Source organism: Lagopus leucura, unplaced genomic scaffold (genome assembly GCF_019238085.1).
Source record: "Lagopus leucura isolate 7727_CA_CO unplaced genomic scaffold, USGS_WTPT01 Super-Scaffold_100001, whole genome shotgun sequence".
NCBI classification, from domain to species: domain Eukaryota; kingdom Metazoa; phylum Chordata; class Aves; order Galliformes; family Phasianidae; genus Lagopus; species Lagopus leucura.
Genome location: NW_024962262.1, coordinates 69,952,226 through 70,022,997, shown reverse-complemented (window position 1 = coordinate 70,022,997; position 70,772 = coordinate 69,952,226). Strand labels below are relative to the sequence as shown.

Below are 70,772 nucleotides of genomic sequence, written 5' to 3'. Positions count from 1 at the left end.
GAAGTTGGAGTCTTCAGTCAGCGTCACAATGTAGCAGTCAGAGCTGATGGCTTGTCTGTCTGGGTTCCAGAAAATCCAGAAGGATCACTCCTTTCCGATCCCAAAAGACAGTGCAAGTTCACATCACTTTTTCTTCAATGGAGTGTTCACATGTCACCACCTCATGCACTGTTGTTTTGACTCTAGCTCATAGTGGTAACACATCTCATCACTGGTAATGATGTGGTCCAGGAAACTGTCACCTTCAGCTTCATAGTGGTCCAGTAAGACCTGACAAACTTACATATGTGTTCTGTCCACTCCTATATGAACATTTGTGATACACACTTCATGCACACTTTGCGGTATTCCAATGTTGCCACCTTTTCTAATGCACTGAAGCCAATACTCACCTCTGTATGCAGTTCCCTAGTTGTAATCCACTGATTCAAATGGAGGAGCTGGCCGAGATGCTCTTCATTTCATGTTGTGACAGCTGTGCGTGGCCATCCAAAATGTGGTTTGTCTTCCACATTTCTGTCACCACTGCTGAAACGCACCACCCACCCCTCACTGCACTCACATCCACTGTTTGATCTCCATCAATGTTCAGCAAGAGTTGATGAATGTCAGGGGGTGCCATTTTTTTTCACATGTAGGAATTCAATGACACACCTTTGCTTCCTCTGCACTTCCATGTAAGATGCCACTGTGACAGACTTCCCCTCTGCTGCCCTCTGTCACACAGCAACAACGTGTAATGGGATTGAATCAACACACCACATCCCTATGGGATACAAAACGAGAGTTGCTGTAAAAAGCCCAACAACTTCACAGAAATCAGCTGTGGATGTTACTATGAATGCAGTAGTGAGCCAGTAAATAAAAATAGGCAGTTGCTAGCTTAGATGCACAACGTTAAAGCTAAATCTTTGAGTGTTAAAAATAAACTTTAGCACTTAAATGATCTGTACATTGTTTTCCAAAATGAATGTAATTTTGATCACCTATATGCAGTTTTTTATGCATGTGCTGTACTTTATGCAAGTACTGGAAGGCCACAGTGAGGTCTCCCGGCAGCCATCTCTTCTCCAGGCTGCAAAAGCCCAGCTCCCTCAGCCTGTTTCCACAAGAGAGGAATTCCAGCCCTCTGAGCATCTTTGTGCCCTCCTCTGGACCCGCTCCAAGAGCTTCACATCCCTCCTGTGCTGGGGACCCCAAGTCTGGACACAGTACTCCAGGTGGGGCCTCATGAGGGCAGAGCAGAGGGAGACAATCCCCTCCCTCTCCCTGCTGGCCATCCCTCTGTTGATGCAGCCCAGGGTACCTGATAAGGTGCAGGAAGGACCTGAGTAAGTGCTTCAGTTTCTTGGCACCAGGTTGTGCCACGAAGATGCTCGAAGGGATGGAGCACCTCTCCTACAAAAACAGCCTGAGGGAGCAGGGCTTGTTTAGCCTGGAAAAGAGAGAGGGCTCTGGGAACATCTCCTCATCGCCTTTCAGGCATGAATACTTCCCTGGTGTCTTACAGCTTCATGAGGCAGGCACCGTGCAGGCATACTTAAAAGGCATAGGCCCAAAAAGCATTGCTGTGTGAATCATTGTCATGTGGAGAAGGAAAGCCCCACTGGTTCCACAAATAGTGGAAATAATGAGCTTTTACAAAGTCACAGGATGCTGATAACAGAAACAAACCCCACAGACTTGATTTCATTATATGTAAAATCAATGCTTTTCAAGGGCTGCAATCTTCATTCCAAGACTCATTTTGCCACAGCTGTCTGAAGATGGTGGCTCTTTGTTCCCCCGCTGACCCCAGTGTTTGCACAGGGAGCATTCACACACAAACAGAATGATTCAGCCTGTCATTGGCCTCTCCTTTGGAAAGGTTATCAGTCACACCGAAGGGGCAGATAAGGTGCCAGGCGAAGGATAAGCTCAGCAGGCCGGCACCCTCTCCAGAGAGTGCAGACTGCTCCTGGCTCTAAACAATTTGCAGAGTGTTTATGGCTCTAAACAATTTGCTCTACGCTGCTCTGAAGGAGGGCCTGAAGCAAGGGGACTCTCTTCACTGTGCCAATGTCTCTCGTGTTGCAGGAGCCCAAACAGGAGAGACACGGACATACCAGAGAAAGTCCAGCAAAGGCCAGCAAGGTGATGGAGGAACAGGAACACCCCTCCTGTGAAGAGAGGCTGAGAGAGCTGGGACTGCTCTGCCTGGTGATGATGTGGCTTAGTCAGGGGGTCTCATCAGTGCCTATAAATACTTGAAGAAAGGATGCAAAGAGAACAGAGCCAGGCTTCTTTCAGGGATGCTCAGAGCCACAACAGGAGACCATGGGCACAAACTGGACCACAGGGGTTCTCAGAGCACCAGGCAGCTCTGCTGTGCTGTGCATATGGCAGAGCCCTGGCACAGGCTGCCCAGAAGCTGTAGGATCTCCTCCTCAGAGACTGCCAAAACCCAGTAGGATATGGGCCTGAGTGTCCCTGCTGGAGCTGGAGTTGGGCCAGATGGACCCAGAGAGATCTTCCCAGCTTTTTGTAGAAGCCCACATGCCTTGGCTTTCTGTTTTTACCCTTCAGTGTTAGCTGCTGACAGGGTCTGCTCTTATGCCTTGAACAGAATCATTTCTGTCACCCTTCCCATGGCCCAGTTGCAGCATAATCAGTAGGGGAAGAGGCATGTGTAGATCACTGTGTGATTCATGCTAAGTGTGAGTTTCAGCACTTCTGAGCCTTACTTTCTACCTTCTCTCATAACACCTACTTCAGAAAACCACTGGAAAGCAAGAGCCGTTATTTTCTAACTTTGTTCATCGTTGTGACGCATTTCTCAACTTCGAGCAGCAAAGCAAGCAGCACAAAAATTGCTGACAGCTGTCTCATCTCCTCATCTCACTCGGCCCTCAGCTTTGCTGTGTTCTTCAGCAAAATGAGCAGTGGGAACCTTGCAGTTCTTCTTGAGTCTCCCCCTCTGATTGCCATTTGCAGTCAAACAGCATCAGTGGGTGCCCAGCAGTAAAGAGGATGACAAGAAGCACACTGCACGCTTCAGGGCTATCTGGGGCACAAGTGACTAATGTGTGTTTACCAGTAAAGCATTCACACGTTCATTGGTAACACTGATTTTATTCAACCCCATGAACATAGCTGACATTTGTTAACACATCAGCCTGATGGAGCTGTGCTTGATTACAGTCTCCCTGCATGTATATATATGAGGATATAAATATATACAGCGCACACTTCAGAGCATTCAGGGCGCACATTCTACTGTCTCCAGCAGCAGGAAGGGGAGAGCTTGTCTCTAATCTGTTGACTTACTTAAGACACACACATCCACATCCTATATAAACATAGACACTCACAAAAGCACAATAACCTCACAAATAAATAAATAACTGCAGTTTGGTTCATTGCAGTGCCATCAGTAACCAACCCAATCTGTCTGCCCACTAAAAAGATGCTTAGATGCAACAGCACAGCATCTCCCCGCATGATGGGACAGTTTGAGGCCTGGAATGCATTCCAGTGAAGAGGCCTGATGGAGCAGAAGGCCTCCCACTCCCTGCAAGCCTCCAGTCCCACTGCCCTTGGAGCAGATCATGCCTCACCCCCATCACTGCACTGCAGTTGGCCACCCTGGGGAGGGCAGGTGCAGAGCTGGCCACCTTGGGGCACTACGGAGCCAGCAAGCACAGCCACCTCCTCCTCATCATAGCAGACACAGCGGGGACAGCCATCGGCCACTGGGCTGCCCACAGCCTGGCAGGAAGCAGGCACGGGGTCACAGCGTGAGCTGCAGGTGATGTCCCCGCTGGGCTGGCAAGTGCACAGCTTGCGGGCGAAGTCGATGTAGAAGGACCTGCCCGTGGGGACATGTCTATCACTGAAGCCTTGCATTTCGCAGTCATCCTGCAGGTAGGGTGGGCAGGCACAGGCCGGCACGCATGACGGGCAGCAGCCCCCAGGTCCTGGCTCGGGGCAGGCTGGACAGGCACTGGGATCACAGGTGGGTTTTGGGACTGCAGCACTGAGCAGCAAGCAGAACAGCCACAGGTGGAGTGTGCTGGTAGAATCCATGCTGTGGGGAGACAAGAGGGATTGGTGTGGAAATGGGCACATCAAGCCCCTCATGATTCTCATCCTATGACTGGTTGCCCCAGCTATCTCCTCTGACTGTGGTTACATCCTTGCCCCCGTGCTCTGTTTTACACAGCTTTCGCCTGCAAATATGCATCTACTTGTCCTTTTATAGTGGCCCTGTGTGGAGCCAGGAGTTGGACTCAGTGATCCTTGTGGGCCCCTTCCAACTCAAGATATTTGTGATTCTATGACTTTTCATTCTACTAGACTCAATTTGCTCAACAGAACCCACACCAGCCAACCCAAAACACCACGTTTCCCATTTCCCAGCTGCATAGGTAACAGCCTCCCACTCACTCCATTGCTACTCTCCCCAGACCCTTGCAGGTCCGGAAGGTGAGACCCCCCTGCCCCCTGCCCAGCCCCTGGTACCTGCAGTATAGCCGGATGAGATGGCTGCTGGAGTGTGAGGTGTTGCAGGATCCCAAAAAGTGCCCTGGTGGCCAGCAGCACACTGGCCCTCTATTTATGTGTCTGCAGTGTGAGACTTGATGAGGGAGGCGGGGAAGCCTCTACAGCACAAAAGGTGCTGGGCAGGGCTGGGGAGATGTTTATCTTGCTGACTTCTTAGTAGAATGAGCAAATGAGCTTGTTGGAGAGGTGCTCCCACCTTGCAGAGTAATGGGGTGAAGAGCAGGATTGTATGAAGTTTACTGCATGGAATTTAATAGCAACAAATGCAGTATGCTGCATCTGGGGCAACCCCAGATCTGCGTACAGACTGGGGGGCAGAGATAGATAGCTCTGCATAAGGGGGTCTGGGCATTCTGGTTGATGGCAAGCTCTACCTGAGCCAGCAGTGTGCACTGGAGCCAAAAGGGCCAACTGTACCCCAGAGGGCACCTGGCCCAGCACTGCTTTGCTCTGTATGACAGCGACAGGGCCGGAGGGAACTGAGCTGCGTCAGCAGAGGGGCAGCTCAGAGTTAGGGAAAGGGTCTGCACCACAGGGCTGTGGGCATGGAATGGGCTGCACAGGGCTGTGGGCACGCTCCCTGGTGCTGGAGTTGAAGGAGCATCTGGGCAGTGCTCTCAGATGTAGGATTTGAATTTTGGGTGGTGCTGGATGGAGCCTGGAGCTGGACTTTGTGATCCTTGTGGGTCCTTTCCAGCTTAGAGTACTCAGTGATTCTGTGTTTTACAGCAGATTGGACTCCTTAAACCTGACAATCCCCATTCCCTGCTAGCTGTGTGCAGTGACTCGTGCTCTGCTAAAACTGGACATGTGGGCCATGGTCCTCTTCATCCCAGGCCAGCTGCAGAAGCTCACATCGGCTGGCAGCCCAGGACAGTGGGGGAGCAATCAGGTCTCTGCTGAGGCTGCTGTCTCAAGCAGCTACGCAATGTCTGGTGAAGGCGCTAGGCAGGATACATAAAATACCTTGACAGGGGAAGGGAAGTGAACTTGAAAGAGCAGTTAGCCGCAGGGGCTGTTATCTGCCTCCCTGACCACTGCAGGACAGCCCTATGGAAGCAGGGAGATGGACTGCAGGCAGTGCTCTAGCTCTGCTATCTCTATCCAGCTTGCCCTCTCCCTTAGTACATTTGATTTCTGCAGGGGAGCCCTAGGGGCTCAGTGGCTCTGGCTCCAGCCCAGGTGGAGCAATCTCAAAGCAATCGGAGCTTGTGCTAGCCTTTACTGGTTCTGGCAGCATACAGGAGCCATTGTAAAAGCACAGTTAGCATTCAGCTTTGCATCACCCTGTGCTGTATTGCAGCTGCCTCTCATGTAGCCCCTGCTCAGCTGTCAGCCCGCACACAGTGGCACAGCTGCTGTTGGCACTGCTGTTGTTTGGGCTTAGCTGCAGGGACTGTGTGTATTGCAAGAAGTTTCAGGGTGGCAGAAATCTGGGCTATCACTGTGTAGACATAGAGAGCAACAACAGTCTGCAGCTCTCATTTCTGACACAAAGCTCTGCAGGCACCTTAAAGCCTCCCTAACCACCAGCAAAGGCATCTGAGCTGCCCAGCAAACAGGAGACTGTTTCCACGTGGGTTGCATTCTGGGGCTGGGGCAGTGGTCTCCAGCTACAGGCAGGTCAGGTCACCCCTCAAAGGTGCCCTAGGAATTGTCTCACACTGACCTTAAGCCTCATGAGCTGTCTTTGGGACATGAGCTATCCCCATAAGGTCCTTGCTTAGGAAGTGGGGAACCTGGGGTTCTCCCAAAAAGGAGAATTCCTCAAAGAGAGACAAATGCCCCTGGCTGTTGAGTGGAGGCAGATCTTCACTCCTGCTGCACTGGAAGAAATATTACAGTTATCAGGAAGGTCTTAGTGCGTCCTGGGCTTCAAAGGCATCAAGAATCATCTTCAGTTCTCACTTTGTGGAGTTATGTAACATTTAAAGACTTAATTATGTGAGTACAGAATACATGCACGAACTGGTTGAGGTGGGAAGGGGCCTCTGGAGATCACCTTGCCCAACCCCAGCTCCAGCAGGGACACACAGAGCAGGGTGCCCAGCCCCACATCTTGGGGTTTGGAGGTCTCCAAAGAGGAGAGCACACAAGCCCCGGGCAGCCTGTGCCAGGGCTCCATTATCCACACAACACAGCAGTGCTTTGTGATGGGCTCCTGCGTGTCTCCCTTTGCCACTGATTGTGGCACGTTTCACCACACGTCTTTCAGTTTGCAACAGAGCTGCTAGAGTAAATACAGTACAATAAGGTCGATCTGATTAGTTTTTACTTTTTTTCTGGACAAATATGGTCATTACTCAGGCAAAAACTCGCAGGAGATGTGATAATGTTTGTGTAACTGAAGGGAGCAAAGGGAGGCAGAGACACTATTCCTAAATATAAATACTTCAGTATTCCTTAATTTAATAAAAATCTTATACAAACTAGATTAAATTGAAAATACGGACTAGCCACTTAGCAGCAAGCCAAAATTAGTTGTTGTCCCCTCAGAGGAGTTCCTGAGATGCAGGGAAAACTGCAAAGCTCTCTGCTTGTTTTGAGAGCAGCTCTCCCAAAGCAGGTTTCAGCAGCAGCAACTCTGCTTGTTCCCACAGCACTGGTTTCACATTTGATTTCATTTACATTTTCAGAGCCATGACAAATGCCTCTTTTGACCTTCGTTATCAGTTCCTGGAACACAATATTATGACAGAAATAGGACCCCTTTCCCCTCTGCTCCCTTGAAAATGAGCTCTCAGGCTGAATATTCATGAGCTGAATTATACAGGAAATTGGGACATAGCCCCATCTCATGGCCCTGTTATCACGTTGTGAGAATGAGTCTCTGCTTCTCAGATGGGTGCGGCTGGCTGTCCCAGCCCAGGGGACGTGCGGCTGGCACTGCTGCCACCAGCCCTCTCAGGCCTGCAGCCCCACAGGAACCCGCATTCCCCATTTGCCCAGCACCTTGTCCCTCACTTCCCACCCCTCTGCCCATCGCAGCCCTTGGATGTCACTTCCCACCCACCCTCCTTGTGCCTGCCCAACTCCCCTCTTTGTGTTTAGCAGGGTGTCCGTATCCCACCCACACCCTGCTCCTCCTGGCTCTGTCCCTCCTGCTCGCCCCAGTGAGGGAGTCAGATTCTCCCTCTGTGGCTCCCAAAAGGAGCCAGGGGTGAGAAGCAGGGTACCCAGGGAGCTGCAGCATCTGAGAGAGGGGATGAGGGTCAGGAGGGTGCAGTGTGATATGGCTTGTCCCCAGCCTTCAAGAGGAGCCTAGAGGAGCTGAGCTGCTCTTGTTGGAGATGGGCTCCAATCTCAGTGAGACCTGAAGGCACTCCTTCTCCTGAAGGCACTAAAACCTGCATTGGGAAACATCTGGGCAATAACAACAGCAATCCTCATCCCAGCTAACCCCTTGTTACCTGTCCAGCCCTCGGTAGCCTCATGTAACCACATATGGCCATCAAATGTAATTTCTTTGTTTCACTTCTTTTTAGTGATGCTCTGGCTGGCATCTAGCAGACACGCAGTTATTACATTACAATTTTCACATAGTCATTTTGAGAAACCATCAGCTGGATTAGACCACAAAATATCCTCAGCCACGTGTTTCATGCTCAGGAGGAGCAGCTGACCCTGCTGGAGGCACGGGGCTCAGCACAGCTGGGCTCCTTCCTTACTTCTTGTCATTTCTGCTGACAAAGGTGAGGAGGTCCATCGCGGTGACCACTCCAAACACCATCTGTTTCATGAAGGAACTGCCATTTCCACTGACTGGAAGCACAGAAAACACCAGGTTAGTGGAGGAGAATTTAAGGAAAAAAGGAAGAAAAGAAAGAAGAATTTTAAAAGCCACAGCCGTGCAGATTGAGGCTGCTGTTCATTTTTTAAGAGAAAACCATAAGTGGGACAGCAGCTATCTCTGCCATACCTCAACTGAAATGACCAGGGCAGCCTCAACTCAGGTTACAGAGTTACATCAGGGAGGTTTAACTGCAAATAGTGCACTCTTATCAGAGCAGGACCCCTGACTTCCCCATTGCTTGTAGCCAGCCTCCATTCTGGTTCTGCTTCTATCGCTGCAAAACTTTTCAGGCTGAACTAATGAGACTCCTTAGAGCAGCAATGAGATTCTTTAGAGACGCTTCCTATTCTGCTCTAATAATGTCCTACACTACCATTAATAAAACAACATTGCAGCAATTACTTCAACTATCTGATGTTTTCCTAAAGGAAAATAAAACTAGCCACCAGTGTCCAAACACGAGGAAGAAGAACAAACTGTGAACATGTGGCAATAAGATACAAGGGGCTAACTGTGAGGGCATTAAAGCAGCAACACTGCTGAGAAAGGGAAGTCAGCCCAAATGTGTTTTTTGGTGAAAGAATTGAAACTGTGCACCAAAGGCAGATTTGAAAAAGAGGCTTTTGCTTGGCTGGGCTTGCAGGTGGCTTTGGAGCTGCAGGGGGATCTGCAGCAGGCCACAGGGATGCAAGCAGATGGATTGGGCAGCTGGCACACAGCAGGTTTGGGGCTCCCATTTCAACAGCAGCCTGCTGCTGGCAGTCAGTACAGCACAAATAGTGCACGCTGCTCACTCAGGAACACCTTGCATGCTCAGTGTGTAATCCCATAAAGTCAGTTTAATTGCAGCCTTCAGCTCTAGTGTCATGCTAAACATGGGTCTTCTGACTGTTTGGGTCTTTTTTTTATTTTGTGTTGCTATATTTTAAGCAAAGAACCTCCTCAAGACAAGGTCAAATTCGTACCTCTGCAAGTTTTATTGTACCAGAAAGATGTGTTAGGCCAGATTTGCAGAACTGCACCTACCACCATACCTGTTTCTGTCAGGGGAATAGCTGCTGCTATGCATGCTTTATTGGACTCATCAAATGGTTTTGCTTCACTGGCAGAGCATTCCTATACCCAACCTCAGTCCAGGAAGGACTTATAACAGGATGTCTGAAGGTATGGTGCTCACAGTCCAACATACCTCTTTTCAGCTTTCTTAACTTTCCCCAGCCCTCCAGGAAAGGTGTCTGATAGCACACAACCATGAGGGCCCTGTAAAGTGATTTTTTGGCTCAGGCCACTCAGGGCACATTGGCAGGAGAACATCCCTTGGCTGCATCCCTTGGGCTGGAAGTAGGAACAGAGGTGTTCAGAGCAGATGTCACAGCCTCTGTGCATACAGAGGTCTTTAAGCAGTGGGATGTAGACTGCATACTTTTTTCCCTTACACTTACATACCTGAATTCCACCTAAGACTTTTCGAACCTATTCAGACTCTCCTTTGCCCCTGTCCTCAGGCTACTAATTCTGCAGCTATCCCTCAGTTCCCTTGTTTCCTCTGTTGCCCACAACCAGCAAAGCAGTGATTTGAATCCAAGGCCAAGAGACTAAACGAGTACTAAAAGCCTGAGGCTACAGCTGCACAGCAAACACACCACACCCCAGATGCTACCTACAGTCTGCCTTGCTTGTCATGGGAGGAGACCAAGTGAACATGCTCCCACTTCCAAAGATGGGTTTCCATGGGAAACTATGAGATGAGGAGCTTCAGTGTTATTTTTTCACTGTGGAAACAACACAGATCCAAAGGGCAGGATCTGTGATATGCACCTGTGGGACACAGACAGTCACATCCTGGTTCCAGGCTCCACTGGGTAAGGTTTCCCTTTGTTCCCCTCATCCCTGCAGCATCAGGAAAGGAAATGGGTGAATAATTGGGCTATTTCAGCACTTTGCAGAACAAGATGCAACTCCTTCCTGCAAAGCCGCAGATACTGCACATGTGGAGCAGCTGCATTGATCTCTCTCAAGTTTGCTTTGGGGATTTCCGTCTCCCCTCTCAGACATTTGTGCAAAGCCCTGACAGTGCTTCCCCTTTTTACAGATACCTACACTGCATTTGCTCGTGCACGACAATAGCGAAGTGGTCATTCTCTAGGATGCAGGAAAGCTTCCCAAGGCTGTCCTCCAGGCTGATCTAAACAGGACAGAAAGAGACATTTTACAATTCACTTCACATTTACAGAACAGAGATGAGGAGCCTGCCTCCCACCTGTGATTGTAGCCAAGTGAGAAGAGTGGACCTTCCTTACTCACCAGTACCCTTTTTTGGGAGTGTCTGTTGGCTTTGGCACAACTAAAATACACTGCTGTCTCCCTCTCTGAAAGCCTCTGTGAGCCAGCATGAGCTACCTCCAGCACCAACCATATACCTCACTCTATCTCTGGACTGCTGATGGTCACCCCACCCAGGCATCCCTCCAGGTCGCACACAGGACCTGCCCAGTGTCCCTTCAGAGCCCATACCCACTGCCCAGACCTGTGAATGTCTGGGCTTTGCTCTCAGTGGGCACTGGCCAAATGTAAGAATGAGTGAGGACCTTCAAGTGCTTTGCTCCTGATGTAGAAGCTCCCGCATCTGAGCTCCACAGGGCTGGCAACATTTTTGCAGGTGTCTTCCCTGTTCTCATCTCCATGATGGTCACCCTCCCCATTTCTCTCCACATTCCCCTCTCTGCCCTTCTCTCCCAGTTGCTCTCACACCTGAGGGTAATGAAGCATCTCCTCCCCATCCCCAGACAGTAGAAGACAGCAGCCACAGCCTTAGCAGTACCTTAGAGAACTGGTCGTAGATTACTTTTGTAACGGGGTCTGAGAACTGTGCGCTTCCAGCCAGCACTGAGGTCAAGGTGTTACTGAGGGTCACCATCCCCAGAATAAGTCTGCAAAGGAACAGAGCTTTCCAGAAAGCCAGGCCTGAGGTCAAGCACACATCTTGTGAAGTCAGTGTCTAACTTCATGCTGCTGTGAGCAAGAAGCACCAGCTTTCTCCTCACTTGAGTTGGATCTTTAGTAGGCAGGGGTCCTATGGTGACAACCTCCTAGAATGACCTATCACAGAGAGTTGCCTTGATGAATTGTGTCTGTTTTTATTGTTAGCAAAAATAAAGGCTCTAAACTTTCCAGTTATTCTGTTCTAGGAAACACTGAGCTCATGAAATGCCTGAAGAATTTATGGGATAGAATGTCTCCAGATTTTGACCCATATGCTTATTCTTCACAAGGAGGCGGATGGCATTTTAAAAATGTGCATCTCAGAATTCAGCACAAGTGCTCTATCATTGGATAAGTAGATAGGACTTTCTTTTTAGCTTCATGGTGGCTGTTTTTCCTGTTGGAATGGCCATCTCTGTACCAAGTAAAAATAGTTACCCTGATTCAGCAACAACAGGAGCCTGGTCGTATCCCTTCTCCCGAAGGATTTCAATTGCCTTTTGACAGCTGACTTCTGGGAGAAGAATGAGAGGGGCTGAGAGATTCAGTTTCTGCACCTTGATGTTCCACCACCTGTTGAAAGACAAATGGCAGCACCAAGACATTACTCAATGCTGCATGGCTGCGGGATGTGCTCAGAGTGGCAAGGCCAGTAGAGATAAGGCCAACTGTGCAGAGATATTCTGTCTGCCTGCCTGCAAAGCTCATGCTTTAAGCCTGTAAGGAGAGGCTGACCAGGTTCCTCTCCATCACTCTCCTCAGTGTACCGGACAATGACTGTCACATAGGAGTAGAACAGCATCTTCAGAACAGAAATGTCTCCTTACTAGACTAATTGGAGAAAAGGGATATCTCATCACTGAGAATAGAGGAGCTGACTTTACAGCCTTCCGAGAGGGATCTGGAGTTAATTGCATTTTTTTAAAACACTAGATGATAAAGCTTTCCTTTGAAAATAATGATTCCCAGACTCAGAAGGCTGTTACCCTTAGCACAGTTCATACTGGTGGAAGTTGTCTTACCAAGGCTTGTGCTCCTGGACGTCATTTAGGAATCCGTTTTTTATCATCCATTTATCGTTCAAGAACTTGGACCTAGAAATCAACAAAAAAGAACAGGTCTGTGAATCTTCCACAAGCAGTCGTGCTCTGCTCCATGCATTAGACCACAGCACTGCCTCAGGGTTCCCATGATTTTTGCAGCTGGCTGCTTTTAGCCCCTTTTAAGGTCACTGGGAGCTGCAGGTGCTCAGTGACTCCTCCAAGCGCGCCAGCTATTTGCGTTCCTAACTCGAGGCATGCAAGTTCAAAAACTTTAGCTTGACTGATTCCTGCTCCGTGCAGTAAGGCAACGACAAGAGGAAATAAAACCCAAGTGGCCCAACAGCCAGCCCGTGCTGTTTATCGCTGCATTGTGTTGTTTCTTCATGTCATTTTATTTCCTGTGAGTTGTTTGAGGGGAAGTGGGAAACTCACATGTAGTTCCTGACAGAGTCAGGCAGGATGACGACACAGCGCTGACCATCCTTCAGGTCCTTGGCAGCCTGCACGGCGACTGACATGGCACTGCCTGAGCTGCCACCTGATGGGTACCAAGAAGAGAGAGACAAGCACTGGGAGGGAAATAGCCTCATAGGGTAGGAAGAGACCGAGCAGGGACTGATAGGACATGTTCCTAGGATGTCTTGTGGCAAAAGGCTTATGAGGCAGCAAGAAGAGTTCCCCTACGAACCTTATAAATCACCTCCTGTGATTCCTTCTGGCCAAAGGCTGAAAGGTTCAATATGGGGACATTCATATCACTGCTGCCCATATCACACCCTTTCTTTGGGTGAGGAGAACACTATGCCAAATCAAGGCCTCCTGGTGAAAGCGTTTGTCAATCAAAGATTTGCTTTAAATGCATGGTAAAGATTGGGAAGAAAAAAAAGCCAAAACATAAACATTACACTCATGCTTGGAATACCAGGCCGACGTGATGGAAAGACCTGAACAGTGTGTGTGTGTGTGTGCATGTGGTTTGCTGCACGTAGGAGAAGCAGGTCACTGCTTTACAGAGGCAATTTCTCCGTGGGTAGTTTGAGTACTGGAAGTCAAAGTCATTCCACTATCTGTGTGCCCATTACACACCACGCTCAAGGCAGCACGTAGTTTACTGCAGGTTAATTAGCACTGGGTCACATTTTTCAAACTAATGGTGAAAGTCTCTGAAGTAATGCAATTCTAGCTAGCAATGAAGCTATTCAGAATTTATAGACAAGTTCAGCAAGTGGTTTCCATTGAAACATAGTGACTTTGTCTCTGCTAAGTTAAATCAACGTAACAAATAGCTTGATCTCTCTCAAGGCTCCTGGGATGCGAGCGCTCATCCAGCTGTAACTACAAGCCTCTATATCGTCTGGTCCCGGGTGCAAAGCTATAGCTATGTACTCAGGGACACGCAAGGCTGAAAAATGCTGATGCTATGTAAGGGCCCATAGAGTACAGGCAGGGTTTGCCTGAGGACATCTATTCACTTTGGGAAGCCCTAAGGATCACTTCCAGTTTGTTGGCATGAGAAGAAATACTCAATAAGAACATCTTACACTTTACTTTCAAACTTTCCTAGTCCAAACCTGGAACCTCTAGTATGGCAGTAGTTCAAAGACAAAGATTATAGCCTCACACATTTGGTAGCAGAGGGACAGTTTTAGTCCACCTGTCCTATCCTGAATCCCAGTAATCCTTCTCTTCAGCCCATGTAACACTACACCAGGCAAAATTAGGCCAGAAGATCCATGTGCAAAAGCGTTACAGCAAGCGGAGAGTTACTGCTTCTATAATTATTGTTGAAGATGAGCCAGATCCCAGACCAATGACTCTCTGCAATACCTTTAACATCTACAGAGATCTACATAATAGCCATTCAACCTCATTAACCTAGCAGACACAAAATGCAGAGTGCACCTACCTTCGGAATTGCTTTGATCCCAAAGCAATTAAAAGATGAGGTTGAAAAAGTTTGTTAAGAGAAGCAGCTGCTGTCATTGATGCTTACCACACAACAATCCTTCCTCTCTAATCAGCCTGCGAGACATGAGGAACGAATCCCTGTCATTGCATTTATACCATTGATCAACCACCTGAAGAGAAAGCAACATGGTCAGTTCCTGGAGGAGATTTTTCAGGCTGCCCCAGCTGTCTGACATCTGCCATGGTGCTGATTTCTACAGCACCTGGTAGCTTTGAGCCGCTTTCCACACTTGATGAAAACAAATGCATTTATCAGAGCACCCCGAGTCCTTGTTTGTGAGCACCCCTCTAGCCTTTCCAGCCAGAACCCTTTCCTTGGAGAATGGAAGACTGTCTGATAGGTCCAGAGTCAGGATGAGGGACAGAAAATGGTGGAAGTAGGTTGGATGCAAAGACAAAGATCACTTAGAGGCCTCTCATCACACAGGCACTTACTGATCTGTCCAGGACAGTGGGGATAAAGTCATGCCCAATGCCCTCCACCTCTACGGTTGTGTTGTTCGTCCTGTTCAATTCACTGGGCAGAGCGACAATGGAGCCTTCAGGGTCTACACCAATTATCTACAAGGGAAGGAAATATTTTTAACCATAAAAGGAGTTCAAAAATAACATCTCAAAGAAAAAAATACCCACACCTTTATCAGTGACATTTTTCTTCCCAGTATATTCATTAATATTACTATCCACTGTCTCCCAGCTTACTTTGCACTCTGGGCACTTCTCCTTCAACTTCCTCGCAACACCAGTGACGGTGCCCCCTGTGCCGGACCCAATCACCACCATGTGGACCTTGCCTGCAAGTCAGAGAAGAGAGAGGCTCATAGGGACTCAGCCTGGCCACAGCAGTGTCTTTCTTTTGTCCAAGTCCCGTGTCCATCAGCTGCTACAATTCTGCATGTGGTAAGGCAGGGTTCATGCTAACAGGCGTGGTGAGGAGCTTGGAGGAACTAGTTGGATTTGACCACAACCGGTCCCTCCTCAGCATAGGAGGCTGAGGATGACCTCCAGATTTCCCACTGATTGTCATAGTTTCTTCACAGTTGGCATCTACTGGTTTAACGGGGAGGGAAGATCTCAGCACCTCCAGCCCTCTCAGGCTGCACTACATTGGATCACAGCGTGCATGTGAATAATGGTCACACACATCAGCAGGAGAGACAGCTTGTCAGATAGCGTTAGTACCCAGGGAGTTTGGTGGTACCAGTGTCAGTCAGATGTAGTGTCACTGATTTTGGAGAAATTATAGTGATTCAGGACTTGTAGGAGCAGAATCTGTGCCAGGCCTTCAGAGCCCTATGATGCAACTACACTGGGGCAAAAGGACTTGCAGTTCACTACTGGCTGCCAGCAGGAGCAAATCTAAATGTAATGGAAGGAAGGCTGAGATTCTCGTTTCTGCTGCTACCTGACTACAGTGCTATTACGATATCTGCCCTCCAGACAAAACCCCTGAATCTTGTTCACCTTTTGCACTGCTCCCAGTACTGGCAATAAATTTCACTTCTATCTGTACAGGCATGGGCTGAGATACTTCTTCATCCTCCCCTGGCTGTCACATCAAACGTCATTAGTTTGTTAAGTTGCAGTCTGATTTGATTTGCAAATGAGATTTCAGGATCTGATGCAACCCTCCATGCCCTGATGGATGTGTCTCCTCCAGTGAGGACTCCTGAGCCACCCTGTGCTCTCAGGTCACCTAGGTGCTGTATCAGCCAAGAGATGGCTCTTCCTGCTTCAGGAGAGCCAGGTTTAGTTCACTGTTATGTCTTTTCCCTCAGGCTTTTGAAATCAGAGGCCATAACAGGGAAGACGTGCAGGCTTAGGTGGATCTGGAGTGGGTCATGTGAAGTTGCTACACTCTACGTGTCAGTGTTATCAAGGATATCTTCCCTTACAAAGGCCCTCTTGGCCACTTCTATACCTTTCACTCAATAAACTATGTAAAACAGGCCTCTCACAGAGGGCTGTAATCCTGCACACATCTTCAGCATGGAGAAATAATGGTACAAATGGTACCTTCACACTGCTCCAGGATCTCCTCAGCGGTGGTGTCGTAATGAGCCAGAGGGTTGCTTGGATTTCGGTACTGTTTATTTCAACAGAGAACAGCATGAGTTATGGGGTAAAGCATAGGTCAAATACCGAACTAGCAATAGCTCCTGATGAGCCTTGCTCAAAACATCCAGCTGCCCCTCTCCCCTCTCTGGCAGCCTCTCAACGGCTGCCAGGTCACAGGTGTTCCTCCTGTTTGTTACCTCTGGACAGGTTTCTAAGAACACTTAGAACTTGTCCACACTGGAAGCCTAAATACTGGCAGCCTGTGAACACTCACTATCTGGTGTGTGATCCCTGTGGTGTGAGGACAGCGTGACTGTCCCCCACTCTGCACTGCCAGGTTTTGTGGTTTTGTTGATGTCTTTGCTGTTGTGGTTTTGTTGATGTCTCTGCAGCAGTTCCTCAGCATTGCAGATGGCTGTTATTAACCTTTCCTGTTGCCTAGAAAAAGCTGAAAACACAGCCCTACAATACTGCTGAAGTGATCAGAAAATAATTAAAAAATACCCCATCCCTCTCAAATATCCTATTCAATTCTTTCTTCAGGATTCTTTCCTGCAGTGGGGTCTAACCAGAAGGAGAAGTACCCCCCTGTACAAGAGTCAGTGCTTTAGGAACTTCTGCTGTGAATCATCAGGCTTTGCCCTTTGCAGCATGATGTTTATTTCTGAGGCAGGAATGAGGCTGCTAGGTTGGTGTAAAAAGTGATTTTCAGGTCAAAGGTAAACCTGAAGCAACATGAGGAGCCTTTCAAGTGGGCAAGAAAACCCAGTCTCCCCCACCTCCCAGTGCTGGCAGAAGTGTTACAGGTTTGGAGGTGTCCCCGATTTTGTTTCTGCCACTGCTCTGTAAAGCAGATTATGTTTCATGTGCCATAAAATGGTAATTCCACAGTGGTGAAATCTGCCTCCCTTGCCAGTTTGACCAAAGGCCCCAGCTGCAGGCCGACTTGGAGCATTGCTCTATGAGCTGTGTTTGGGAAGCGAGTTCGTGAAAGAGCTGTGTTTACCTGGTCCAGAATGTGAGAGTTTGGGATTTCATTTTTCAGCTTCCAGGCGACACGAATGTTAGACTCTGGAGCATCAAAACGGGTGCATGGGGTCCTCACAATTTCAACACCCAGTGCCTTCAAAATATCAACCTTTTGGAGGGAAGAAAGGAGATGTAAGGCAACCAGTCCCATGCAGTGCTGGTAATTTGAGCCCAAGTATTCATGCCAGCGTCAGATATCAGAGAAGCTTTGCATGCAGGAGACATTTAACATTTGGAGATACAATGTCCAGTTCTTGGTTATGCTATCTTTGACATCCTTCTGGCACCAAGAGCCTCCTGCCTGCAGCTGACACATGGGTTCAAGCTTGGCTTTGTGCCTTGTCCTACTTGGGAACAGTCTGGGGACACAGAGGAGGTAGGTAACACTGTGCCATTCTGTGGCACATGGGAGAGGAAGCAGGGTAGAGAATAGTGCCTGGAAAGCAGCTTTTGTATGTGTTGTGGGTTGAGACCCTGCATGCAAAGAGGAGCTCAAAGCTGTCTTTGCCCCAAGATCCCTTGTGGGAAAGAGCAACTACCATCAATCCTGGGATATTAATCCATTGGGAGGTGCAGCTGTCAGAGGAAGAGGGGGTCAAAGGAGGAGGGTGGGCGCATGCCACTGCTCCTGGAGGTGAAGCTCATGGCAGCTGGATGTGGCATCTGATCCAGACTGAGCTTAAGTGAGATTTATGTTAAAATGAATGGTACTTTGGGGAAGTAGAGAGCTGAGTTTAGAGCAAAGTCAGGGTCCAGATCAGGCTTCATTAACATGAATTCACAGTGGAAGGAAGGGATGCCATTCAGAGGGACCTCGACAGACTTGATAGGTGGGCCCAGGTGAACCTAATGAGGTTCAACACAGCAAAGTGCAAGGTTTTGCACTTGGGCCAAAGGAATCCCAGACATCCATATAGACTGGAAGGAGCGGTCCTTGAGAGCAGCCCTGCAGAGAAGGACCTGGGAGCCCTGATGGATGAAAAACTTCACATGAGCCAGCAGTGTGCTCTTGCAGCTCAGAAAGCAAATGGTATCCTGGGCTCCATCAGAAGAGGGGTGGCCAGCTGGAACAGGGAGGTGATTGTCCCTCTTTACTCTGCTCTTGTGAGGCCCCATCTGGAGTTCTGTGTCCAGGTCTGGAGCCCCCAGTACAAAAAAGACAGGCAGCTGTTGGAGAGGGTCCAGAGGAGAGCCACAAAGGTGATCAGGGGTCTGGAGCACCTCCCCTACGAAGACAGGCTGAGGGAGCTGAGCTTGTTCAGCCTGGAGAAAAGAAGGCTGTGGGGTGACCTCACTGCAGCCTTTCAGTACCTAAAGGGGGCCTCCTTGACTCCTTGACTCCTACAGGAGGGGAGTCAACTCTTTGAAAGGGTAGATAAGAGCAGGACAAGGAGAAATGGTTTTAAGTTGAGGGAGGAAAGATTTAGGTTGGATGTCGGGGGGAAGTTGTTTACTATGAGAATGGTGAGGTGCTGGCACAGGCTGCCCAGAGAGGTTGTGGATGCCCCATCCCTGGAGGTGTTCAAGGCCAGGTTGGATGGGCAGCCTGGTCTAGTATTAAATGGGGATGTTGGTGGCCCTGCCTGTGGCAGGGGGTTGGAGATTCATGATCCTTGAGGTCCCTTCCAACCCTGGCCATTCTGTGATTCTGTGATTCAGCTAACTGTTCATGGGCCCAAGGTGGAGATTTCCACCATCCCCAGGGCACCATCGCTTGTGTAAGTAACTTGGTTCAAAGAACATTCAGTGTCTCCAGGTTAAAGGAAATCATACCGAGATGGAGAAAGCAAGTGACTAGACAGACACTGGAAAGAAATACAGCAGGGTATATCAGCAGCCCCAGCACCCAACATGCCTCTCCTCTGCTTCCTCCAGCCCCCACATCTCTACAAACACCATGTTCAGCTAACACATGACACAAGCTGCGTCACTGACACTACATAGTTAGATCATTGCAGGATGCTTTTTTTGTCAAGAGGAAATCTTCTGAACTGCTACAGATATATGCCATATCTGCAGAGAAGCTCATTGCCCTCTAAAGGAGAGAACGGTCTATCTTTTGACGGGAAAAGGCAGATGAAGACAGAGAGAGAGAGATGTTCCCAGGCTGTGGGTAATACCATACAGAGGTCTGACCTTCTCCATGCTCATTTTCTCCGGCAAGACAGTGATGCAGCGGTAGCCTTTCACTGCAGCTACCAGAGCCAGCCCGATTCCTAGGTGGTGAGGAGGAAAGCAGATCATTCAACAACAGCATTTGGCAAAGCCAACCAGCACACATTCTCTTCTCCTTCCAGCATGCCTCTCTCCCACTGGGTTGTGAACACTACCCAGACATTTTCACTGCAAAGCTGCATGTGAGAGCATGCATCTCTTCTGTGAGCCCTCTAGGACACACTCAGAGCACCATGAGGATGTTTTAACATGGGACATGATCTGTGATAACACTGGTGTGGCATAAAGTGCTTGGTAAGGCTGGAGAATACTTTCCTCCTGATACAAAGCCTAGCCTAGTTTCCTTTCTCGTTCCATAGCACAGGAGAGAGGTGATTTTTTTCAGGAGTACCTCACCCTCAAACGCTCTCAGTCATGCTCTGGGGGGGGGAAGGGGTGTGAAGCTGCATATCTCACCCTATGGCCAGCAGGCCAAGGGGATCTGCATGCCAGTGTCACTGTTGTGATGGATGGAGCCAGCTGCTCCCCAGCCAGATGGGGCAGCAGGAGCAGTGTGTCCCCAATGGGAGGGCACAGCAGCAGCTGCAGGGACATGGTGCTGCCCCACAAGCAGCAGTGGGAGCTGCGCATGGATGTGGAAACATTCACAGAAGGTTTGTACAGGATGGACAGTGTGGGGAGACTCCCCTGCTGTCTCCCACCATAATCTAGTGCCTGAGTGGCATGATGGTGACAAGGAGAAAAAAAAAAAGATTTGTCTCCAGCCCATCAGGAAAAGCCTCTTCAGGAATCTCTGAATATTCAAGCCCCAGGTTCTCCAGCTCCTCAGGCTATCTGCATCACCTCCATGCCTGCACAGAGATCCAGAGGCACTCAGGAATTTCAGCAGTGAGTCTGCCAGGAGAGAGGGAGGGAGGGAGGGGAACGGAGGTGAGGACCGAGCGGGTGCCACAAGCTAACCATGCTACCTGTGTTCCCCGAAGTGGGCTCAATCAGCGTGTCTCCCGGTTTTATAATCCCCGCTCTCTCTGCGTCTTCCACCATCCTCAGGCTGATGCGGTCCTTCACGCTGCCTCCTGCGTTGAAGTACTCGCATTTTGCCACTGGAAATCAAAGGTGAAGCTCCCTCAGGGACAGGGTGGGCTCATAGCACTGCACCACAGCCCCCAGCTCCCAAAGTCCTCGCCGCTATCACAGACATCCTCAATAACATAGAGATTACAAGGTAATTGCATCTGACCTTAACTGCTTCCTTAATGCTGCAGGCTGCAAGCCTTTGTCTTTTTTGCTGGGTAAGAGGCTCTGTGTCGACACACAGCTCAGGAACATACAGCTGCTGAGTGTCCTGTTCCCCTTCTTGTATCCAAGAAACATATAGGACACAGTCAGTGGGCATGGTGGTGGTGATGGGATGACGGCTGGACTAGATGACCTTAGTAGTCTTTTCCAACCTTAATGATTCTATGATTCCCTTGCTGTACCATGGGAGGGAGACAGCATCCCAGCAAATGGGATTCTGCCTCACTCTGCAGCTTGCCTGGTGCCGTCTGTACCAAATCCTCCCAAACAAGGAGGAAGGCCCCACTGTTCTGCTTCCAGCTGCACTTTGAGAAGGTCCCCAGTGGGAAACAGAAATTCCCGGAGGCAGAGACCCAGAAATGTGCAGCTCCAGCTCAGCCTGCAGGGGTGGTGCAGCAGGACGATGACTGCCCCATAAACTAATAACCAGGAGTACCCAACATGTGCCACATGTGGCCGTTCCATCTCTTCTTGCTCTCCATACAGTCTCTTCTGAAGCCCCCTCTGCCACTGCCCCTCAACCTCACACCTCATGGCCCAGAAAAACCTGGTGGAAAGGGGAAACTCACAGAGCTCACACTTGAGCCCATAGGACTTCCCAATCTTGTTGACTCGGACCATGGGGGTGCTGCCAATTTTCTTCAAGATGTTGGGTAAAATCTTTGTTTCTTCTGATCTGTATTAATGGAGGGGGAAAAAAAGAAAAGTCAAATCAGAGCAACCATTACACAATATGAACCAAGCAAGATAAAACCTGAATAAGGTTCCAGCAAGATCTATAAGAGACAAGCCAGCACCAAGAGAAAATGAATCTATCAAGTAATGGCAAGAAGAGTTAGTTGTGGTCTTTCACCACTCTTACCTTGAGTTAATTATTTCTTTTCACAAAAAATAATGTAGTCTAAATGTAGTAATTTTCTGAAATTACTTGTTCTATAAGGAGCAATTTATAACTATGTGAAGTTAGGAGAGCAAACAAGCCTCAAGATTATACAGAGCCCACAGAAAGCCATGCACAATCCAGACCGTTTCCTCTTTCTCCATCCTATTCAATTCAACCTCTTCTTTTTACATTTTCAGCCATCCCTGAACAACCTTTTTCTTGCCTTGCTCCTGTACTTGCAAGGATAGCTCCAAGCCATCAGAAAGGTCCAGATGCTCCAAGGCACCTCAGTCTCGGACTGACAAGAGAGGGCTCTCTCAGCAGTGTCAATTGATTGCCAGATTTCAGGGTGTGAATGACCACCACCTGCTTTGGAGTTTTATGCCCTTGAAGTGATACTTGTGATGAGTTGTCTGAATTTTATGCATGAACCTGGCAACATTTTCAACCAAGGGCTAAGAGTCACCATCTTTGTTTGCCAGCATGTGCCCTGAGTAAAGAAATGTAATGTCAGTCAGGATGCTTTTCCTTCTCAGATCTACAGAACCCTGCATCAGTGGGCTCTCACACAGCTATGCTCTTGTAGAAAGTACAACAAAATTGATATATCCCAGCTTCACCTGTGACAAGTTAGCAGTGCACCTTTTTTTTCAGAGCAGCCTTATTATGCAGCTCAGAGCTTCCTCACACTCCTGTGTGTTGAGTGAATTCTGCCATGAAGGAGAGAACTCTGGAGTTTTTTAACAAATAATTAAACTGAGCTCTTGGGTCAGGGCAATTCAGCCTTGTGGTTTTGCTAGGCTCTGTCAGCCTCTTAGCAGAAGCCAAGAAACACGTCACAGTAATAGCAACTAAGATGTAGAAAAGTTGTTTGTCCAACACATAGCTGAATGCATCTTGCTATGCAAACAGGGAAATGCTGTCCTTGAACTTTTTAAAAGGAAGAAAAAGGTTGATGAGGGCTGTGTTTATTGGGGCCACAAACGTATTGCCCCTGGTTGATAGTCAACATGTCTCTCTAAATGGGGTGACAAACCCCTACCCCCTCACCATTCAGCACAGTTCTCGCCTATCATCCTTTGAACCTTGAACCCAAGTTATCCTTGTGTGTTATTGCAGCCATGCAGGCAGGATGGCTGTCTGCTGACAGAAAGTCCATCTGGTACAAGATGACACACTGGTTTACTTAAAGTCACACACCTCCCTGCAAGTTTTGCAAGCATGATAAATACACTTCTTGGAAGAGTACAGGGTAATGTTTTATTGGAGGCATTTACTGCCAAAAGCAGCCCCACTTCTTACATGTCAAGTTTAGGAATTATGGTGTATTACACACGTGCTGTTAACTCTCACTCCATGGAAAGTGTTACTGTGCACATCACAACATCTACTGTGTGCTGGTAAATGCGAGGCAGTAACTCAACAAATGAGTTTTCCCCACAGCTTCGCCGTTTTCCATCTGCCATAAGGCCTCTGAAATGCTCACCTCTTTCAGAGAAGCTGAGACACAGTGTGAGGAGACTCCAGCTCCCTCAGGTGGCCTTTAGCCTTCCATGAGAGTGACCTGAGAGCTACACTACACATCTAGACTGTAGGAAGTCAGTTTGAGAGTAGAAAGCAAGGTTATTTATCTACCATACCCAGTGATTGTGGTAAATGAGATGTTTCCATGCTACATGCACTCCAGCAAGGCAACCACAGTGTGCACTCCCCCAAAAGGAGATCTTGTTTCTTATTGTGGAGCAAGGCACCAAATTTTCAGCAGTTCTCATCAAGTTACTTTTCTAATCACTACCGTATTTTACTACAAAAATAATGCTAGCACAGTCAGCTTCCTTTGTCAGCCATGTGAGCCCTGTGCATGTGCCCAAAGGAAGCAGGTCTGTGGATGTCAAGATCTGTAGAAATGTCTTTGGTGCTCCTAAAGTATGTGGTGGGGATGTTCTTGTCCTGTAGCAGTTGTTATAGGTGTGGGGATGTTCTTGTCTTGTACCAGTTGTTATAGGCTCAGGATAGCAGTGAACAAGGATGTTTTTTTCTCCAGCATTTCTACTTTTACTCATGACATGTTATTTAATAAGAGGTCCAAAGGAAAAGCAGGCCAGGTTATAGCAGATCAGAACTGGATTAAAGACTATCAGAACTAGTCTATCTCTGTATTTCAGGGAAAATGTAATTAATATCCTTAACTAAAATAACATTTTGCCTTCTTTCCCTGATACTATCCCTTTCAGCCCCAAAACTCAGCTAGGTTTCATCTCAGAAAGTTCAGTGCATTTCTCCTATTCGCTGCCATCTATAGTTCACGCAGAGCAGGGAAAACAACCAGCTCATTCCACATGCTTCTGCAAAGTAAAATGTTGTGGTTGTCCCAGTGCTGTGTGATTCGTGTGCATTTTCATCAGTGCTATGCAGGGGCTGTGTTTCATGCCCTGAATCAGTGATGCCATGTGGGCCCCAGGTGGGCTCCAGGCCAGCAGTGCTACACCTCTCACAGGCTCTGGTTCCTCACATGCTGGATTTGAATTAGCGCTCTGGCACAGCAGAGATGTGTCTTCAGTTTCCCTGACATTTATAGGACAGCCTTATCTTTAATAGCCTGTCTGCGTTTAGTTTGCAGGGCCATTAAAGCACTTCTCGTCTAGTCACTTTGGCAGGCTTACCTCACCCTGGGAGGAAATCTGCTGCTCAGAGGACAGAACAGCCTCAGAGTGGTCACCTCACCTTGCACTGAGCTCTTCGGTCACTTACAAAGAGTGGGCAACCTCTGTATGTGTCATTTCCTTCTTTTTTAAAAGCCCAAGCCATAGTAATCAATTTTTACGAAGCATTCTAGTCATTGGTAGAGACTTTGCTAATATTCAAACAGTCTTACACGCTGCTTCAGACTGTCTGAATGAACAAGGGTAGCTGAATGGTATCCCTCCACTGATGAATGCATGGCAGTCACTGACTGCAGTGTAAAAAGGGATGAGTGTGACAGCAGTATGTTACAACTGGGAGCACCATCTACACATGCTTAGCAGTTGGGAGTGCCTTCACTTCTGCTGCTCAACACCAGACCTCACACAGTCCATTTTGCAGAAGCGCGCAAATCCCTGATTGAAATCTACCTCTGCAATATGTTCACCTTAGCTCTTCTAAAGTGATGCCTCAAACTAGCACATTCTTCCAAGTGTGTGCTGAAAAACATTGAGATGAGTTTTGAGCCACCAAATCTTTCTGCAGGACTGAATGGACTGAGAAATTCTAGATGTGGCACCGAGGGATGTGGTCAGTGGGCATGGTGGGGGTGGGCTGGTGGTCTTAGTGGTCTTTTCCTACCTTAATGATTCTATGATTTTGTACTCGGTGGGTTTTGCCTTCAGGGGAAAAAAAACACATGATCAAGGTAAAATATTGTCCAGCTACAGACTTCTGGTCACTACCGTTCTGGTGTAACAACAGGGTTTCCTCTTCAGAAGAGATTGACCTTCCTGTACTCTGAAATAACAAGCGTGAAAGAATTACTTACAAGGGTATACAGGTGTGTGGAGACTTGTTGGCAGGCGTTGCAGCTGTCCACGTGCACTTACTGGGCAAGTTGGGAAGAATCCATGTGCTGTCGCCTTTGCTTTCCTGACTTCCCAAGCAGCTGCCTTTCATGAGCAGGCATGCTTTGGTTGCCTCCTGTATAGTGGAACAGAGTACACAGTCATCTGGGAAGAAAAGCATGGCAGGCAGGCACCCATGTAATAACTGCCAAAGGTGAGAAATTACATTCACATTTGGGTATGGAAGCAGGATGGGAGCCCACTTGGGGCATCCCTACTGGCTTTCCAAAAACTTAATTCTGCAGATGAGTTAAACTGTGGAAATTGCTCTTTTGTCACATGTACATATTCTGGTGGATCTGGAGAAGGAGTCTGAGAAACAATTTTTGGGTTGGATGTTAAGAAAAAAAAATCTATTCTCAGAAAGAGTGGTAAGGCAGTGGCACAGGCTGCCCAGGGAGGTGGTGCAGTCACCGTCCCTGGAGGTGTTCAAGAGCCGTGTGGATGTGGCACTGAGGGACGTGGGCAGTGGGCATGGTGGGATTGGGCTGGTGGTTGGACTGTATGGTCTTAGTGATCTTTTCCGACCTTAGTGATTGTATGACTCCACAGTTCTATTTCACAGCATTGAAGAATAAGGCAAATGAAATAATCAGAAACAGCTATAGGAGCAGACATGTTAACATGGAACCAAAAAAGGGTTAGATAAGTTCCCAGAGATAAAATTCATTAGTGGTTCTTAAATACAGTGTTCTTAATGGTACTCTAGGAACACTCTAAATACAGAGAAAAGGTCAAGTTTAGTTTTATTCTCAGTGTTTGCTATAATTTCTGGTATTCTGACCAGTACTAGAAACAGGATAAACAGTTACATGAAGTTTTCATGTGACTCTTTATGGTGTGACCATCCATGGAGTGATCATCTATGCAGTTCATCAGCCATTTTGGGGGGACTAAGAAAAACATCCATACTGAGAAAATAAATGTTTTGGTAATTGGAAATTTGTCCTCTGGCTTGTGCACACAATGAATTGGTCCTTATTCAGCCCTTGCTGAATAAAGGGAAATAAAGGGACTTTGAAGCTCAGTAGGGTTGTGTTTGGAGACTTGCACCCAGGCTTTGTAGTGCCTACAAAGCCCTGCTGACTCACAACAGTCAAGCAAGCAGCCAGAATACTATTATGGATGAGTCACGATTATCTAAATAACTTGTGGCCCAACATACGAGCCCAAGGGCAGCCTTAATTACCATTTCTGCCATCCTCCTTCTGCTCACTGGTTTCACCCACTTGCAGTCACTTCTTTGACTGTTTGAATTCAGCACTGTGCTTTTCCAGTGGCTTCTCCACCAGCCAGGTGTATGGGGCTGGGGTTCACTCTGTGCGGGCGTCCCTGAAACACAGAAACGTAACAGATTTCAGCCAGAGGCTAGAACTTCTCTGAAGGAGAAGGTCAATAAATGCATGTTGCTGCCCGGCCCTGCCACCCCAGCTTCAAGAAGAGCACCAGGCATGGTGACTTGGGTGATAAAAATGAACTGTGGAGCCTGGCAGCAACAAAGGCCCAGCTCTGTACCTGAGTTGTGCTCCTGTGCCTTCAAAAATCAGCTCTTTGGGATACCTGAGAGTCTGCATGGCATGGTCAAATGTGAGCCAAGACTCCAGGCAGCTCTGTCACTTCCTAGTGGTTCAGGCAGAAGACACAGTGCCACTATATGCCAAGTAACCAGCTAGCTGCAATGCAACTGGAAGTAGACACATGAAGAAAACTTGGGTACACAGAGCTTCCCCTGAGCATGTTTGACGTTTTTTGTTCTCAGAAGAAAAGAAAGCCTCTGGAAGAACCTAGAACCCTGCAGCCAGTCACTGAGCAGCCACCCCTCTTCCTAAGGCAGCCAGGTGGCACATACTGCAGCCCAAAAGACAGCAAGAGACCATGAGTGTGCGGAGCAATCAGACCAAAATGACCTGGATGATGCAGATGGTCTGATTAAAAACTCTCCTTGCAAACTTTGCTTCTCTGTGCTACACCCAACCACCACCAAACCTGTTGCTTCTTGGGAGAGATTAAAGGGGAAAAAATACGTTTTCTTGCAAGCTAGGATTTGTGTCAGCCTTGAGAATGTCTCCCCAAGCAAATCCTTATTTACCTAATGCATTAACTGAGAAGGAGCAAAAGTCATTTGTGGGTAAAGCACAGATAAACTGCTTATCACTGTTTACCAACTAAAACATTGGAAGTAAGATTTTACTAGCATTTTTTTTTTCTTTTATGCCCATCTTCACCATTTTGTGGCGGGGCAGAGAGAGGCTGAAACTTTTAGCTGCTACAAAGCAGTGTGAGGGTTTCTTCTGTGGGTCCTTTTCCTCTGATCTCCTGACCTTGGTGGGTGCTGGCCCATGGGAGGCTGGGCAGTGGCTAACCAGGTGTACTGTAGGCCCATCTCCATTCCAGCAGGCCGGTGTGCTGGGCCCTTCTCTCAGTGAGTCAAGGATAGGAGATTTGAGGGGTCACTTGGAAGAGAAATGCTGCCTTCTGGCCCTGGGTGATGTGTTCGTGAGAAGAGCTCATGGCCATCTTCAGGCACTGTCTCTAGGTCACCCTTAAATCCTTCCCTAGAGGCACACCAGCCAATCCCCCCTCAGGCCACTGGGCTTCATTACACAGGGGTGCTTACACTGACGAACCTTGCACCATAGAGAGCCAAGCTCCAGCTCCAGCTCCAGCTGACCTATGCAGAGGCTGGTCCACACGGTCTTACATGCCTAAGCATCCCAATGCAGACCTTTCCTGGAGCTGGAGTCTCCTTGACCAGGCTCCAAAGAGTGCAACTCTTTGGCCAGCTGCCAGTCTGCCCTGGCTTCAACTTGCGCCTCTTTGCCCTTGAGGCAGCTGAGCACAGCCATGGGCTGACACTGAGCTGTAGGGATCACCAGAGAGGACCTGCTGCTACTGCCTCCCTCCATGCAGGCATACAATCCAGGTTTGCACATCCAGTTTAAGTGGTTGGTCCCAGAGACTTTATGTTTCACCTGACCATGTGAGGAGCCAATATCACCCATAATATCACTGATTCGGATGTAGGTGCCCTAGGCCAAGGCAGGTGACCTCCTCAGCTGCCCTTCTACCCCACTGGACAGCAACCTGGGACCTGTAGCCTTTCAGCTCCTTACCACAAGAAGTGCCACAAGCCCCAGGGTCGCTGCTAAGACCAGCTAAGCCTGCCCTAAAACTGACCCTCAGAGACTACATGGTGTGCTGAGATGCCAAGTACAGAATCACGTGGAGGGAAAAGCATTACACTTTTTAAACTAAGGTCATTTGGCTCATTATGTTCAGCTCCCTTAACATCCTGAAAGAAAACACAAGGAATGGGATTTCCATTTATTCAGACACCCAGAGTAGAGTGGGATGTATTTTCTAGCTGACCAGAGAACAAAGTACCCAAACCTGCCCCTTGACTATATCAACATCTACATTCCTTACTGATGGAGGATTCGTCACTTTTCTTCTCAAGAGCTGGTTAATTCCTCGTGCAGTGCTGTGGAAACAGATATCCTGTCAACCTGGAATCATTCTGAAATCTCTGCACAGCTGTGCCCAGAGTCTGGATTAGTATACTGAAGTTAAGATACATCTAGAACTACTGTAGTTCTGAAACTGAAATTGAAGCCTGAAGCATAGGAACCTCAGTAGTGTCTATGCAAGATTGCAGACAACCTGAAGCTTGACCTTCCCTCTATCTCTCTAAGGCCTGACGCAACATCAAGGTGCCACTCTCCTGCTGATTAGTTCAGCAGTTTCATCCTGCTAACATGCTTGCCTGCTTGAGAAGCACGGACAGGGAAGGGGTTGGGACCTCTGTGGAAGGTATGCAGCTGAGCAATGCTGAAAAGAGCAATGTCCAATGCAAACATCTCCCCACACTGCTTTCAAAGTGGTTTCAAGTCACCTTCCATCACAAAGCAGAGCAATGTCTTCTCTTATTCACCAGAAATCTAACCTATATCCCTAACTTTTATCTGAAGCTTCAGCTATTATTTGACCAGCTGTCAAACGTGTCCTGTTGTAGGCATCTCCTATTAGCCCTCAAGTCTCTTCAGAGTGCAGTACATCCAATTAGAAAAGCCTGGACAGAAAGTGCAAGAGATAATGGAAATATCCACTGGAGTTGGAAACAATCCAAGAGGTGGGGCATGGTAACATTCAGCTGCTGCCACTTACTGAAATAATATGACAAAGATCATAGGCTAATAGAGTACTTTGCAGATAAAAGATTGTGTTTATTAAGTTATCAGACTGCATTGATAACTTCAACAAGAAGAAGGATGAGATACTTCAAAGTGGTTTGGGGGAGAATGGAAACTCAGCAGCAGAGAGAGAATCTATGTGAATTTTTTCTGCTCATAGGAACCTGCTAATTTCCTGCTTTATTTTATTCAGTAATTTTATTTTATTCAATAATGCAATTCAGTAGCATTTCTATAAAAATGAGAGCAAGACAAATGCAGAAGAATCAATTCAAAAGAATTGCAGAGGGACTTAGGCTGGAAGGGACCTCGGGAGGTCCCCAGCTCAGTCTCCTGCTCAGACAGGTTCAGTGCTGGATCCTCTTGGGTCTTGTAGACCTCCAAGGATGCAGACAGGCTTTGCAGACAGCCTGCTCCATCACCCAGCTGAGCTGGCTACGTGGCATAAAGACAGAGCCTCCCTGCTTTGAAGACTTACTCAGAGCTTGCTGAAAGCACAGACACTCCCTGGGTCAGAGTTAAACTTTGATCAGGCTCAGAAGCAGAGGCCACCAGAATCCTCCTTTCAAGCCTTTTCATGGTAACAGCTACCTGGCTAGTACGCATGGCTCCTATGCACTTCACCATTATAAAAGAAGCACACTCAGTAAGAGATAAACCATACTCACCACCTGCAGCGTACTGTCCAAGTGCTCTCACTGTGCTCCAGCTCCAAGCTTATATGTGCCCTCTGATAGTGAACACCAATGAGCGACAGCAGAGCGCTCCGTAGAGATGATGCTGATTGGGTCCCACCCCATGCCTAATTATGCCCAGAATCTGATTACTCTCTGATCATAAATGATTGGGACATAAAAAAGATAAACGATTTATTGTATTTTAATTCATACTTATCTTCAGAAGTGATTGCAGCTCAACCCCCAGCAATGCTGTGGTCAGTTCAGAACATGATCTGATCTCTTTTTGCGCCTTAGACTGCTGCTTCAATTCAGGTCTAGTCTACGCCAGCATGTACCTTGCTGAATCAGGCATTAGCAACGACAGAAAAGACATGATGCCACTAACCCAGGAACCCGGGTTAGTTTTCATGCATTCTCCAGCCCTACACCTCTCTGTTTCTGATCAATGGCTTTAGTAGTAAGTTGCCTGAGAGCAGTAAATGTCTTCTGCTCTACAGTGATTCCCAAATGCTGTCTGGGGCCATTGTGAGAGATCATCTAGGTGCGAATCTCCTAGAAGAGTGAGAATCCCTCCCTTGGGGGGGGGTTAGATCCCCCCTTTCCCTTCTGCTTCTCGCCACTGTGCCCTGCTCCCCACAACACAGTGGTGGAAGAAGCTACGCTGCTATAGTCAAGCCAAAATAATGCCTATAGGAACACTTATCCTGGAAACTTTTCCAAGACCCAGACTATTTTAGTTATTAGCACAGGAATGGCATTACCTTTGGTCTTTTTGCAATAAATGAAATCTCTGGAAAACATTGCCAGAGGTAATCCATTGTAGAAGGATCTTGGGGGCTATCTGATGTGACGTAGATCGTGTAGATCTCTCATAAAGAAGCTGCAAATAGCCCTAACCCTGGTAAGGGACATGTTTGCTGCGCACTGCAGTTACAGAATAACCCAGGCACCTCTCCCTGGCTGCCCTCTGAAGCAGCATGTGCTTGAAGCCACGTTAAAAAAAAAGATTTGTCAGTGACCAAACTGAAAGAAATGGAGATCTCTTCAGCCTAAAACAAAGCAGATACTTGCAAAAGTGTTTTTTGGATCAAGTCTGATTTTTAAAAGTCACCCACCTTGAGCACAACAGGCTCTTTGACTTGGGTTTTGTGCTTTTTCTGTACCTGAGCTGAGAACAGAGGAAGAAGTCGCCCATGGGAAACTGGCTGGGGTCTGCACTGCTATCCCTGTCATATTACTGCTGGGAACTCAACAGAGTATAAACAAAATAAAAATGTATTAAGCTAAAAAAACCCACAAGGGTGAAATACAAAACTGCCACAACAGACTCACACCACCCTGTATTTTGTCAGAATAGTTACATTGCAGCTTTGGCCTCACAGGATCCTGCTTATGAACTGTGTTGTCCCCAGGCCCGGAAACAGTGACCAGTGAGAACCAGCCAGCCATAAAAAGGGAGCTAGGCAAAGGGAACAAGGTAGACTCAGGTCTCTCTGGAGCATTCTCTGCTCCAGGCTGAACAGTCTGTTCTTTCAGCCTGTCCTCACAGGGAGGTATTCCATCCCTCGGATCATTTTTGTTGCCCTCCTCTGGACACGCTCCAACAGCTCCATGTCTCTCCTGTACTGAGGACTCCCCATCTGGACGCAGTGCTCCAGCTGAGGTCTCACCAGTGCAGAGCAGACGGGCAGCATCACCTCCCTCACCCTGCTGGCCACGCTTATCATAGAACTCATATAGAATCATAGACTCTGAAGTATCTGTCACATGTTATACCATGCGTGGACTCCTGAGGTGGTCTGCACAGACAGGCACACAGGCCGATTGGTTATACAGATGCAGCTGGTTGCCACTAACAGGAGGCTGCTTTCCAAAGCCTGAGAGTGGGCCTGTGTGCGAAAGAACATTCATCTGTTAGAAGCAGCGGTGATGTATTGTTAGCTACTGAAAAAACAGCGCATCCTGCAGTGTATACAGCACTTGTGCGTGGATTTCTACATATTATTTTCATAAGAATAACACAGGAGTGCATAGGCTACAAGTGAATTTCCCCCACAGAAGGAAGAACAGGCTCTTTTTCTCATGGCCACGTCACTGTTCAGGTCCCTCGCTGTCCTCCAGCAATAGCACTGAGCAACCCACCCTGCTTGGCATGGAGTAAAGCAGCAGCTGGGCTTAGCCATGCATTGTCCCACATTCCCTGCAGCTCTTCACAGAGGGAAGCACAGGCCAGTCCTTAGAGCATGAGCCTGTTTGAGCTGGCCTCAGGCCCAGCAGCCAGCCCACAGCCTCTGGGCAGGCATTCAGGCCTGGCACAAAGATGGCTGAATCCCAGGTTCAGGCCTGGGGCAACGTGATCTAGCTGTGGATGTCTCCTATTCATTGCAGGGACCTGGACTGGATAGCCTTTAAGGGTCCCTTCCAGCTCTAAGAATTCTGGTTGTTCCCAAAGTGGGATTCAGCCACCTCTATCCTCAATTCGTCTTCACTCTTACCCTGACCCCATCCTTCTCTTTCCTCTTGGCCAGCCTGGAGCCACATCTTCGTGCTCACCATCTTCGCTTCCACGTCACCTCTCCTCACCCCTCATACACCCTCCCCAGCCTCTGAAGGCGTGACCTGGAGCAGGCAGATGGGGATGGCAGTAGTAGGGGACAGGACCAGAGCCCAAAGCCTTCTCTTTTGCCTGTGGCTTCAGCCCCTAACTGACCCCAGAGGGCCAGGGCAGCTCCTGTTCAGCTGAAGGGAAGCCCACTTGCCACTCCCACAGTAACACTAGCCCAGAGCTAGGCAGCCTGGCTATGTTCGTTATCGCTCTGTTTCTCTGGGGAAGGCTAACGGCTGGAAATCCTCCCAAGGCCCTTTTACAGACACCTCCCCTTCCAACAGCACACTTCTGGTAAACACAACGTCCTCAAGGAACATTTCATGAGCAAAGCTCAAATGGATTTAGTTTTACTTTGCACTGGCAAAAGGTAGTGGCACCTCCATTAGAATCACGTGTGTTTTCTTTCTTTTTTTTTTTTTTTTTCTTTCCCAAAGGGAATTTATTGCTTTCATAAGGTAGCTTTCCAGACTGAAGTCCTCTGATTATCTCCAGAGCCTGAACAGAAGATTGTACCCAGTAATTTTCCCTATGTCGGTGATCCATGAGGAGGGGCTGCCCTAAGGCTAGGGATAGCACAGGCCTGGCAAGGCTTCAGCCATCAAGAAAAGTTCAGACCTGGGGTGCACGCAGTCACTGCCTGCAACAAGCAAACCCAGGGGCTGCTACTGACAGGGCAACCTCTGGGCACACCATGGATGTGGGAAGCATCACACTGCAGTTACATAGCTGCACTGGCTAAAACATCTGAACACCTCACATTTGTTAGAGCTCAGCTTCTCACTTAGGACCACAGCCAGAGCAGCAGCACGGCAAGAACGCCTTTTGCCTACTCCCAAAGTGGAACTTGATCCCACAAGCTGCCAGCTGCTCTCCGTGTTTCGTTAGCCTTTGGCCTTACTGCTGGAACCACACACCACGCTTTGCAAAGGTGAGCCTGGGAGCAATGCTGGCCTTTTGCCTATCACAACCACTTTTGCTTCTCAGTGGACTGCCAAAAGTTGAAGGTTAGGCAATGAACCACAATTGCTGTGGACAAGGACAGCATTTTGACTAATCAATATGAAAGGGATGTATGTGGAACATTTCATGCACCATTCACCTGCTGGGTTGCTCCCCCCACAGATAGTAAGCTGGAGATAAAGCACGTTCTGCACCAGAGAAGGAAGACTGAATGGAGTTCCTATTGAAAAAACTCATGAAGTAGCTGCAACTTCATGCTGCATGACCCTGGAACCTGACACATGCTGAGGCGACCCACCCTGCACCTCTCCATCCTGCAGGTGGTGGAAAAAGGTGCCAGTGAGGCAGGCTGGCATGATCCAAATGTGTTCTGGAGACATTTGAGCAAGGGCTGATCCCACAATGCAATGGGAACTGCAAACCAAGGGGTGAAAAGTTTACATCCTTGCCTGACAGCTATGAAATGCTTTTACTCTTGCTTACCTTGAGCAACTGGATAAGAGGGGACAGAGCTGAGCAGCAGCATGTACACATAGCTCTGAAACACATGCAGTCACCCTGGTTCCTGCCAGCAGCTCCTTCTCCACAGTACAGCTCCCCTGCTTGGCATTTACATCCATAAATCTCTTACCTTGGCAAATCAGCCTTAATCTCCTTCTCATTGCTTCCTCACAGCATGGCAGGCTGGCCCCTACCCTTTGTATTCAATCACAAACACCTATCCAATTGACCACACTGGCAACTTTTACAGTAGGAACTTCAGTCACATTTCAGCCCTACCTCTGCCTATTTCCTTCCCTATTCTGTAATAGGGTAAGCCCCGAGAAATTTCTGACAGCCTACAGTCTAACGTACTCCCAGCTTGAACTGCCACTGATAAACAAACCAGACAGAGCCATTCTGCAATCAAATAGCATTTATTGAATTCTTTACATCGTATTGCAAATGTTTGTGCAACGAATTTTTCCCAGCTCCTTAAAACATAAAAAGTCTTCCCTTTGTCATTGTAGTGTGCTGATGCTACACAGTTAGAAAGCCTGTTGGACAACAGAGGCAGTACCAGGCAACTGCTATCAGTGAGCACGATATGCTAAACTCACAACAGAACTTTCCAGAAACCATTTAGCAACTTGGTGGGCAGGGGGATCAGTCCAGGCACTTAAAAGAAACTTGGCTGCAAGGAGTTCTGAAGTCAGCCACAGCTTGTGGAAAAAGTGGGAAGTAATAATATTGGTCATTACAATTTCAAAATGATCCTTACATTCTTGCTTGATAACTCCTTGCAAAATGTACAGCTTCTATCGGATAAAAGTCTCTATGTGAGAAAATAAAAGCATTCTTGCAGAGTAAAGAAAAGCAAAAGGACCGATATTCTCCTACAGTGACACAGAAACACAGCACAGTTTATATAAATAACCATGTGCAAAATAGTTTCCAGGCTGATGGTCAGCATGTACTTAACCAGCACAAGTAAACAGAAGATACAGACACCCACTTCAGAAGAAAAAAAAAAAACAAAAACAGTTCTGTTCAAGCTTTAGACTCAAACTCTGGATTAAAGACCAAACAAACAGCAATGTCTTTCCTGGTCCTCACAATATTTGAAAAAAAGATAGATGAGTAAAGCAGTAATATATAGCCCTACAGCTTGTCACTAGGATCAAGGTAGTAAGAGCACTTTCATCAGTGTGATGCTTTACTGCATACCTGAACTTATGCATCACAGGAACTTCCATTCTGCAGGAATCCCCTTGCTGTCTTCATCCCTGCTACAGGAGAGAGCTCTGGAAACTTTTTCAGTCATTCAGAAACTCCAGTTATTTCCCCAATTCCACTGACCACACAGGGTTGCTACTCTGAATAAGAGCAGTCAGTGAGCATCTCCTTGGGTCTGTTCAGAGCACGAAACAGTTCCTAACAAACTGCATGTACAGAGCAGCACAGTTAGATTAATTTGGGTTATTTGTTTGGATTGCTTTTGACTCACAGCCCTTCTTCCTTGCCAACTCTGGTCAACCCTTCTGTTGTACAAGCACTACCTGGTTTTCAGGACATGGCAGAGGTTAATTTATGAACAATAAACTAAAATAAAAAGCTAAAATCTTCATATTTTCCACTGTGTCAAAGGTAAAGCTGCCTATTAATCTGTCTCCTCAACCTGAACATAGCAATCCTATGTCTCTCTTGTACTGCCCTTATGAGAAGTGAGGCAACTGCCCTCTGTCTGCCATCCTCAGATGTCTTGCCAAGTTCTGTTAGGCTGGGATGTGGAGTTTTACAGTCACAAAAGGAAAAGGAGAAAGAAACTAAGTGCCCTCTTCCCCATAGACAGGATCAGATGGAAAAACAGGGAGAAGAATCAGATTAGTAAAGTAAATTAGTAAAGTAAGTTTTTAAGAGCAACAGTAATGCCAAAATTCAGCAACATTAACAGCTATGGCTGTAGCAGATATTCCAGTTGGCGGTACTCAGTGAAGTACACAGGCTCTTTCACAAAATCCAAGGATGCAGAGAAAATAGAACCAAAGAAACAAGTCCCTCTTGGTACTCCCAGGAAACACATCTGATAACAGTATTTGAAATAACTGGGAAAGAAATTTAAAAGTTGGGCTGAAATACTAATGTGTGCATACAACTGACCATTCACAGGTTCTGCCTACACTAAGAAGTAAGCTGTTAGAATTGCTAAGACTTGCCCTTAACTGTACTAATATATTTATGACCCCTTGGGGAATTAGCTCCAAAATTCCATTTGAAAGATGACTTCTTACATCTGTCACTGGCAGAATCGCTACAAAGCATGAGACAAAACAACAAAAATTAAAAGAAACCTACCGTCCTCTAAAACCAATTGTTGTTGAAATGGCAAATTTTTAGATTGTATGGCAGTTTGTTCCAGAGTCTTAGCAAAAGTTGTCTTAAATCTCACAGGAGTATTGGTAGACTAGATATTAGGAAGAAATTCTTTACTATCAGGGTGGTGAGACACTGGCACAGGTTGCCCAGAGAGATTGTCACACACTGAAGCTAGATGGGGCTTCAAGCAACCTGGTCTAGAGGGAAGTGTCTCCACCTATAGCAGGGGGGTTGGAACTGGATGATCTTAAAGGTTCCTTCCAACCCAAACCATTCTACGATTCTATGAATTTAATGGTTAAACCATATTTTAAGTTCAGTATCTTCTGGTGCCATTCAGCCCTGTTCCACAATGGGTATTAAAGATGAATCATTCCTGGAGTGTCCTTCCTCTCCCCAGTGAACCAAACTGATGACTTTTGCTGTCTACCTTCTATGAAAACAATTTTAAAAGATGAATCCAGGCACTAACAGTCACGAAGAGTGGATCTAGACTATTTTCTGCCTGTAGAATAATTCACTAGGGATAGAACATCAACCTGTTAATTAAAATTACAAGGCCACCTGCTTCCATCTAAGTAAGAGAGCAGATCTCTTTGGTGACTTCTGCTTCCTTTCTCTCCTCTCCTGATTGCAACCCAGCAACTCCCAATTCCCAATTTTTTTTGTTTAGTCTACCAGTCTCCATCACTCATTCTTGATGAAAGTGAGTTCTCAAGGGAGGCTGTGTTATATTACTTCATTACTAACCCTATTCCGAAAAGGAGAGTTGATGACTAAGGAAGTAAATGGAATAAGTGCGGAATTAACCTAGCTTCCATTGGTACATCATTAAAGAACATATCTACCTGAAGCTTTATTACAACAAAGTTCTTATTAGCCCCAGAAAAAGAAGCAGCTAGCAGACAAACCAACCAGTCACACTGCAGATAGATTGACAGCATCTGTGGTGTCACTTTGGCTTTGAGCTCTTGCCTACCTTTGTGTTTCCTGCCTCCTCCAAGTCACCATCAGCCAATAGGCACGTGCAAAGATTCTGCTTTATGGCTTTGCTCAGCACTGATGTGGGACAGAGCTTTCTGATGGAGGACAGAGAACACCTCTCCTTGTGGCACACAGTTCAATTCCACTGTCACAGGGAAGCCAGCAGAATAGAAAGAAGAGATAAAGCTAAGAAATGTCACTCTTACTGATCATAACTTTCATTCTTGGCAAAGAATGGCAAACAACCTTCGGACAAAAAGCTCAGGCTTTCTTTCTTTCCATCCATGCTTACTAATTGAGGTATAGTTGGAAAAAAGAGAAAGGTCTATCTTTGCAGTGAGAGCTAGTGCACCTTGTAGAACAAATCACTATTTTTCGTTTGTCAGCCAAGTCAGCTCTGTCTCAGAGGAGCTGGTTGAACCAAACCTTAACTCCAGCCCTCAATCTCTGCTCCCATTTTACACTGACGTCACCAAAAGGGAAACACCTACTCCCTTCTTCACAGCCCAATTCCATGTTTTCGTTTCTACGCTATACTGTCTAACTTAACAACCCTGTACATTAAAAAAAATGCCTTCCAGAGCTCTTAGACTTCTGCCTTATAACTCTTTTCAACATATTTAATTCATCTGACAATATATTTGAAAAGCCAGGCTTTGGACACAACAGGTAAGGAACACACCAGTTAATTTAGGCAGTATTTTTACACACACACATATATAGGTAAAAAAATAAATTGTCTTAAGAAATATCATGTAACTTGATTATGAAACAAACTCCCAGAAACTGTGCAATGAGTAGAAAGCATTAGCTGTATAGCTGACACCAGGATCGCTAACTGCTTATTTTCAGAATTTCAAAACAAACACCTTAACAGACCATTCAACCTAAGAAATAAACCTGATTCTTTGTTGGAGATTGCAAAATATTACTGAAGAGGCTCCCGACTGCTCCTTGACTTTAGTTGATCTTTCTTTCCCGTTCTCGAGCAGTCACAAAGTTGAGCAGGTCAATGGCCGTAACAATGCCAAACACCATTTGTCGCTTACTGGAGGAACCATCAGTGTGATCTACACAGAAACAAAAAGGGGATTTCAGCCATTAGGAGACACAAAGACACACTGTCCCACCATTGGTAAACCCCAAGCCATCCTAGCCAGGGCATTGCTGATGTCCCCCTGTATATCAGAAAGGCTCCTTAACACAGGCCTTACAAAAACTGAAGCAGTATGGAAAGGATAGGGGTTCATCATCCTTAATTTCAGCATGAAAATTCAAACCAAGTCCTTTGTTATACAGCCTCACTTTCTTCATACATTTGTTTCTACCACTCTGCTTGAACGGGTTACAAACTGATAACATCCTGTTTGACCTAAGGGTCACAGGACTAGGATGTGCAACACTACCTGCCTCAAATACCCCCATCAAAGGATTAGCAGAAAATTACAGTACAGTACCCTTGCATTTACACCAAAAACCTTATTAACACTCTGAGCAGTGCTTCACTGAGAGCACAGGTTCAGGAGATATTTCATTACGACCATAAACCTTTGACCTGGGAACCCAATGATCTGAAACATCCTCTGTCCCTTTATTTGTGGTCTAGAGTTCCTTGTTTCTTTGGCTGTGCTGAGTTGCTTGGCATACTTCTACTGTTTGTTAAGACAGCTAGATTGTCTTAGACTTATTTATTCAGTCTTTGTTTCACTGCAAGCTTCCAGTGAGATTCAAGGTTATGTTAGTCAGCACGGAGCTGAGAGCACATCTTCAGGGAGATCAATAGGAATAAGCCCAAGTGTGTTGACTGCTCTTCATTTGCAGTAACAACTGACACAGCTGTCAGCCAAACAGATGTGGTGAGTCACGTTATTGTTTTCAGTCTAGTTTCTCATCTATGTATAACAGCACTATAGCCTACCTTCAATGATTTTTCAGTCATTTCCAGTTCATAAGGAAAGCAGTGTAAAGAGTTTTGAGAAGGACGGAAAAGAGTACAGTTTGGAGTAAAGAAGTGTCTGTTGAAGGGGAATAAGTTACACATATTACATTGGCTTAAGGAAGCGGTGTCAGCATTGACATCAAGCTCTTAACTATGCTTCATTAAATGTAAGATTTTGCTTTAGAAGGAAAAACAAAAATTGTAGTCAACCTGTGACATTCATTGTGATAGAACTGCTTGTATTTGCTTCTTGTTACCACTCTTATAAAGATGGCATCTTTCAAGGTGCAGTATATCATACTCACACTGAATCTGTTCGTGAACCACTAGAGCAAAGTGGTCTGTTTCCAGGATATGAGAGAGCTTCCCCAAGTTGTCTTTCAGGTTAATCTGAAGAGAGAGTTACACAATTTAAATTAAAGAGCCCCTTATATTTTCAGTAGCGTATAATCACCTCCATCTAGCGTTAAAAACAGTACAGCAGTGCTCACATCTAAAGTACTGTAAAACACAAATCAAGGCTGAGTTAAAAGATCAGAAAGTTTCCTTTTTTTTTAACCTCTAATTTCCAAGAAAATGAAACAAACAACAAACCCGTATGTGAAATTTTCATTCTGATTCTGAAAACATAATGAACATACTGAACAGCTGAAAAGGGAGAGGATAAAGAAGTGTTCCATGTGTAACAACAGGTATTCCATAAAACTCAAGATTATGCTTGGTGATTTTACTCTAGCGAGACTGGGAATGAGCAAATGAATCAGATTATGATCATTGTGGAAGTGAATACAATCTGAGAGCAGGATCAGGGAACAGCCCAAACGATCCAAAACCAAGGGTGAACATTGCTCAGCTGCACTGTGCCCAGGTGCAAATCAAGAAACTGAGAATCAAGAATTCATTTGCAGCAGTTCAACTTTGAGAAGACTAAACAAGAAAGCACTCCACACTGGCTCTGCAGAAAAAAAAAAACCCACTCCTTCTGAAACACTCAGCTGGAAACTTTTGAAAGAACGCATAAAGCTGTTCTTCCTTAATGCTGCTTTAAAGTACTTAGCAGCAGCAGCAAGTCTATCACCCAGGCGGCTTCACAACTATCAGCAACTACCACTATCTGGCATACTTCAGGGATTAAATTAATTTGTAATAAAGGTAAGTCTTGCACCACAGACTAAAAAAGCTTTTATTCTGCAGTGAGTTCTGCTTGCGACTGGAGAATACACATCGCCAGCATGAGCAGTTGGGCTCAACTGGAGCACAGAACTCTGGTTTCTATACTGAGATTCCCTGCTGCCTGTCTTTAATGGACCAGCAGGCAATAGTGCATACAAAAGCACCAATCCTTAAGCTTATGTGTAAGGCGAGGGATGGTGAGAAACCTGGATTTACTACCAAGTCAAGTCAGCTATCAGTCACCATCACTGACAAGCAGTTCTGTGCAAATTTGGCTTCAAAGCCTAGCTTTAGAATTTAGGTTCAAAGCTCACTGAAGAATAGAACCTCTTGCCATCTCATCATGTGCTATCAGTAAACATGTTTTGAGAGACCAGGTAAGCTAAATGACCAGGACAAGCAGCACATAGGCACTACAAGGACAGCTACGAAGACCTAAGCATGTTTTGAAGTCTTAATGGAAATCTGACAGAACTCCAATGCTTTTTTTCCACCTGCCTCACTGCTGCTCACTCAAGCTCCCTAAATATATTTTGCCCATGCGTTTCCCAACATTTTAGTTTTTATTTTTAAATCTTTTAAGTCCTTACAGCATTAGCCTATATGCATGCCACCAAGCTACACATGACTAGGACTGCTTGTCTGAGCAAGTAACATGGCATCATTCATGACCCTACAAATAAATTAAAAGGAGGCTCTCATGCACTTAGGATGCTAACAATTAAATGGTTTAGGACATTGACCAAAGTCACACCAAGAAACAAGCTAACAACTACTAGGTATAGAGGAAAGTGTCAGTTTCCCATGCTGCTAAAAGACAGTTTTGCCTTGGCATTCACAGGTTAAGGGGACTTCTTACTGATGCATTCTGTGGTACAGATCCTGGCTGCAGTATATCATTTCAGTGACACAGATGATCTGTTCTCCCAATTTCACCAGTGAACAAGCCAAATAAACTTGATCAAAGCAGTAAGAAAAGCAAAATTCACAATACTTCTGAGGTTATGTGCATTTAACCACGTTTCTCTATCAAACCATCAATTCAAATGGAAAATAAATGAAGAATGATGCTTTTAGTTAGTATGTTAGCAATACCACTGCTCTAGTGTCGCTTCCCTTCCATCCTCCACCAAGAGACAACAAAGCTGAAAATAAAAGGTTAAACTGGTTTATACTGAAGAAGCATGAGAGAGTTCAAGCTGTCCATGGAAAAAAGCCACAACCTCAGAAGTGCAGAGAATTGGCCACTACAGCTAACACCACTGTAGGTACACAAGCAAGTGCACAACAGCAGCCCCAGAAACTCTTAAGGTGTCCAAGTGAGGGAGAACATTGACCAAATAGTTTTGTTACGCACCACATTTCCACCTGATTCTTGATTATCTGCCTAGGAAGGAAAAAATACATTTACATTTGGTCTATAAAGCTAGCATTTCCTCTCAACTTCATGGATTCTGTAGTTTGTAGACTGAACGGCAGCATTACACATGCTTCCTGAATTCTGTGAGACTGCTGAAACTGAAAACCTGGTGAAAGCTGAGTTAAGCATTCTATGTTAGGAAAATATTTCTCTTGTAAGTGAAGCAAAGCAACAGCAACAATACTCGTGCATTCTAGAAGAGCAATCATATCTGGGAAATTATGATCTCCTGCCACACTATATTGCATGGGCAAGTGAAACCAGTGAAATTCATACATTTTGACACCAACAGCTTTCACTATCCAGCCATCCATCCCTGTCCTAGGAAGACACCTGATAAAGGCGGCAGTTCCCTTTTCAGCTGATACAGAAATTATTTAGTAAGAGCTGTTTCAATATCTTGCTGTCTTTTCTGTTGGAGAGTCCATTGCCCAGATAAATGCTGGGTTTTGGGAGGGAACAAAGGACATGCACGGGAGAAGAAAGCCTACTGAATTAATAGAAAAGCCCAACATAGGACCACAACACAAATCTAGGAGCTACTAAGTGAACTAGGTCAGAATTGAACACAGGTCCATGTCTGCACTCAAAACCAGCTGTTCTGTAAGGTCCTGGGTAAACCTTACCCAATCTGTAGTGTTAAAAAACCTGCAGTTGTACTTTATATCAGTGAATGTGGAATTGTTGCTTACCTGCTTGAACTGCTTGTAGATAACTTTGCTGACTTCATCTGAAGGCTGAACTTTTCCAGCAAGCAGTGAAGAAAGCATGTTACCTAGAGTAACCATGCCCAAAATCACCCTGGAAAATAAGAGAAATAAGATATAGCTAACAGTACAAGTGCCTTTAGTGTTCCTAGAGATATAAACACCCACTCTCAGCCTGCAGAGGCAATGCTGTGTTTCTGCAGGTGAAACCTGAAGTTCAGTTCTCAGAAGTGCTAGAAACACACAGAATGCAGTAGGTGGCCGGCCCTTCTGAGAATCTAGCTCAAAAGAGGACCTCCAGCTTTTTCAGTTGGAGAGCTTTTGAAAAGCAGATACAACTGTTTTATGACCTCAATTCTCCTTTTGAAAGGTATGACAAGGCCAAGGTCATACTGTCCTCAATTTTGCTCGCTCTCCTTCACCCTACAAGCATACTACAAGGAATGTAAAAAGGAATCCTTTGTGTTAGCACCGTGCCTGGAATGTAACTGGGCAGCTCTGCTCATTATTCAGCCTGCCTTACAGCAGATGCACAGGGTACCTACAGCATACCAACTTGCTTGGGACACTCTGGCTTATAGGGGAGTCAGCTCCTCATTACATTGTAATACAGTGCCCTGAAAAAATTGGTGGAAGCTGTGGGGAAGATGGGTAAGTTGGGCATTGTTTGTTTTACACGTGAAATTCGGTTTTGATTAAGTTCAACAGCTGTCATAAAAAACAAGGAAGCCAAGCTGCAGAGATACACAGAGTGTCATACCATAAAAACCACTAGAAGCTTATAACATAAAGGCAGGACTGTCACAGCATGACAACATGCCACCACTGGTGTGGCAACATTTAAGGCTACTTATAAGAACATTATTATAATGGAAGAACATATTGTACTTCTATTCAACATCTGAAGACAAGCCTTGGCACCTGTTGAGAGAAGTGATATGTATGGATGAGTAGTGATATATATATATGGACATACCCAGATTCATCAACAACTGGTACCTGGTCGAACCCCTTCTCTCGAAGAATTTCAACAGTCTTTGCACAGGTAACAGTTGGAAGCACAGTCAGGGGAGCCGAGAGGCTTAACTCCTGAACACTGACATTCCACCACCTGGGACAAAATAAAAACCAAACCAATTCAAGCCTTAGGGTGAGAAGAAAACCAGTTGCTCACCTACCGTGGCATTTGCCACTACAGGAATGACAAAAACCTGCAAGGAAGAGTCTAGTCTATGCCAGAGCCAGTAAAGGCTTCAAGGCTTTACAGTTATCTCATCAGCATCAGAAATTCATTCAGGTGTGAGAAAGTTTAAGACTGAGACACTTCTGTTTTATTTAATTCTCTAGATTACAGATGATTAGTGAAAAATAACAAATGTGGGAGCCTAGTAGTTATATCTTACAAAGAAAATTCCAGGCTCCTGCTGAAAGGGTTACATTTACAGGTACTACAGGTAGCAACTATAGAAGATCTTCCCTCAGTTACAGACTTGTAATGCTTTGCCATCAAGAACTCTGCTGTTGGTAGGGTTCTCTGGATACTACTCATTCACTTCAGACATAGCCCCTTTCATTCAAAAGTTATCAAATATCAAATTTTCTTCTGTTGCCAGAAAGACATTAAATAATTCAGGCAGACTTAATAAATAGTCACAGTATGCAATAGCCAGAGTTATGCACCAACATCACAGCATGAAAGATTAACTAAAACACAAAGGAAGTAGTACAAACTGCAGTGAGCTTTAAATTAGCAACTGCCATAAAGAGGGTTGCTAAACAGTTTCATAAGAATCCAAAGGGATCTGACGTTCTTACCAAGGTTTTTTGACAAGGTCTTCTTCTGTCATGAACCCTTTCTGAATCATCCATTTGTCACTCAAGAACTTGGACCTGGAAATTATCAGGCAATAAAAAGCTCATTAGCAGGCTGAATATCTAACAGCAATACTAACACACAGTGACTGTTTACAGCTCACTATCACTAACAATAAAATCATAATTGAAAATAGACTATTTGCCATCCAAGCTTACCAGCCAGGCACATACTGATGAAATATTCATAGAAAGAAAAATGAATCCTATTGAAACAAAGCTTCAACTACATTAGTCCCAATTCAACATGTACTCAGTGCAGGTCTTTCTGTAGCCTGTAGTCTGGCTGTCACAGTAGATGACTGCACAATACAGTGCTATTGTGTTGGATGCAATAGCAGTCAGGTAACAGAAATAAAGAGAGCACACTTTGGAATACATTTCAATGTAGTGGGTATGAAATTTCTTCTCAAAGCCCTCACGTTGCCACCTGTCAACTCTCCCCAGCACTGGCTACTGCCACAGTAGTGCTGTGTACCGCTGTGGACACAGGCAGAAAGAGTGGTCAACAGCTTTTAAGAGATCCTTCTGGGAACAGAGTAACACCAAATGGCCTCAAATAAATTTGACTGAGAGCAAATCTTTTCCATGAAGACCTTAACTAACCAGTTTATGGCTATATACTCAAATGAGACACCAGGAGGAGCTCTGCTTTCATAAGGCTCCATGCCAGACCTTGTCTGGATACACAGTTGTGCCCCAAGCACATTCCTTGCTTCAGCAACTTGGCTCTACAAGGGATATGCGTTCAATTTGCCCCTGCTGTAAGAAGGTCTGAGGGACTGTCTCATCCTTTCCCCACAGAAACAACGAGCAGGTTCTTACATGTAGTTCCTGATAGAGTCAGGGAAGATAACAACACAGCGCTGACCCTCCTTCAGCTCTTTGGCTGCCTTCACAGCTACAGACATCGCGCTGCCTGAGCTGCCACCTGGCAAAATGCATAGCAGAGGCAAAACTGTCAGAATATATGTGCAATAAGAAGAACGAGAGAGAGGAGAGTCAGCAGAAGAGCCCAAGGTGAGGAAGACAGCTTCTGAAGCATTAGGAGGTCTCTGTGAACCACACAAGGCTTTAGCCTCCCATGTATTACTCAGAGATACCCAAAAGATTCATGCCTGCTCTTACCACACAGGATTCCTTCCTCTCGGATCAGCATGCGTGCTAAAGCAAATGACTCCTCATCATTGCTCTTGTACCACTGGTCCACCAGCTGGAAGGGGGGAGGAAGACAGAAACAAGGGTCTCTTTAAATGAGGAGGGATATGTAAGGGGGGGGGGGGAGTACAGAACAACACTATAAATTCAACCCCATACTCTTTGAGCCAAAGGCTGTCATACTGAGCACCACATGCTTAGGATTCCATCCCACAGATGGGAAGTAGAATTTTTTTTTTTTGCCAAGGGAAGATGACTACATTAGCACTGCAATCTCTTTATTGAAATCTGTTACAAGACAGTCAGAGAGTATCAACTTATTTCCTCCCCCTTGGAGGGCTTCCCAGGGACACAGCTTCTGCTCAGGACTGGACGACATAGTCATACCGCTTTTGAGAGAGAGGGTTGGATTTTATCCTATTTTTATTATTTTTTTTAAAAGGAATTATGATGTTGTACAAAATTGTTATCTGTTTCACAGCATTTCTCCTGGCATTTTAAGACAAATGCACACTGTACAAAAGCCATCTGAGAAAGCTTTTCCTGATGACAAAGAATAGGAATCATTCTGCCTGCCCCCTCTCCCCCTTCAGCTCAAATAAATGCTTTCCCAAGTTTCTTCTTCTCTCACAACCAACAGATGGCAGAGGTCAGGAAATCAAGAAGAATGACTTACAGATCTATCCAACACTGTGGGAACAAAATCGTATCCAATTCCTTCCACTTCATACATTGTCTTGTCGGTCTTGTTCAGTTCATCGGGTTGAGCAAGGATGGAGCCTTCAGGATCAACACCTATGATCTGGAAAAGCAGTTTTCACTTTGCTACCATGACACAATGTGTTCAAGAACACAGCTACCTACAAGCAAGCACTCAGCTTTATTACAGCTGTTGGTATCACTGGCTCCACATGCAGCCAGCTAACAGCAGACTAGTCTGCTGCTCATCTCTGCCTGGCAACTCCCATCTCCCCTCCAAGCAGAATGCTTTGCTGCTTTAGGTTGGATATTAGGAAAAATTTATTCTCAGGAATAATGGTATGGCACTGGCACAGGCTGCCCAGGAAGGTGGTGGAGTCACCATCCCTGGAGGTGTTCAAGAAATGTGGAAACATGGCACTGAGGGACATGGGCAGTGGGATGGTGGGGATGGGTCAATGGTTGGAATAGGTGATCTTAGAGATCTTAATGATACTGTGATTCTTACCACTGGGCAACCCATCTTGTCTCCTCAGGCTGTGGACATTAAGTGAGAGGCACTACTTGTTCTACAAGGGTTTTGCTTTGTTTAGCCATAGGAAAGGGTTTCAGAGACAAAATTGTCTTCATTCATGTATCAGGCATCATTGCAGTCAATATGAGCCTATGTTTGGCATGAAATACAAGCTTTATTTTTTTTATTCCCCTCCCCCGACTATATGGGAAAATATTAATGACTGAATCTGGATACCAGCTTCTGGGAGGAAATCCAGAACTGCACACTAGTACACATACCCACATTGGTTCGTGCAGAGAAAGACTCACTTGGCAAAAGCCTCAGGCACTCCAGAAAGTGTCAGAAGCCAAGCCATGGTCAGGAAGAAGCCACAAGCTGCTGTGAACACCAGCAAACATCCCATGAAAGAACCTGAGGGCCAGTTTTCACCTGCTGAGCCAAACCTGAACTCCAGTCAATAGCAAGACCAGAACATAATGATTTCAGCCAGTGTCTAAAAACATTTCTTCACTGCTCAGAGCTACTTTCAACTGAAGAACTCCAAGAGCTTCTCTTAGAGACCCAGGAGAGGCTTACAAGCAATGGGATACACCAAGAAGCAGAGCAGTTTGAAGCTATAGACATACTTTAGGCTTGCCACTTACTTTGCAACCTGGACACTTCTCCTTCAGCTTTCTGGAGACACCAGTGATGGTACCTCCTGTACCAGCTGTAGCCACAAACATGTCTATTTTTCCTGATTGAAGGTGAGAAAGAAAAGGCAGTTGTGACATTTCCCAAGGATGATGGATTAAAAACTCACAGTTAAGTGTAGACTTGGTATAACAAAATCACAGAAAGCAGCAAAGGGGCAAGATAAGGCTTTTTTCTTCCTAAGAACTGTGTTATGAGATCATCTTGCTTCATCCCCATTCACTTAAAAAAATGGCTTTGAAATGTCCTTCAGTAGCCCAGCAAGGCAACAATTTCTCAGGCTTCAGGCAGAGCTAAGAGGAGGTCCATTGAGTTGATGATACCTATACTTTTCCTGTTGCTGTATTTGTTGATAAAGAATAATTCATTATTGAACTTAGAATGAGTAGCACATTTTGTAAGTGAATTTACAGAATGAGTGGCAAGAGCAAAGGATAGATGTTCACTGAGAGAGCTTGACACTACTACTCTCTTATTTCATATATTGCTTTGGTCACAAGTGCCCAGCAGCGCTATCAGGTATGACAGTTCATTCTTCTGTCAGTCATCTGTTTTCTTGGTGCACACACTTGACAATTTTGTGAGCAAAGCACATTTTAAAAGGTCAGTTTGTATACAAAGCCAAATGCCTTCAAGTCAACAGTGCAACACTGCACTGAGCAGGTTCAGTTCAGAACAAGACTGTTTTAAACTCAGTAACAACAACTGAGCCGCTCTTGATCTATAAGGTTATAAGTAGAAACAGGAGAGTAAGGAACTCATCCAAACTCCAGGTTTGTGGAATAGCAGTTTGTTAAAATTCACTCACTTAGAAATTTCTTAACATTTGTCACAGAAAGACAAACCATGTCCTCTGAACAATTAGAAGGATGGGTTTTTTGGGAGGGATGGAAAAGAACTCTTCACACAGTCCTCACTTTCAACAGAAGAAACATAATAACCAAATTTCTTATTCCAGTGGTCAGGGTCCCATCAAAGAAGCTTAACCGTACTGTTTTACAGGGCAGGTCAGTAGCCTCCTATATGGTCTTTTCTTGCAGAATCACACTGAATGCCTCCAATAGCTCTTGGGCTCCTTACCAGGATGTTAGCCCAGCTGAAGCTCTCTGCTGCCACACCCCAGTCATTTCTGGTACTCCAGCTAGGCTGCCTAGAGCTAAATGGAAATGACCCCAAAAGAGAAAACTGGTCTTACTGGTGACAGCTGCAACGTAGAACAATTTGTCCTCCCAGGGTCTTCTGTTTTAATGAGTTTTCAGTGTGATGGAGCATTTAGTTTGAGAATGTAAAAATACCTAATTCTGTGTTGCAAGGTAAAAAGAAACAATCCTTTCTTGCTACTCTAGGTACAGGTTTTTGGTTGTTCCTCCCCCCCCCATACACGATTTAAGTATCACTATTTTCTCCACCTGGAGAACCTTAAAAACAGAGCATCCATCTTTAATGGAAAACAGTTTATTAGTAAGAGAAATGGAGTAAAGCAGTTCTCTAATGACACACAGAACACGTACAGAATTAACCATCTCAGGTCCCATCTTCCAAGAACATAACAACAAAGAATATGAAAGGCTCATTAAAGAAGAGGCCAGCAGCAGAGCAGTCTTACCTTCACACTGTTGCAGGATCTCTTCAGCTGTAGTATCATAGTGTGTCAGGGGATTGCTGGCATTACGGTACTGTATTGATAGACAAAATGGCCATTAAGTAGACCAGAAAAAACACCTACACCATCAGACATTTCAAGAACATGACAAGTATTCTTCAAGCCCCACAACTGCTACACACACTTTCCAGGCTGTTTCTTTATCTATTACCTGGACCTAGGCAGAATGCCTGCAGAGAGGTACATCCTCCCTAGATGATCTGCCATAAGGGTATTTTTGAGTTACCAGCAAATCTCCAACACCAAAATCAGACTTGGCTGTGGGACAGTTTCTTTTAAAAAGCTGACCCTTGTACCAATTCTTCCACAAGGCACTATTAACTCAGTAGAGAAATCCACAGTTTTCTTTTCTAGCTTCTCCAAACATAGGCTTACTGCTGCCATCTAGTGAATATAAAAGCTCACTACCCTACAGCACAGTGACCACTCGGTGGGTCATTTTTCCCCCCTCACAGACAGCCATACACTGTAGGAACTTCCAGACACGGACATAAGGACAAACATAGTGATACCTCTTGCTGTGATACACCTACATCTCTGACACTTTATTCTTACCTGGTCTAAGATATGTGCATTGGGGATTTCATTCTTCAGTCTCCATGCTACACCCACATGAGATTCAGGAGAATCAAATCTGGCAGTAGTTGGGGTCCTCACAATCTCAGCACCCAGAGCTCTCAGGACATCCACCTGTAGCAAACAGAGACTGTCAGAAAAACCAGAAGCTTTACATAAGAGCTCAGTTTCAAATTCCTGCTGCCATTCTGGGTGTTTGAGTCTGTAGGTACTATTACTCCATAATGAGGAATCTCATTTAGGCAAAATTCTGTCTTGTTTTGTGCTGGTCACACATGCTCTGATCTCTAACAGTGCTATAGCCCTCTTTGTTTTTTTAAATCTAAATGCAAGCAATATATATTTACCTTCTTCAGACACAGGCATCAAAGGAGACTCTCCGTGGCCCTATTGCTCCATACTGCTCAAATACTATGAGGGCAAGACAGGCAGAGCAAGGACTATCTTCAGAAGGGAAGCATTTGATGCTTTGTGGACCATGGAAGTGGCCACGCATTATCTTTCCTTCCAGGGCTGGTAATGGGCATCCCTTCAGGGGATGCTGTTCATGGCTGCTCTCAGTTGTGTCACTGACATAAGTGGTTTTCCTGACGCTTACTAGCTTCTTCAATTGTGAGGCACCAGACCTCTTCTCCACTCTCTTGTCTTCAGATACAGCATCACTCTAGGTGGAAGCCTGAAAAAGTCTTGCTCTAGAGCTAGATGTTTCCTGCTTTTTCACTCCCAACGGAAGTGGGCATTCTCCTTCCTGAGTTGTGGTGACACAATTCAGATCCTTGCCAGCATCTCTCAGTGTGTTAACTCAAAAAGCCAAGCAGGCTCACCCAAGGCTCAGCCTAGCGCAGAGCCAAAGAACATTTGAAGCTTCAGCCATTGCCTTCCCTTGTCCTCCTTTGCTCATTGGGGGACAGCTAACCCAGGGACACTTTAATCTGCAGTGTAGATCTCAAGTTCCCTAGATACCTGTGATGACAGATCTCCAACTGACAATGTTGCAGGGACAGGTCCTAAACACAATTCTGTCCATGGCTGTCCAGCCAGGATCTCTCTTGGCACTTCAGCAGAAGTCTGTCTGGTCAGCAATTTAGAGCCCAAGAGCCTACATCACTGCTAAAACCACAGGACTCATTTGCATGAAGAACTCCACGAGTGCAAGCAAACTTACTTTTTAAACACTCAAAAAATAAAAGCACATCTGACCTTCTCCATACTCATTTTCTCTGGCATCACAATGATACAGCGGTAACCCTTCACTGCTGCAGCCAAGGCCAGCCCAATTCCTGGAAGCAAGCAGAGACATGAAGAGCACTAAGTGAGAAGAAACAAAAACCAAAACCCACAAGGCCAGCTTTGGCATGTTTTAAATCAGATTCTCAAAGAGACTTGAGTACAAGGTCTTTAGAGGAGAGTAATAAAGTTTCTGGCTTCTGAAAAGAGAAGGACTTACAGACACTGTTTCTTTGAAGAACGCAGCCCAGAGAAAGTTCAGCTGAGGGTGGGGGAAATGTATATTTTTATGTATGTATTTATCAATATGAGCACATGAAAAAGCCAGTGGTCTGCATTTCACCTTCCTCTTGCCTGTTTGCCATCTCAACATTTTTCCAGAAGAACCTCATGAAAAGAATGAATTTTAAGCTAAGGAGGATGTGGAGCAATCTTTTTGATGTTAAGAATATTAAATTCCCTACTATTCTGCATTACTCACTCAGCATTAAGTCCCCAGTTTGCAATGTTCCTAAACTAACTCCTTTCTAAAACAAGAAAATTTAGATTCTTTGTGTGATAGTGGCTGTAAAGTATTATATCAACTTGTTACAACAATGAAACACCTAGACTGTTAGAGACACCTCATTTCTAGTTTGAAAGTCTGTACTTCCAGTCTGATCTCTGCCTTTTCATCAGATCTGATTTCTGCCTACTTGAGCAGTTAAGCTCGGAAATACCTTCCCCATTGAGATGCTTACACTTGTTATCATAATGCTTCACTACAAAATGAAGAAATGGACCAAGGCAGCGATCTGAGGCAGGGCTGTGTGGCACCTCCCCTGCTGTTTTGGTTACCAGGCACAGTATCAACATATGCCCATTACATACTCTACAGAGTCCAAAGCTGCCTCTGTTTCTGCTTGGTTCGGGATTGCATAGGGGTGAAAAATCCATATTAAAAAAAAATCTCAGGTAATTCAAATACCTTTAAATTCTCCTTAATTTTTAAAAGGAGGTGGAAACAAATCCTCTTCCAGTGCATTTTAGATAAATACAGGTACTAGAACTAAGTAAAGCAAGACAGTACTGAACCTAATAGTGCCAAAGCTTGAAGACAAACCATGCAGCATCCTTCCCTACAGTCTATGATGAAGAAAGCATTCTAAGACCTAAACTAGTACTTTGCACTTTCTGGTACTGACCTGGAAGTCCATCAAACATCAAAATAAAGCTCTTGCTGAGGAAAAAGCAAGATGCAGTGGAGAAAGATATCTGACACATTAGACACTCAGAACAGTGGTTTGAGGCCAGGGTAATTTCCTCACTTCATTCTCCTCCCTGGCCTTTGCTTTTCAGTGCATCAATACAGCTTTTGAAGTAATTGCCTTATATCTCCCTTGCATCTGCTTTCTTTTTACTTCTCAGGATCCACACAAATGAGACTACTTATCAGGTGCAACACTGAAGTAAGATGTCATAGTATGACCTTATACTGGAAGAACACAGTATATGACAGCAAGTATATCAGACAGCAAGTATGGACTCATTCCTAAGGGCTTCAGTTGTACTGTAGCCCTACAGAGCACTTGCTGAGCAACTGGCAACAGATACAACTTTCCAGTTTTTTGTAGAATGTATTCATACGTTTTCATGCACCAGCTCAGTCATCTCAGTGACTCCATTAACAAGGACTGGAAGAAAATAACAGAAGAAAAGTCTGTCTGACCTAGCTAACTTGTGTGTATCAGCAAGAAGTAGTGAAGCGCAGAAAAGAGCTTAAAAACAGGTCAAGACATCCAGTGACACCTGTCCAGAGCATATCAGGTAGGGGAGCAGTTTGTAGCACGTCTCACAGACTCCCTTGGAGGACACTGTGTTTACAACTCACTAGCTCAGGGCAGAGCATTCCTACATTTACTCTCCATTAGGAGAACAGCTTGACAAAGGAACAGCAGGTTTGATGCAGCAGCCCACTGAACTCCAGCCTACTCAGGTCATCAGATGCTCTTTCCTAGCCCCTGACTGGTGAGACTTCTCCTTCCACCAGCCCTCCAAGGAGATGCTGGTCCAAAGGAAACCCGTTGAAGATCTAGGAGCACAAGGGCTGTGTCAACAAACAGAGCAGTAGGGATGCTGCTTGTCTCCCAGCTCAACTGCACCACTAAGGGAAAGGCCAATTCTCAGGCCAGGCCAACCTCATCTAACAGACTGCATGGCCAAGGACTGTGTGACTTTCCAAACAGAAGATCAGACCAGTCTTTTGGGGCTTGATTTCCAACAGTTTCAATTGAACTCCAGAATAGAACTTAGAGACCCTAGTGAATCTGGCCTAACACTTTTCTTTAAAAATAAAAAAATAAAATAAAGCTAAGAGCCCCTGCAAATGTAGACTTCCTTGCTGGCTGTTCTGGTCAGCATAGCACACTGCAGAATTGTTGTTTTTTTTTCTGGTTTTTATTTTGTTTGTTTTACATAAAAACTCCTCTGCACAGGCAGCCTCCATCTCTGGTCTCACGTCTGCCTTCTCCAGGAAAGCCACAAAAATATCTTTCCCACTCTTTGCTAGGACCTCTACATCCCCTACCTGTGTTTCCAGAGGTTGGCTCTATGATCGTGTCCCCAGGCTTCAAAATCCCAGCTCTCTCAGCATCCTCTACCATCCTCAGGCTGATGCGGTCTTTCACACTGCCCCCAGCATTGAAGTACTCGCATTTTGCCACTGGAAACAAAGAAACCAAGCAGTGTTCTTAAACAGCACCTTGCTGCTGACCCTAATACATCTGAGAGCACAACTATTAACATATCTGGCACAGTTCACCACTCCATATACAGAAGCAGAGATGGGGATTCCCTCCACATGAAGAGTTCTATTCTATTCACATCACCAGTGTGTTCTGGCTCAAGATACCTCCAGTTTAAATGTTTCAAGAGGCACTTTCAATCCTTTTATCATTTTCTTTGATCTTTAGTGACAGCTTGCAGATCCTGCACTTTGTGCACTAGTGAGAACTATAGGTATTAGAAACAGTTAAAAGCTTCATACAGTACATACAAATCATTCTCAACCAAAGCAGAAAAATCGCAGGGAGAATCCTTGTAATAAAATGCAAATTGGATGGCATTTTAGATTATCGAAACTTAAAAACCTGAAAATCTGCTGAATTAAAGAAATTTTAAGTCAGTTTTCTAAAGAGCCCCTGCATTCCTCTTATGTCTGAGTTGCACAACACTACAAAGCAGAACTGCCTGTGTTTCCATAACAGTGTTTCTCATTCCTTTCTCCTGTCTGCAGTCGTACTCACAGAGTTCACACTTCAGCCCAAAGTGCTTCCCAATCTTGTTGATCCGCACCAACGGTGTGTTGCCAACTTTATTCAAGATGTTGGGCAGAATGTTTGGAGGGTCTGGCCTGGCACACAGACACAAAGTCAGAAAGCAGTTCACAGAGTAGCAACACAGTGTTTCTGATGTTTCATTACACCCAGCTTTCTCCCTTTTCTAGCAGACTTGAACATCCTCTTAAACCAAAGTAACTATTATATATCAATTTGTAAGACATGTGCCCAATCCAGAACTCTAGGATTAATCATACATCAAGCCAAGTACTGAAGCAAGAACTATGTGCTCTGAACTTCTCCCTGGCACAAGTAGTGCAGCACTGCTCACAGTCAGCTGTTTTACAAGCAATTGCAGCGCAATTGTACATCGTCAGAGAACTGCTTGCCAGGTTACTTCATGTAATCTAATTCCAGTGCATGCAGTTTCAGATCACACAACTTCTTTGGTGCAAGGCCCCTTGCATGCTTAATCTGCATTCTCAGTTTTGTTTATGCATTGAACTTAAGAAGCACCAGCATATATCTACATGCAGCAGCATCAGTTTAAATCAGTCACCTTTTGTTAAACTCATATAGCACTGTGGTGACCAGGATAAGTCTTGTGTTGAAAACTAGCAACCAAAGAAAAGTAACACTTACAGAGACATATGATGATGGGGGGAGGCAGAGATGGGTTTCCCAAGCTTCCACGTGCATTTGCTGGGTGTATCAGGACGGATCCACTTCCTTTCCTTATCGTTAGTCTTACAGTCTTCATTGTCTGTCCCACCAGGAAGGAAGTATTTGCCAGAAGCATAAGGGCACGAGTTTGTATCTGGCTTGGCCTGGGAAGAAAGGGAATGCATTTCATCCTCCAAGAGAAAAGGATTAGAGTCTTCTGTGATTCATTTGTTGTGATGTAATGAGGCTAGAGTATCTCTTAAGACTATCAAACTTGAGCAAGTTCTGCAGCACAGGCAACCCCTCATTCATGTAATTGCCCTGCAACCGCCAACCCCAACAATAGCTAAAAGTTGTGTTACTCATAGGGAGTCCTTATTCTTGGTTCTGCCTCTTTATCAACTGATCTTTTTTCTCCAGTGCTTCAGCATGCAGTTTTTCTGAGGGCAGCCTACCCAAACAGAAATTACCATTGTGCTGATTTTCAAGAGAGCAGCGTGATCTTGTGGGAGACATTTCCTACACAAAAAGCTAGCCCCCAGAGAGAAACAGAGGAAGACTACTCCATGGCTAATCGGAAAGCGGTGCCAAAAGACTCCACAGCTACTTGTGATCTAGACAACTCTTGCACAAAGGCCACTGGTTTCAATAGCATCTGCCTCAAAAGAATTCCAAACCCCCAAAAACTACAAATCCCTCTGAAAGCAGACAGAGCTTCCCTAAATTCTGGTGAGAAAGATAGGCAAATAGTCACCCCCAAAGACCAAAGTGTACCTTAGATACTGGAACAGGTTTCTCTGATATCAGCTTCTCCATTTTCTTAGGCAAAGACACAGTGGACTTTCTTTGGGAGAAAGAGTACAGTGGGTCACGTGACTGGAATCTTCTTCAAAGCTGCAGATCCTGCAAATAAAAAAACAAACAAAACACTATCAGGAAATGGTCTCTTATTAGGAAAACGATACTCACCCCCTTTTATGGTGGTAGGAGGAGAAAGCTGCCAAACAAAGTGAAGCTGAATTGTATAGGCAGGATAAAGAGAGCCATGCAGCAGAAGTATTGAGCAAAAGCAACTGAGGGCCATCTGACCCTGTTCTTCCTGCATTACCTCTTCTACCCTCTGCCCTGCCCTCACAGCCCACCTTCATGAAAGCAGCAGAAAAATCACTCTTAGTGATTGTCTGCATTTCTGTAAGCTTAGCAGTCAGAAAATACTTCAGTCCACAGGATATATTCTTGCAGAGACACCAGGGGTGAAAGGGCTGTACAGGACAAACACCAAAAGATCCTGTATACAATTTAGAAAAAGGCTCCAAACAGGAACATACATAGATTTCTCTCCACCCTTGAGAAGGAGACCAAACTCATAAGTTCCTCTTACCACCAAATTAATGTTGAACGTGCAAATACAGGGATATAGCACACAAACACTTCAACCACGAGGCAGCTCAGTAAGCAGTTGGGTGATTGAGAAACTTGTGAATAACTAGGGAAAGCAATCAATTCATTTCTCCCACCCCAGCCAGCTTACTATCATTGAAGGTAAAAGTGTGGCTCAAGTATTACAAAATGTGGTTTTATTCATCACTTTTTTGCAGCAGGATTCATGGCTCTTTATGTTACTGAATTGTGCCAGACCTGGAAAGGTTCTTATCCCCACTCTTCTGCCAAATGCTTGCAAAAGAGCTAGAGCTTAGACAGGCAGTGTTGATGGTCTGCTGGCAGACTGGAAAACATCTAATCACAGGATCAGTGAACTTTAGCATCTGATCCTGCAAGTTAACACGCACCACTAACCACTACTGCTTTATACATACCTATTCCTTTCTCACATGCTGGTTTGAAGAAAATGCTCATGGCATTTAAACAGACTCCCTTTATGAAAGAAGTCTCTGGAAGTGCAAGCTTTCAAGACAAAGGCTTGACATAATTCAACATCTGGATATAAGAACTTCCATGCTACTCTGTTTTATTTGGGTTAATATATACTCAAGTTGCAAAACAGGCTGCAGCCACTATTAGACTACAAATGAGGACTAGATTGTGAGACATCAGTCCAAAAGAGCTCATATACCATAAACATGCATAATTTAACACTATCAGTCTTTGTTATTAGAGGTGCTTATTTCTAGCTCCACAGCAAGCCTCAGTTCTATTTCTAGGAGATGCCTGGCTCACAGTTCAGAACAACACTCTTTTTTTTTTTTGGTAAAGCAGTAGTGTCACAATCTCCCCAAGCCACATATATGAGCTCAAGACAGTGGATACAACACTGGGCATAGATGCTGGCAATGGTTACAAAGCCCATCTAATAAAGATACCTTGCTGTGAAAGGATCACACCTCTTCAACACATGGGAAGGTAGCAGCAACAGCTTATAGAGAGGAAGTAGATTTTGTTCTTCCCTGTTAATTGCAGGGGAGTTGGATTAGATGAACTTTAAGGGCCCCTTCCAACTCAAATGATTCTATGCTCTCATAAAATAGAGGAGTGAAAAGAAAAAAAGACTTCAAGTCACCACACCTTGGTGTCTCGCAATATGGCCCAAAAATTTTGGAGAAAGGGAGAGAAATCTGCGGCAGTACAAATTTCAAAGATCCGTAGAAGTACTTGTTCTTTGCACTGTCTGCAGGAAAGAAGTGAATATGGCTGTTTTCAAAAGCTGCCTTTTGAAGGAGACCCTCTAAAGTGGGGACATTGTATTTCCTCTATTATGAGGAAAAAAAAAGTTACAAGTCCATAAAAAAATCCACTACTGGAAATACCCATTACCTCTTGAGATAGAAATAGCAGGCATAGAGGAAAAGCTGTATTTACTGCCTTCAACTAAGATGTGAGATTCTCTCATGCGTTTAGAGGAAGAGAAATACTTTGATGCTTCATCAAAGCTTGGTCATGGGGCTAGAACTTTCAACAAAAATGAGGCCAAAGAAGAAAAAAACCTAACCATAAACCTAACCAACAAAAATCTTGTCATCAGATACCAATCTTAAGCAATACCATCCACCAGAATCAACACAGGCCCCTATTCAACAATTCCTTTCAAAGTGCTTTACTAGGCATGATTTTAAACAACCTCACACTCATCCAATTCAAACTCTATAGGTATGTGCATATACATTTATAAAGTCAAATTCTAGTCATGGTAGTAGAGAATCAGTCACAGCTACGGTCAGTCTAATGTCATAGATGCTGAAGAAGGACAACATCCCATTACAAACTTAGGAATTCAAAAGTGAATTCTTACCACAGTGCTCAGTGAAGTCTTACAAGCAGCAGCAATGGCTTTTTGCTCTTCATACAGAAGAAGACAAGAGTCCAGTGGCTGACTCTGATCTGAACCAAGAAGAAGACCTCATCTCTCCAAGCTCTTTCAATCCCACCAGTGAGCTTCCTTAGACACCACCCCAAACATCCTTCTGGCACTTGCAGCCCAATCTAAGGCAACTCTAGCAAAACACGGGGCAGATGTCCTCACAGGACCACAACCAGATTCACCCGAAGACCCATAAACCAGAGCATAGGACGCTCATAAACCTTTCTGGTGGGGACATCTTTGGGGGATGAAGAAAAAGGGCTGAGCAAAAATTACCAAAACAAAAGAAGACAGCAACTTCTTTGCTATCCTGACCCCCTTCTCAGACTGTCTTCTGGACACACAGACAGGGGAGAGAGGAGAACAGTGAATGAACATTGCTTGGTGGGCTGCAGAAAGGGCTGCCCATCTTCAGGAGGGAACTTCTGCTATCTTGAACTGAGGTTTGCCATAAAAGTAAACACTCCCAGAAATAGCTGGCGGTGTGGGCAGAACCTGGGTAGAAAAGCCTGACTAACTTCTGCCCTTATATCTACAGAGCACGCAATGCAGAAAAATTAGAAAGCCAAATTACAGTCACTTAAGCTTAAAGCATGGAGTGGACTGGAGCACAGACAGATGTAATAGATCCAGAAAGCCTCACGGACAAGGCCACACCTCAGCATCAACCTGCACAGGGAATCCAAGATCGGAAGTACTCCTCAATTCATACACGAGGAAATTACAAGGAATAGCACTGAAGGCCAGTGGACGAAATTAATCCCTGAACAACCTGGGTTGAACTCACTCCACAGATGTTAGGAGCTACAGTTTCTGAGGCTGTTTACAGTATACCATGTCAGCACTAATACAGACATGTACAGAGTATCATATGTGCGAGAACCTAATTAACTTCAGTCGTGTCTGAAGCCAAAATTAAGCTGTCTAAAGGCAGGTGTACAAGATGGATCAGAGGGAGATGCCCTAAGGGCTGACTGCTCAACCAAAGATGAGATACAGGATTCCACCACACTGTAGCATGAGAATGGGAAACTTAGATGCTAAGCAGGTATACGAATGAGTAAACCACCTAAAACCAGTTGTTCTGCTTGCTCTGTGGTACCACAGGGCCTTAGAGAGCTGGAGGATCTCTAAAGGCTACCAGAAGTAGCAGTACATACACAACCTTTGGAAGCTGCCTTACCACAGCTATACTTAGGTATGGCAGTGGCACAGGCTGCCCAGGGAGGTGTTCAAGGACATGGCACTGAGGGATGTAGTTAGTGGATGTGGCGGGGATGAGTTGGTGGTTGTGCTAGGTGATCTTAGTGGTCTTCCCAACCTTAACAATTCTGTGATTCAGGAGACTACCAGACAGCTGAGTTTTTCTTATGGCACTTTGCTACTTGTTCAGTAGCAGCCAGCCATCTCTCCTGTGCCTGGAGTTGTTAAGGGACTTGGAATAACTGGATATGAACGAAAGCTACCATGAGGAAGAGACACTGCAAGAATCAGAAGCCTCATCTCTGTACATCCTCCCAGTGAGGATTCTTCTTTTCATGGTTGGACTGGCATACTCAACCTGCTGATAGGAAAGCTGTGGTCCTTCCATGCCCCTGCCTCTCTAGGATATCAGAACTTCAACAGCAAAGCAACTCCCATCACTCTGGCAACTATCATGCATAAGATCAGCTAGTGAAAACATGAAGCGTTCAGCCTTCCTTCTCCACACAGAGGAACACTGTGCACAGCCCTGAAGAGGTGTGCCTCCACTTCCTGAGTTCACTCCAACCTGCCTGGATTCACACCGTAAGACATGAATCTTCATTTAAAAGACCTGAGGAGCAAAACAGCACTAGAGAAAAGGCTGAAGAATGTCTCATCTGGATTTTTACCTGCTATAGCCACAAGTTTTAGCATTGCTTCCCATCTCTTGTTCCCTCAGCCCAGAGCACACAGCCCACACCCAGCCTGAGGGGACACTGCTTGTCCCTGTGGGGCTCACCCGTGGCAATGCCCAGAAGCCACTCACACTCGGTACATCAATAGGGCCTTTGGCAGGCACGGTGCTCCCTCAGTCACAGAACCATAGGGAAGGGACCTCTGGAGATCATCCGGTCTAAATCCCTGCTAAAGCAGGTTCTCTACAGTAGATTACGCAGGAAAGCATCCAGGTTGGTTTTGAATACCTCCAGAAAAGGAGACTTCACGACCTCTCAAGGTGGGCAGCAGGCAGCTGCCAACAACTATGGCTGGCCCAGGCCCTCCCTGCAGCCAGCTGCCAGCAGATTAATCATGTACCTGAGTTGGCAGGCCTGCAGCAGGGCCTCAGCGACTTTGCTACCACTACAGTTTTTTGGACTGCTCTGGCTTGTGGAAAGCAGGTTTGACTGAGCTCAGAGGATGCCACAGGGTACCAAAAAGTTGCCAAAAAGGAGGGCATGCCGAAATGCTAGGCCTCACCTAGCATCTCTGCCTTTCTCTGTCAGCAGCCATCTCACAGCAGATGTACCCCAGCCACAAAACAGCATGCTCTGGGGTCTCAGAGGAGGCCCTTCCTCCTCTGGCCCAGGTTTGCTCATCTCCACAGCCGAGGCGTTCCCTCCTCTGATCGGAAGAAGTTTATTGGAAGGCAGGGCTTGTACCTGGACTCAGCAAACAGCCTTGTTTAAAAAGTAAATACGTACATGCCGAGCTGCTCAGCCGGAACAGGGCCAGCATGCTTCCAAACTTCCATGGTCAAAGGCTTTGGGGTGAGGAAGGTGAACGAGAAAGCAGCCACCCGAGGACAGGCAAGGGTCACCAACCTGCCAAGCAGCACGAGCTCAGCCATACCACTATTGGTATAATTAACGTTGCTGTGAGCATTAGATCTTGCCCAGCATGGGAGTGGGAACACACGAAATAAGAGTCAACAAAACGAGCTTTTCAGCCTGGCTCACCCCAACAGAGCACCGACCCGTAAGAGACCCCGACAGTAGCAGGGAGAAGCCCTGGTGCGAGAGCAAGGAGCTGCATGCCATACTGGGAGCCATCCTAAGAGCAGCCTTCCTCCTCCCCCGCCCCGAGCCCAGCCTGCCGAGAGCATCCCCCGTCCTCCGCCTCCCCCGACCTCCCGCCAGCCCATCCATTCCGATTAATAATCGAACAAAAAGCCCACCCGCGCTCCCCGCCTCCCTCCACCCACGCGGGCCCTCCAGGGGCTGATGCAACGGCGGGCGCCGACCCCTCCCCCCCGAGAGCCGCCACCTCACCGGCGGGGCGGGCGTTCCGACGACGCCGCTGCAGGCGAGGAGCGTAGCCCCGTCCACCGCGTTAAGAAGAGCCCGGCGCGTCTCGGCTCCACCCCTCCTCTTAGCACCGCCCCCTCGATTGGGGAGGAGGCGGCGAGGAGCTCGGCGATTGGTCGGCACGGGGGCGTCGGCGAGATGGTGGCAGCCAATCGTAAGATGGCGCGGGGTGCGGAGCGGAGGAGGAAAATGTCCGCCCCCTGCGGCGCGTGGGGACGGATGGCGCTGCGCCGCTCCCGCAGTCGGGGGGGGGGGGGGGGGGGGGAAGGTATAGAGGGAGGAGGGGAGAAAGCTGTGGTGGGGCACGGGGGTTGTGGGGCGCTTGATGTAAATCGATGGGATCACGCTTGTCCGCTACGGGGTGCCCCAGCTCATGCAGAACCAAACGTAAGAGATACCAATAGTGCTGCAGAGAGCCCAACAGTAGGGCCTGCTGCGTCTGTGGAGAACGCACGTTGGAAAGGCAATTTGAGGTAGTTTTGAACGTGGCTCACCCTTCAGTGTTCACATGTTTTAGGTAATGGAAGGAGTGGGGACAGCATTATACGCCTCTGTCTGTATACACAGCTATTCCACAGATAGCCATATAACATCATAATTGCACGCTGTATAAAAATAAGGAATAAGGAGCAGGGTGGTAAAAGTGGCAGAAGGGAGTTGATGACTGGATGTGGCCAGTCTGAGGCTGAACATCAGGTCCTGGGGGCACAGAGCAGGCTCTCGAGGAAGGAAATGAATATTAAATGTGGGCTGTGAAACGTAAACAAGAGCAAAGCTGGAAAGCTACTGAACAACTAAGAATGTGCTGCTCAGAGAAGCTGTGGTGCCCCATCCCTGGAGGCGCTCAAGGCCAGGTTGGATGGGGCCCTGGGCAGCCTGAGCTGGTGGGGAGCAGCCCTGCCCACAGCAGGGGTTGGAACTACATGATATTTAAGATCATTTCCAACCAAAGCCATTCCATGATCCAATGAACAAACAAGAGAAGTGGCAGGTATTTTATATCAGCCTTCAATAAACAGCAAAACTAAGGCAGCTGTTCCCTTGTATATGCTGAAAATCCACACTCGGGTTGCAAGAAAAATCCATGCTTTAGAAAAAAATGTTTCTTTTTCCGTCTCTTACTGGACCAAAATAGATGCAAATCTACTTTTAATTCTACATTGTTATTCTCATTTTCCTAACAAACAAATTGCTAGAAAATACAGCTGTTACTTATTTTAAATTACAGCTTGCCTAACTAGTTATGTCAGAAATATGCATGGTTTGCACAGGTAACCATTGGCACCACTGGAAGAACTTGTGGAAGCAGACCCTGGCTTACTTTTGGTACTGTTGGATTACAGAATGGCACAGCTGAGCAAAGCACAGCAAAACAAGAATCCATGAATATTTGTGCCTGGAACACTGTCATAACTTCAAAAAAACTCGTGCAAATGTTTGAAAACTGACAGCATATCTACAGAGCCCAAGGAGGGGGGTGGTTAAGCCAGACCTTTTTATCTTTGATGCTTTTCAGACTGAGGGAAGAGGCGCAGAGTCGGCTGTTCTGCTTCAGAAGCGTCAACCTTGCAGCAGCCACTGCAAACTCAGGCAGATGGGTGCTGAGATATGAAGCTGGCGGCACAGATGGACTTGATTCATCTTTCAAACTGTGAAACAGACACCTCAAAGGCAACTTGTAAGACCAAGTGACAGCACTAGGCGTGCTGGAAACTATCTGAACATAATGTGCCAGGCTAATTAGAGGTATTTGTAATTGCGCCACAGTTCTGTGCTTAGCATTTCATCTCTCAGGTAAACTGTATACACTTACAAGGAGTGAGAGTTTTGTGTTAAAAAAAAAAAGATTTTTAGCTTATCTGTAGTGACACAGACACACTCTCCCATTGACATTGGTAGCAATAGTCATGGTGACAGGAAATGAGTATACAAAGTTTTTTGTGACTGCACCCTAATTAGACCACCATAACTGAGCCCAATCAGTGGGACACTTAGATTAATCCTTAACCTGGCCTTGTAAGTAACTTCTATAAATCAGCAATTCACTGCCAGTGCCATGGAGCACGTAAGCCATTTCCTGAGATTGAGGAACATCTGCCATTACTTCACATTACTTTTCTCCTAAGGAACAAGAGGAATTGCAGAAAGGGCTAGTGTACAACCAGAGTTTTGGCTTGATCTTTATGACAGGTATTTCTACGTTAATATAGAAATAAACATCTTGTTTAGGAATGGCAAGCAAAAATTGCTGTTTCTTGTGTCAGAGTTGAACAGATTCACCAAAGACTGAAAGGTAAAGGAGAGACCCCTTGAACATCTGCAGTCAGTGACCAAAGGGCAAACACTATTGTGTAGGAACTCAGAACATCAGGTACAGGAAGTTTTTTGTGAGAGCCAGTGAAGTCATCCAAAGAACTAATGGTGCACTGGTGGTACCCAGAGCCTGTTTGGGAAGGGAGAGCTCATGGCTATTGCAGAAACTATGAAAACATGAAGAACTATTACACGAAGGGAGGTAAAAACAGCCCAAGAGGAGCCACAGCAGATTTTATTTTAACCAAGTGGGAGAGGCTGCAAACAATTTCGAGGACAGAATCATAGTTTGAAATGATCTTTAACAGCTGGAGAAATGAGATGGCAGGGTAGGATAAGGCTAGTAAGGACAAATTGCAAATTTTTATGGCCAGGCAGGAGCAATGTGACCACTCGTGTAACACTCATGTAACCACTATCTGGACAGTAATTTTGTAGAACAGAATGCATGATTATAGTGCCACACAAGCTTGTAGCAAGTCAGCAATGCCTCACTGTTGTGAAAAAAACAAACATCATACACGGTTACGCAAATAGGAATGTAGACTGTAGGAGACATGACACTCGGCACTGGTGCGCTTAGTTGAGGGACCATATCCAATCTGATGAGCTGCATTGCAAAAGAGGTACGACCAAAAGAGGTATGGCCAACATAGAAACAAGGTGTGCAGCAAGAACATGTAGAGAGAAATGTGACCTGAGAGGAACACCAAAGAACAGAAAACAGAAGATGGGAAGAACTGGCTCAAATTAGCTACAGGGCAATAAGGAAAGGGGATATACAATTTTTCAAGTTCCTTCAGGAGGAAGTGGAGTAGGTCAAAGTTGTGACAATAAGGATTTAGGTTTAACACGAGGAGCACAGAATTGCTCTGGCTGGAAGGGGCCTGAAGTCCAGCCTACTGCTCAAAGCAGTGTCAGCCCAGAGATCAGAATAGGTTGCTTGGGCTATGTACTGTTGTGTCTTGAAAGCCTCCAAGGACACAGCCTGTACAGCCAGCCCAGTGTCTAACCGTTCTCATTGGGAAAATGTTTTCTCTGCACTCAGTTAGAACTTCCCTTTTCACTTGACAACCTCAGTGAAGATGGATTCTTTTCTTGCTGACCTCCCTGAAGGTATAGGAGGTGGCTGTTAGGTTCCCCTACAGTTGCTCCTTCCCTTCTCTGAGCCAGGCCCCAGCCACTCACACAGCCATTGCTCCGGCCCCTGGCTATCTTGGACCTTCCCCAACCCAAACAACTCCAATTTATTGATAACTTTTCCACACTGGAAGCCAAAACAGTAAGCAGTACCTAGATGCAGCCTAGCAAGTACCGAGGCAGAGGGGAACAGTCACTTCCCTCAGGCTGCTGACTGTCTCAGTCGCACTATTCAGGATGCAGGTTGGTCCTCACTGCTGCCAGGACAAGTTGTGGCCTCCTGCCCTGTTTGCTGCCCACTGCACCCCCTGGACCTTTCACACAGGGCTGCTCCCCAGCCAGGTCGTCCCCAGCCTGACAGGGGCTTGCTTCATTCCAGGGGCAGGACTTGTCATAAGCTCATGTTCAAATTTCATGAGGTTTCTGCTGGCCCATTCCTCAAGCCCATCAAGGTGCCTACGGAGGGCTGCTTTGCACTCGTCAAGAATGCAACCCTAATTTGGTGTCACTCACAAGCCTGGTGAGGATAATACTCATTTTCTCCTTAAAGTCACTGATAAGCAAATTGGTACAACAGGACAGTTGCTAGGACTGACAGACCCCCGTGGTACTACACTTGTAATTAGTCTCCATGTAGGGAACAATCCATTATTAACTGCCCTTTATCCCAATGACCCAGCCAGTTCTTTGGTGAGTTGCCCATTCAAACTGTGAGAACACAGTTTGGATGGAGTGAGAGGCTGTCTGAAACCCTGCTTAAGTCATCTACAGTCCCACAGGCAGGATATCATCCATTAGTCTGCCTTCATCTACAAATCTATTCCCTTTGCTGAAGATGGTCATTCTGAACAGAGTTAAAGTGCTACCGTGTGTGTTTGAGACTCATATAGCTGGCTAAAGACCAAAGGCTTCCTTCCTCAGAGGCTAAGCAAAGAAGGGCAATTAAACATCTCTGTTGTGGTCAACATGGTCATGTGAAAGAGTCAAAAACCATGAGTCAAAGCCCTCCAGAATGAAAAAACTGGTCCGGACCTTCATGAGGCTATTTCTCGGTCAGATTTTGGCCTTAGGCTTTGGAATTTCCCTTGCCCATCCCTAGCCCAGCAACACAACAACTTTAAAGCCAGTAGGGCAGTCTACTCACTTCATTCTTACGCTTTGTCCAGAAATCACTTTTTCACATACTGCCTCAATGTTCTTTTATCAAGCCTTTCTCTTGCAGCTGTTGGACATTTTTTTTTTTTCTCCACCAGCATAGGAGGAAGAAAGGATGAAGCCACTTCCACATTCACTAGCGAAAAAGGAGGAAGGGACAGTAGCAAATGACACAGGACTGTTCTGAGCTGTGCAGCCTTCTCAACTTTCTCTTAAACACAAATATTAGCTTTCAAGGGGAAATGGGATAGCAGGAAAAGGAGAGCAGGTGCTCCTTTGGCTCTTCAGGCTCAGAGTTGCTCCTCAGGCCCAGAAGGTTTGCTGCTACACCTGGCTGCAATGGAAGCAGCTTCGTCTTTCCTTTCTCCTATTTGGAATCCCAAGCAGCTCCAAGAAACAAGTGAAAATGGGCTGGAAATACAGCCAAAATTCAGTTGCATAGGTGGCAATGCTTGAAATTGAGCCAGCTGCCAGCAAAAACACAGCAGGCCTAAACCTGGCAGACTGTAGAGCTTTCAGTGAAAAACAGAGGGGCAGGGAGACTGGCTCATTTGCTATGCGAAGCCTGTATCCACACTTTGTCTCATAGCCCAGTAAAAGCAGGGCAGGAACGTTTTAATTTATTTAATTCCTTCAGACTTAACCAAAAGAGCAGCTTTAGAAACTGACAACTGAAGTCAGTACAGTGCTCTAGCCCTGCTCAGGAGAACAGCATTCTGCATGCCTTCTTCAGAAACCAATGAGTTTGTCTCAAAGGAATATGGATTGTAAGTTTTCTCCCTAGTGGGAACAATCATCAGAACTCTGAATATTTCTAAGATACTTCAATCAAAGGGAAAACTGTACTCACACAAACTGGGCCACAGCTCACCTGGGAAACTACAGCCCAAAGCCTCACTTGAATGCCACCATTTCATCAGAAGCTATCACAGTGCTGCTCTGCTGATGTAAGAATGCATGTAACTTGTATTTGCCTTTAGTCCTGCCAAAACAATCTAGTCAGAAAGCAGCCACCAAAACTTAAAGTATGAGAAAAGTACTGAACTAGCAACCGTCAGAGTGCAATGAAGAACGTACAGAGCTGATAACCATCACCTTTCTCTCTCCCACTTCACATATGGAGAAATGAAGATGCTGGCTACCAGAGCTGGTCTGCTGGCAGATACGGTCTGGTAGCTCTCACTGTTCAAACTGTTTTCAAAAGTCAATTTACAGCTGAAACTTCAGAGCAATTGAATTGACGCCTTTTTGGCAGGAACTTTCATCTCTGCAAGATGGGACCTTCTAAAATAGCTCTGGTGCAGCTGCTGAAACTGTGTGCAGCTGTGGATGGCGTTGTCCTTTGCTGTTCTTTCTTCTTGCTAAAGGTTAGCTTTATAGGAAATGAAGCATGACACTCAGCACTAGAAGATCAGATGTTTATGACTGGTGAGCACACTGCTGAGGAGCATGGATCATTCACACAGTCCAAGAGACATGCTCCATTTCCTATATACACATATTGAAAACTGCAAAAAGAACCAGGAGACATTTGTAAATATAATGCGGTAAATAAAATTGGCTAATTGGATAAATTCAGAAATACTTGTGCATAGTTTTAGGATGCATCATGTATCTTTTCGATGCAAAGACAGGCTGATTTGTTCTACAGACATCTGGTTTAATTCTGTTTTTTTAAAATGGAAATTCACACATTCCAGTATAAAGCTATGCTCAGTAGTATATACCTCAGGCTCACCTTTGTAGTAAATTAGCACAGCTATATGTATTCTCTCCCATGACAGTCTTACCTATTAGGTGTTACTTCCTTACCAGCTGATGTGAGCACACACCAAGTCAGTATCATTTTTTTCAGCTCTGACACTTCCTCAAACAGGACCGATTTTCAGAACCCTCCTAAGTGAGTGCTTGGAGAACCCAGTGATTAATACTTTCCCTACCTGATACAAAAGCAGTTCACGTTCTGCTATGTTAAAAGACAGCATACTTGGTACAAGCTGCAATTGTAAAAGTAACAGTGGGAATTAATGGTTGTGTCCATTGCAAAAGTTTTGCAGTACAATCCATGCAACACTGGGGAAAAAAAGAATCACCTCCAAAAAATTGTCCCCCTTCTCAGTCACTTGTTTCCTCAACACTTCTTTTTTTTTCTGTCAAAATGAGCTTTCTTGTTCTCTATACATTACCACAATAGAAGAGCCCTTATCAGGTTAGGAAAATAAACAGCAACCAACCCACCAAGTTACACTCTTTTGACAGTTCAACTTTATGAAGTAAATATCATTGTTTTGTTATGTATTGAAGGCATGCTCCACCAGCCCTACAAAAACAAGTCAAAGGATCATTTGAAAGTGACTTGAGCCAAAAGCTGAGAATTTAAAACGTGTAGTCTATGTCCTCATCAGTGATTTAAAGAGCAGCATCCCATTTAAAGGAAAGGGATAATTTTTGTCAGATTCTTATTAAAAAAAGGCTTTATTTTTGAACAAATTTTCTCCATTTGGTTTTACAGTCTCAACATACATCATATTCATGGACAAGCAGCATTTCCACAGAATAAGAGCCAAATACAAATAAGAGGAAGCCACTCGGGATTAACATTTTCAACCTAATTGACTCAGACTTCTGAAAATACTGTATGCTGTCACTTATTTGAGGTATAGGAATTCCGTAAGATCAGACCCACTGTTAAGAGCCAACAACAATGTTTCTGTGAAAAACAGGACCTATAGGGAGGGAGGGAAAAATTCAACTCTATACATATAAGAACAGAATGGGCAAGTAGGATTCCCTACCTTTGCGTTGGTAAATGAATCAGGTTTGGACTACCACGTTTATCTAAATTTGTGCAGTTTACATTTCAGATGGGATTAATTTTATTGGTAGCATACATCCTTAAGGGTGAACATCACTGATGCTGTATTATGAGCTTGGTTTACATGCTGAATGCCATCACCAGTAAAACTCGTTGCTTTCAGCGCCCTTTAAGACATCTTCCAGTAACAAGAGGAGGAGGAAAACTGTTTGCTATCTGTTCACACAAAAAAATGTACTTGCTGTTCAGCACTGCTTAGATAAACAGATGAAAGCCATTATAAAGACACATTTATACTCGTTTAAAATGAATTTGTTTATACAGCAAACTAGCTTGTGCCAATAACCCATGTGAAAAAAGATCTTAAGCATTTTAAGTAGTAACCACTAGTAACCACATTATACTGGATACCGTATTAAAAACTAGTGGCTATTCTCACCTTTTTGAGCTTGAGATTTAAATTAGTTCACTAATAATCCTAAATCTCATTCAGGAAATGGAACTGGATTAATGCCCTTTAGACCAGAACTAAGTTATCAATGTTAAATTCCTCATACCTAGCAGACATATCACAGGTTTCAGTTCAGCCATCTATTCTAGGCACCAATCAACTTCTTCCACCAAAAAAGAATTCATAGTTCATGTATTTGCAACAAAATATAAATAGTGAAGCTGTCTTCATGTATTGATACCTTTCTTTTTAAAAGTTATGGCAGAAAAAATTCCACAAACTGGTTGGTCAAACCACTCAGAACAAATGTAATAAATTCAATTTAAGTTGGTACAAGAATGTAGTTCTAAAAGACAACTTATATTCATTTAGAAATGCACTTTTTAATACATTTTTTCTTCGCCATCTCCAAGTTACAGCAAGCAAAGTGATTTTTCATTTTGGTTTGTTAATCTGTCTATGCAACACTTCCATATCCTTTATTATCCTTTTATTTACTTTAAATGATTGAGGAGCAGATCTATCACTTATCAAGTTACCACACTCTAAGAATTAAAGAGCTGGTAAATGCTCTGTCACATCAGAAAGCTATTATTATTGCATTAGGTAGCTTTACAGACATAAATATGACCACTGACCAAAACTTCATGCTACCTCACAAGCTGAATAAAATTGAAATTGCAAGTACACTGTACAGTCTCTCAAGCAACATTTCAATTAAACTCCTTAAGGGATGCACAACCTAGGATACATAGCTGTTGTACGATTCAACTGGACCAAGACAGAAAAAGTCTTGTGAAGAAACTGCCATCTGTTTGTCAGCCTCCATCACACTTTACATCTCTTCAAAAGTAAGTAAAACTGGAAAAAAAATATATTTTCCTCAGTATCCAATTAGTCCTCTGTCATCTCGAAGGCTAGGGAAACACTCTTCATTAAGCAACAGCTAGGAGAACACAGTGAAAAAATTCAGTCTGTTAAGAAATGTGGGCCTTCCATTTAGGACCTTTAGTTTCTGTCAATAGATCCTGTGTTTCCTGTTGTAT

The 70,772-nt window shown here is 45.5% G+C and overlaps 3 protein-coding genes across 5 annotated transcripts; all 3 read right to left on the bottom strand.

Moving 5' to 3' along the window:
- Nucleotides 1-3,190: 3,190 nt before the first annotated feature.
- LOC122178352 (fibulin-2-like) lies at nt 3,191-4,550 on the bottom strand. Its single transcript, XM_042868491.1, has 2 exons — nt 4,501-4,550; nt 3,191-4,066 (listed from the first exon to the last, which is right to left on the bottom strand). The coding sequence occupies exon 2, from the start codon at nt 4,063-4,065 to the stop codon at nt 3,586-3,588; it is 480 nt and encodes a 159-aa protein (XP_042724425.1). The 5' UTR covers nt 4,066; nt 4,501-4,550; the 3' UTR covers nt 3,191-3,585.
- A 3,450-nt stretch (nt 4,551-8,000) lies between these two features.
- LOC122177661 (cystathionine beta-synthase-like) lies at nt 8,001-26,598 on the bottom strand. The gene is made up of 16 exons (XM_042867275.1): nt 26,555-26,598; nt 25,287-25,441; nt 21,459-21,565; nt 20,559-20,693; nt 19,552-19,631; nt 17,393-17,524; nt 16,345-16,414; nt 15,031-15,122; nt 14,764-14,889; nt 14,354-14,438; nt 12,793-12,898; nt 12,340-12,411; nt 11,756-11,890; nt 11,157-11,265; nt 10,436-10,520; nt 8,001-8,304 (listed from the first exon to the last, which is right to left on the bottom strand). The coding sequence occupies exons 1-16, from the start codon at nt 26,564-26,566 to the stop codon at nt 8,207-8,209; spliced, it is 1,599 nt and encodes a 532-aa protein (XP_042723209.1). The 5' UTR covers nt 26,567-26,598; the 3' UTR covers nt 8,001-8,206.
- Nucleotides 26,599-34,704: 8,106 nt separating this feature from the next.
- Nucleotides 34,705-61,903, bottom strand: LOC122177637 (cystathionine beta-synthase-like protein). Of its 3 annotated transcripts, none has more exons than XM_042867233.1 (18): nt 61,817-61,903; nt 56,042-56,170; nt 55,247-55,431; nt 54,572-54,678; nt 53,854-53,988; nt 51,261-51,340; nt 50,040-50,174; nt 49,428-49,497; nt 47,773-47,864; nt 46,589-46,714; nt 45,883-45,967; nt 45,580-45,685; nt 44,698-44,772; nt 43,859-43,993; nt 42,868-42,976; nt 42,113-42,142; nt 39,888-39,972; nt 34,705-38,713 (listed from the first exon to the last, which is right to left on the bottom strand). In XM_042867233.1, the coding sequence occupies exons 2-18, from the start codon at nt 56,081-56,083 to the stop codon at nt 38,604-38,606; spliced, it is 1,707 nt and encodes a 568-aa protein (XP_042723167.1). In that variant the 5' UTR covers nt 56,084-56,170; nt 61,817-61,903; the 3' UTR covers nt 34,705-38,603. The 3 variants fall into 3 exon arrangements, with proteins under 3 accessions (XP_042723167.1, XP_042723168.1, XP_042723169.1); XM_042867234.1 differs by lacking the exon at nt 61,817-61,903 and adding an exon at nt 61,250-61,431; XM_042867235.1 differs by lacking the exon at nt 42,113-42,142.
- Nucleotides 61,904-70,772: the final 8,869 nt, after the last annotated feature.

What these genes read in the sequence shown, in the direction of transcription:
- LOC122177661 (XM_042867275.1), bottom strand. An exon ending in AGAGGAAGGATTGTTGTGTG is followed by an intron (nt 12,899 to 14,353) that starts GTAAGCATCAAT and finishes GGTACCCATCAG; the next exon opens with GTGGCAGCTCAGGCAGTGCC. An exon ending in TCTACGACCAGTTCTCTAAG is followed by an intron (nt 10,521 to 11,156) that starts GTACTGCTAAGG and finishes TGTCCTGTTTAG; the next exon opens with ATCAGCCTGGAGGACAGCCT.
- LOC122177637 (XM_042867233.1), bottom strand. Translation starts at nt 56,083, where the DNA reads ATGGAGAAGCTGATATCAGAGAAACCTGTTCCAGTATCTAAG. An exon ending in CCACAGTGTTGGATAGATCT is followed by an intron (nt 45,968 to 46,588) that starts GTAAGTCATTCT and finishes CCCCCCTTCCAG; the next exon opens with CTGGTGGACCAGTGGTACAA. An exon ending in AGAGGAAGGAATCCTGTGTG is followed by an intron (nt 45,686 to 45,882) that starts GTAAGAGCAGGC and finishes GCATTTTGCCAG; the next exon opens with GTGGCAGCTCAGGCAGCGCG.
- LOC122178352 (XM_042868491.1), bottom strand. Translation starts at nt 4,065, where the DNA reads ATGGATTCTACCAGCACACTCCACCTGTGGCTGTTCTGCTTGCTGCTC.